The sequence below is a fragment of the Hyla sarda genome, chromosome 9, assembly GCF_029499605.1.
Source record: "Hyla sarda isolate aHylSar1 chromosome 9, aHylSar1.hap1, whole genome shotgun sequence".
Lineage (NCBI taxonomy): Eukaryota > Metazoa > Chordata > Amphibia > Anura > Hylidae > Hyla > Hyla sarda.
Genome location: NC_079197.1, coordinates 73,280,249 through 73,338,919, shown reverse-complemented (window position 1 = coordinate 73,338,919; position 58,671 = coordinate 73,280,249). Strand labels below are relative to the sequence as shown.

Genomic DNA, 58,671 nt, shown 5'->3' with positions numbered 1-58,671 from the left:
ATTTTACCCCCAAAAAGCGTAAAAAATAAATTTTATAGACATATTTGGTATCGCCGCGTGCGTAAATGTCCGAACTATTAAAATAAAATGTTAATGATCCCATACAGTGAACGGCGTGAACGGAAAAAAAAAAAGTACAAAATTGCTACTTTTTTAATACATTTTATTTAAAAAAAAATAATAAAAAATTTATTAAAAGTTTTTTATATGCAAATGTGGAATCAAAAAAAAGCACAGATCATGGCGCAAAAAATGAGCCCTCACACCGCCACTTATACGGAAAAATAAAAAGTTAGAGGTCATCAAAATAAAGGGATTATAAACGTACTAATTTGGTTAAAAAGTTTGTGATTTTTTTAAGCGCAACAATAATAGAAAAGTATGTAATAATGGGTATCATTTTAATCGTATTGACCCTCAGAATAAAGAACACACATAATTTTTACCATAAATTGTACGGCGTGAAAACGAAACCTTCCAAAATTAGCAAAATTGCGTTTTTCGTTTTAATTTCCCCACAAAAATAGTTTTTTGGTTGCGCCATACATTTTATGATATAATGAGTTATGTCATTACAAAGGACAACTGGTCGCGCAAAAAACAAGCCCTCATACTAGTCTGTGGATGAAAATATAAAAGAGTTATGATTTTTAGAAGGCGAGGAGGAAAAAATGAAAACGTAAACATTTAATTGTCTGAGTCCTTAAGGCCAAAATGGGCTGAGTCCTTAACCCCTTAAGGACGCAGGACGTAAATGTACGTCCTGGCGATGTGGTACTTAACGCACCAGGACGTACATTTACGTCCTGTGCATAACCGCGGGCATTGGAGAGATGCCCGTGTCATGCGCGGCTGATCCCGGCTGCTGATCGCAGCCAGGGACCCGCCGGCAATGGCCGACGCCCGCGATCTCGCGGGCGTCCGCCATTAACCCCTCAGGTGCCGGGATCAATACAGATCCCGGCATCTGCGGCAGTGCGCGATTTGAATGAATGATCGGATCGCCCGCAGCGCTGCTGCGGGGATCCGATCATTCATAACGCCGCACGGAGGTCCCCTCTCCTTCCTCCGTCCGGCTCCCGGCGTCTCCTGCTCTGGTCTGTGATCGAGCAGACCAGAGCAGAAGATCACCGAAAACACTGATCTGTTCTATGTCCTATACATAGAACAGATCAGTATTAGCAATCATGGTATTGCTATGAATAGTCCCCTATGGGGACTATTCAAGTGTAAAAAAAAAAGTAAAAAAATGTAAAAGTAAAAGTAAAAAAAAAAGTGAAAAATCCCCTCCCCCCAATAAAAAAGTAAAACGTCCGTTTTTTCCTATTTTACCCCCAAAAAGCGTAAAAAATTTTTTTTATAGACATATTTGGTATCGCCTAAATGTCCGAACTATTAAAATAAAATGTTAATGATCCCGTACGGTGAACGGCGTGAACGAAAAAAATAAAAAAGTCCAAAATTCCTACTTTTTAAGAACATTTTATTAAAAAAAAAATTATAAAAAATGTATTAAAAGTTTTTTATATGCAAATGTGGTATCAAAAAAAAAGTACAGATCATGGCGCAAAAAATGAGCCCTCATACCGCCGCTTATACAGAAAAATAAAAAAGTTAGAGGTCATCAAAATAAAGGGATTATAAACGTACTAATTTGGTTAAAAAGTTTGTGATTTTTTTTAAGCGCAACAATAATATAAAAATATGTAATAATGGGTATCATTTTAATCGTATTGACCCTCAGAATAAAGAACACATGTCATTTTTACCATAAATTGTATGGCGTGAAAACGAAACCTTTCAAAATTAGCAAAATTGCGTTTTTCGTTTTAATTTTCCCACAAAAAATAGTGTTTTTTGGTTGCGCCATACATTTTATGATATAATGAGTGATGTCATTACAAAGGACAACTGGTCGCGCAAAAAACAAGCCCTCATACTAGTCTGTGGATGAAAATATAAAAGAGTTATGATTTTTAGAAGGCGAGGAGGAAAAAATGAAAACGTAAAAATTAAATTGTCCTTAAGGCCAAAATGGGCTGAGTCCTTAAGGGGTTAATGGGTTAAAGGGGTACTCCGGTGAAAACCTTTTTTCTTTTAAATCAACTGGTGCCAGAAAGTTAAACAGATTTGTAAATTACTTCTATTAAAAAATCTTAATCCTTCCTGTACTTATTAGCTGCTGAATACTACAGAGGAAATTTTCTTTTTGGAATTCTCTCTGATGACATCACGAGCACAGGCAGCAGTGCTAACCACTGAGCCACCATGCTGCCCTTAGCATACATCTGCTTTGCAAGGTTGCTAAAATGGACAGAGATGTCAGCAGAGAGCACTGTACTCGTGATGTCATCAGTGTTCCAAAAAGAAAGGAATTTCCTCTGTAGCATTCAGCAGCTAATAAATACTGGAAGGATTAAGATTTTTTAAAAGAAGTAATTTACAAATCTGTTTAACTTTCTGGCACCAGTTGATTTAAAAGAAAAAAGGTTTTCACCGGAGTACCCCTTTAAAGGGGTTATCCAGGAAAAAAATGTGTCTCGGGAACCGCCCAGTTTAGAAGAAAATTCCCATAGCAAACCTCTTCTAAAACTGGGCGGTTCCCGAGACACGTGTCATCAGAGAGCACAACTCAACTTCAGAAGCTCATAAGTATGGAAAGGATTAAGATTTTTTAATAGAAGTTATCTACAACCGCTCTGCCAGTGGGTCGTTTCCCCCCCGTGGGCACTGGTGTCGCGGCGGTGGTGGTCGCCGCCCAGTGCTACGCCATTTTATGCTAGGGACGTAAGGGACCCACTCTAAATAGGTGGCCTTGACGTGGCGAGTGGGCTTGTACTTTTTGATTAAAAATGTATACTAACAACCTATTAGTTTTTGATATTATGCTGAGAAGCAATCAGATCATTATACAAGATTGTAGATGTGTACTATGTCTGTTTTCTACCCGAATTCTCATTTTATCTACAAATCTGTTTAACTTTCTGGAGCCAGTTGATATATAAAAAAAAAAAGTTTTTTCCTGGATAACCCCTTTAAAGGGGTACTCCGCCCCTAGACATCTTATCCCCTATCCAAAGGATAGGGGATAAGATGTCAGATCGCAGCGGTCTCGCTGCTGGGGACCCCGGGGATCTCCGCTGCGGCACTGCGCTATCATTACTGCACAGAGCGAGTTCGCTCTGTGCGTAATGATGGGCAATACAGGGGACGGAGCAGCGTGACATCATGGCTCCGCCCCTCATGACAACACGGCCCGCCCCCTTAATGCAAGTCTATGGCAGGGGCGTGACGACCACCACGCCCCCTCCCATAGACTCGTATTGAGGGGGCGGACCGTGATGTCACGTGGGGCGGAGCCGTAATGTAACGATGCTCCGGCCCCTGTATTGCCTGTCATTACACACAGAGCGAACTCGCTCTGTGCAGTAATGATAACGGGGTGCCGCAGTGGAGATCCCGGGGGGTCCCCAGCAGCGGGACCCCGGCGATCTGACATCTTATCCCCTATCCTTTGGATAGGGGATAAGATGCTAGGGGCGGAGTACCCCTTTAAGGACAGAGGGTTTTCCAGTTTTTGCACTTTTGTTTTTTCCTCCTTACCTTTTAAAAATCATAACCATTTCAATTTTGCAGCTAAAAATTCATAGTATGGCTTATTTTTTGCGCCACCAATTCTACTTTGTAAAGACATCAGTAATTTTACCCTAAAATCTACAACAAAACAGAAAAAAAAAAAAATCATTGTGTGACAAAATTGAAGAAAAAATGCCATTTTGTACCTTTTGGGGGCTTCCGTTTCTACGCAGTACATTTTTCCGTAGAAATGACACCTTATCTTTATTTTGTAGGTCCATACGGTTAAAATGATACCCTACTTATATAGGTTTGAATTTGTCGTACTTCTGAAAAAATCATAAATACATGTAGGAAAATTTATACGTTAAAAATTCTCATCTTCTGACCCCTATAACTTTTATTTTTCCGCATACGGGGCGGTATGAGGACTCATTTTTTGTGCCGTAATCTAAAGTTTTTAGCGGTACCATTTATGTATTGATCGGACTTTTTGATCGCATTTAATTAATTTTTTCATGATCTAAAAAGTGACCAAAAATACGCTATTTTGCACTTTGGAATTTTTTTGTGCGTACGCCATTGACCATGCGGTTTTATTAACGATATATTTTTATAATTTGGACATTTCCGCACACGGTGAAACCACATATGTTTTTTTTATGTACACTTTTTTTTTTTTAATGGGAAAAGGAGGGTGATTCAAACTTTTATTAGGGAAGGGGTTAAATGACCTTTATTAACTTTTTTTTTTACCTTTTTTTTTGCAGTGTTATAGCTCCCATAGGGGGCTATAACACCGCACACACTGATCTTTTACACCGTTCACTGCAAAGCCATAGCTTTGCATTGATCAGTGTTATAGGCAGTCGATTGCTCAAGCCTGAATCTCAGGCTTGGAGCAATCAATCCCCGAACGGATGTGACGGAGACAGGTGAGGGGACCTCCGCTCGCATGCTAGCTGATCGGGACATCGCTATTTTATCGTGATGGTCCTGATCGGCTCGATTGAGCTGCCATGAAGCTTTTACTTTCATTTTAGATGCGGCGATCAGACTTAAAGGGTTAATAGTGTGCGGCACAGCGATCGGTGCCGCATGCTATTAGCCCAGGGTCCCGGCTATCATTAGGGGACACGGCGGGACCCAACGTTATATACCGGGCGCAGGGCGTACAGGTATGCCCTGCGTCCTTAAGAGGTTAAGGACTCAGCCCATTTTGGCCTTAAGGACTCAGACAATTTTATTTTTACGTTTTATTTTTTCCTCCTGGCCTTCAAAAAAATCATACCTCTTTTACATTTTCATCCACAGACTAGTATGAGAGCTTGTTTTTTGCGCAACCAGTTATCCGTTGTAATGCCATCACTCACTTTACCAGAAAATGTTTGGCGCAACCAAAAAAGTACTATTTGTGTGGGAAAATTAAAAAGAAAACCGCAATTTTGCTCATTTTGGAAGTATTCGTTTTCATGCCATACAATTTACGGTAAAAATGACATGTGTTCTTTATTCTTTGGGTCAGGACGATTAAAATGATCCGCATGATTACATACTTTTCTATTAGTGTTGCGGTTAAAAAAAATTTGCAAACTTTTTAACCAAATTAGTGCGTTTAAAATCCCTCTATTTTGAAGACCTAAACCTTTTTCATTTTTCCTTATAAGCGGCGGTATGAGGGCAAATTTTTTTGCGCTGTTATCTGTACTTTTTATTGTTACCATATTTGCATATATAAAACTTAATATTTTTTATTACATTTTATTTGAATAAAATAAAAAAGCAGCAATTTGGGATTTTTTTTTCACGTTCACGCCGTTCACCGTACAGTATCAATAACATTATATTTTAATAGTTTGGATATTTACGCAAGCGGCGGTACCAAATATATTTATAATTTTTTTTTATTTTACACTTTTTGAGGTGAAATGGGGAAAATGGGACAATTTACATGTTTATTGGGGGGGAGGGGATTTTTTTTTTTTTTTTTTTTTACTTTTTTTTACACATTAATTGTCCCCATAGAGGATTATTTATAGCAATCATTCAATTGCTAATACTATTCAGTGCTATGCATAGGGCATAGCAATGATCATTGTTATTGGTCATCTTCTGCTCTGGTCTGCTCAATCTCAGACCAGAGCAGAAGACCCATGGAAGGCAGAGGATGCAGGTGAAGGGACCTCTGTGTGCCATTCTGGATGATCGGATCTCCGTAGCAGCGCTATTGATCACGGCATTTGAGGGTTAAATCGCGGATGTCGGCAATTACCGGCAGGTCCCTGGCTGCTATCAGCATCCGGAACCTGCTGCGCATGACCCAAGCATCACTCCGATGCTTGTGGTTACATATAGGATGTAAATGTACGTCCTGGTGCGTTAAGTACCACCTCACCAGGACGTACATTTACGTCCTGCGTCGTTAAGGGGTTAAAATTGCTGCTGGGAAAAGGCACCCTTCCAATAAGAGAGACCCGGAGCAGTTCACAAAGGAAGAGTGGTCCAACATTCCGGCTGAGAGGTGTAAGAAGCTTATTGATGGTTATAGGAAGCGACTGATTTAAATTATTTTTTCCACAGGGTGTGCAATCAAATAAAGTTAAGGGTGCCAATCATTTTGTCCAGACCATTTTTGGAGTTTGGTGTGAAATTATGTCCAATTTGCTTTTTTTTCTCCCTTTTTTGGTTTAGTTCCAATAAACACAAAGGGAATAAACATGTGTATAGCAAAACAAATGTTACTGCAATCCTTTTCTGTGAGAGATAGAAAAATGTCAGGGGTGCCAACATTTACAGCAATGACTGTATGTGAGCTTTGCCACAATGTTTATTTTTAACAGCATACAAAATGAGTGTCCTTTTAGGTATTCCCAAGTTGCAGTGCGGCTCAAGACATTACATCACTAGTCAGGGGATGGCAGGGAGCCTGTCTGCTTCAATTTGTGGAGCAACCGCTGGGTGGGAAGGAGATCATTCTGCAGTGAACTTTAGTTTTGAAACAGCTGGAGGCACCTTGGTTGGAAAACACTGGTCTATTGTTCACAGCAAAACATGGAAGGCAGTAGACCTGTTCTTCAATGGGAGGAGTGGCTGATGTGTGGGAAGGAGAAAAAGGACCTCACACTTACAAACAAGGTACCGTATATACTCGAGTATAAGCAGAGTTTTTCAGCACGATTTTTCGTGCTGAAAACACCCCCCTCGGCTTATACTCGAGTGAACTCTCCACCCGCAGTGGTCTTCAACCTGCGGACCTCCAGAGGTTTCAAAACTACAACTCCCAGCAAACCCGGGCAGCCATCGGCTGTCCGGGCTTGCTCGGAGTTGTAGTTTTGAAACCTCCGGAGGTCCGCAGGTTGAAGACCACTGCGGCCTTCGACATCATCCAGCCCCCTCTCACCCCCCTTTAGTTCTGTACAGTACTCACCTCCGCTCGGCGCTGGTCCGGTGCTGCAGGGCTGTCCGGAGAGGAGGTGGTCCGGTGGGATAGTGGTTCCGGGCTGCTATCTTCACCGGGGAGGCCTCTTCTAAGCGCTTCGGGCCCGGCCTCAGAATAGTCACGTTGCCTTGACAACGACGCAGAGGTGCGTTCATTGCCAACGTACTTCTGCGTCATTGTCAAGGCAACGCCTCTATTCCGGGCCGGAAGCGCGGAGAAGAGGCGCCCCCGGTGAAGATAGCAGCCCGGAACCACTATCCCACCGGACCACCTCCTCTCCGGACAGCCCTGCAGGACCGGACCAGCGCCGAGCGGAGGTGAGTACTGTACAGAACTAAAGGGGGTGAGAGGGGGCTGGATGATGTCGAAGGCCGCAGTGGTCTTCAACCTGCGGACCTCCGGAGGTTTCAAAACCCAAACTCCCAGCAAGCCCGGACAGCCGATGGCTGCCCGGGCTTGCTAGGAGTTGTAGTTTTGAAACCTCTGGAGGTCCGCAGGTTGAAGACCACTGAGGGCGGATGATGAGAAGAGGATGATGAAGGGGGGGGTGGGATGATAAGAGGATGATGAAGGGGGGGGTGGGATGATGAAGGGGGGGGTGTGGGATGATTACAAGGGGATGATGAAGGGGGGTGGGGATGATGACAAGGGGATGATGAAGGGGGGATGTGTGGGATGATGACAAGGGGATGATGAAGGGGGGGATGTGTGGGATGATGACAAGGGGATGATGAAGGGGGGATGTGTGGGATGATGACAAGGGGATGATAACAGGTGATGATGATGAGGGTCTGGATGATGACAGGCGGTGATGATGATGAGGATGTTAATGACGGGTCTGGATTATGTATTTCCCACCCTAGGCTTATACTCGAGTCAATAACTTTTCCTGGGATTTTGGGTTGAAATTAGGGGTCTCGGCTTATACTCGAGTATATACGGTATTATGAGACTTGTAGTTTGACAAAAGGGATTTCCAAAAAGAAAGCCATTTTACAAAAAGCTAGCCACAGCTTTATGATAATCTCACAACATAGCCATATAGCCCCAAGACAAGCATGAATCCTTCCTAAGCATGTCTATTTCTGTCTGGCAGGTACGTACTAAAATCCCCTCATGGTGGATAACGCCTTTAATTGAAAGTATGATCTTTGCATCCAGTTCAGAACATTTCTCAACAAAATAAAAAAAGTATCATAAATAAAGTTATATTTATTAGATATGGAAAATGTATCCCTCTGCCGTTAGGTAGCATGATTTTTTAAAAGCAATTCTAGAGCATTTTCCAGTCCAAATATAATAAGTAAAGTTTGGTAATCAAACTCTTGTTTGTTTTAGTGATTGGTGAGGGTCTCAGCATCCAGATCACCATCAGTCAAAAACTTCTGAAAAACTCTTCATTCTTGCAGCACCACAGATTGCTATAACACCTTTGTACATAGTTACGATGATGGATGGTTGTTGTATAGGAACACACCATGACAGCATGACTAAGGTTGGTCGGTTGGTTATTGTATATGATTGCTCAATTTACAAAGACGAAAGGTCAAGACCACCAAAAACTGACAGAAAAGCTTATATCTAAAGCCCTAACATAATGCCACCATTTCACTGGGATGAATAAGATCTGCCCAGGGCACAGTATACACTCTTGATAAACTGCTTGCAAAAAGTCAGGAAACTTGTCAGTATCTGGATTTTCAATGTCCACCTAAAATGGATAAAAGGCTGTTGTTAGAGTAGGAATATACTGAATAACGTAAGTCATTGGGAAGGAGTAGGTAGGTGACTTACCTGGCTCGTGTTGTGGAGAAGGGAACTATCAAATGGATATAGATATTTTGTCTCACTGACAGAGTATAAGCGGAGGTACTTTCTGCCTACAATCTAAAGTAAATTAAAAAAAGGCAATATGTTATACCTCCATCGAGCCAGGTGTAGGTTATTCTGCTGCTCAGAAAATGCAATTAGGAAATTCCTGCTATAAACTAACAAATGGAAATAGTGCCACTCCTGTCCATGGGTGAGTTTAGTACTGAAGCATAATCCAAATCAAGAAATAACCAGAACCATCCCATGGTCAAGAGTGGGGCAAATACATTAATTTAAATATCAGTTAAGATAGTTTGTTATCCCCTATCCATAGAATCCAATGCCAAGAATGGGGACAGAGTCTCCCATGAGAATAGAGTAGAACATGCATGACAGATCCATGCCAGGCTAAATTCTATTTAACCCCTTAAGGACCAGGCCAATTTTCACTGTAGGACCAGAGCGTTTTTTTGAACATCTGACCACTTTCACTTTAAGCATTAATAACTCTGGGATGCATTTACCTTTCATTCTGATTCCGAGAATGTTTTTTCGTGACATATTCTACTTTATGTTATTGGTAAAAGTTTGTCGATACTTGCATCGTTTCTTGGTGAAAAAAAGTTTTTCTAACTTTGAAGCTCTCTGCTTGTAAGGAAAATAAACATTCTAAATAAATAATATTTTGAATCACATATACAATATGTCTACTTCAAGTTGGCATCATAAAGTTGACATGTTTTTACTTTTGGAAGTCACCAGAGGGCTTCAAAGTTCAGCAGCAATTTTCCAATTTTTCATCAAATTTTCAAAATCGAAATTTTTCATGGACCATTTCAGGTTTGAAGTGGATTTGAAGGGCCTTCATATTAGAAATACCCCACAAATGACCCCATTATAAAAACGGCACCCCTCAAAGTATTCAAAATGACATTCAGTAAGTGTGTTAACCCTTTAGGTGTTTCACAGGAATAGCAGCAAAGTGAAGGAGAAAATTCAAAATCTTCATTTTTTACACTCGCATGTTCTTGTAGACCCAGTTTTTGAATTTTTACAAGAGGTAAAAGGAAAAAAATCCTCTCAAAATTTGTGACCCAATTTCTCTCGTAAGAAAATACCTCATATGTGGATGTAAAGTGTTCGACGGGCGCTGTAGAGGGCTCAGAAGGGAAGGAGCAACAATGGGATTTTGGAGAGAGAGTTTTTCTGAAATGGTTTTTGGGGGGCATGTCACATTTAGGAAGGCCCTATGGTGCAAGAACAGCAAAAAAAAACACATGGCATAGTATTTTGGAAACTACAACCCTCAAGGAATGTAACGAGGGGTACAGGGAGCCTTAACACCTCACAGGTATTTCACGACTTATTGTTAAAGTCGGATGTGTAAATGAAAAAAAAAGTTTTTTCACTAAAATGCAGTTTTTTCCCCAAAATTTTACATTTTTTACAAGGGGTAATAGGAGAAAATGACCCCCAAAATTTGTAACCCCATTTCTTCTGAGTATGGAAATACCCCATGTGTGGACATCAAGTGCTCTGCTGGCGCACTACAATGCTCAGAAGAGAAGGAGCGCCATTAAGCTTTTGAAAAGGGAATTTGTTTGGAATGGAAGTCAGGGGCCATGTGCATTTACAAAGCCCCCCGTGGAGCCAGAACAGTGGACCCCCCCCCCCCCCCCCCCCACATGTGACCCCATTTTGGAAACTAAACCCCTCACAGAATTTAATAAGGGGTGCATTGAGCATTTACACCCCACTGGCAATTGACAGATCTTTGGAACAGTGGGCTGTGCAAATGAAAAATTGCAATTTTCATTTTCACGGACCACTGTTCCAAAAATCTGTCAGACCCCTGTGGGGCGTAAATGCTCACTGTACCCCTTATTACATTACATAAGGGGTGTAGTTTCCAAAATGGGGTCACATGGGTATTAATTTTTTTGCATTTATGTCAGAACCGCTGTAAAATCAGCCACCCCTGTGCAAATCACCAATTTAGGCCTCAAATGTACATGGTGCACTCTCACTCCTGAGCCTCGTCGTGCCCCCGCAGAGCATTTTACGCCCACATATGGGGTATTTCCATACTCAGGAGAAATTGCTCTTGTGAAAATAAAAAGTAAAGGACAACACCAGCATGTTAGTGATTTTTTTTTACACTAACAGGCTGGTGTAGACCCCAACTTTTCCTTTTCATAAGGGGTAAAAGGAGAAAAAGCCCCCAAAATTTGTAGTGCAATTTCTCCCGAGTACGGAAATACCCCATATGTGGCCCTAAACGGTTTCCTTGAAATACAACAGGGCTCCGAAGTGAGAGAGCATTTGAGAACTAAATTAGGGATTGCATAGGGGTATTCTACGCCAGTGATTCCCAAACAGGGTGCCTGAGTTGTTGTTTTGCAACAGCTGGAGACTCCGTTTTGGAAACACTGCCGTACAATACATTTTTCATTTTTATTGGGGGGGGGGGGGGGGGGAGAGACAGTGTAAGGGGTGTATATGTTGTGTTTTACCCTTTATTTTGTATTAGTGTAGTGTAGTGTTTTTAGGGTACATTCACACTGGCGGCGGTTCACAGTGAGCTTACCGCTAGGAGTATGCGCTGCGGCGAAAAATTTGCCGCAGCTCATACTTGAAGCAGGAAACTTACTGTAAACCTGCCTGTGTGAATGTACCCTGTACATTCACATTGGGGGGGGGGGGGCAAACCTTCAGCTGTTTCAAAACTACAACTCCCAGCATGCACTGACAGACAGTGCATGCTGGGAGTTGTACTTTTGCAACAGCTGGAGGCACACTGGTTGGAAAACCTTCAGTTAGGTTCTGTTAACTAACTCAGTATTTACCTACCAGTGTGCCTCCAGCTGTTGCAAAACTACAACTCCCAGCATGTACTGATCGCCGAAGGGCATGCTGGGAGATGTAGTTATACAACAGCTGGAGGTACACAACTACAACTCCCAGCATGCCGAGCCAGCTGTTTGCTGTTCGGGCATGCAGGGATTTGCAGTTTTGCAACATCTGGAGGGCTACAATTTAGAGATCCCCAAACTGTGGACCTCCAGCTGTTGCAAAACTACAAATCCCAGCATTCCCTGACAGCAAACTGTTGTTTGGGCATGCTAGGAGTTGCAGTATTGCAACATCTGGAGGGCCACAGTTAGAGATCACTGCCAGTGATCTCCAAACTGGGGCCCTCCAGCTGTTCCAAAACTATAAATCCCTGCATGCCCTAACAGCTGTCTGGTCATGCTGGGAGTTGCAATTTTGCAACATCTGAAGGGTTACAGTTTAGAGACCACTGTATAGTGGTTTTAAACTGTACCCTCCAGATGTTGCTAGGCAACTTACCGGCTTCCGTCGGATCCAGGGAGCCAGCCGCACGACATCGCCGGACTCCGATCTCCTCCACCGATCGTTGCCCGCAGCCTCGCCCGCGGGGTAAGTGGACGTTGGCGCCGGTCCTCTGTCGGTTCCCCGTTCTGCCCCACCTATTGTGGGTGGGCAGAACGGGGAAACCGAAAGTAAAGCCCCCCGCCCCCGATCTGCTATTGATGGTCGCGTCTAGACCACCAATAGCAGGGATAGGAGGGGTGGCACCTCTGCCACCTCACTCCTATGCCTTCAGGGGGATCGTGGGTGTCTTGGACAACCGCGATCCCCGTTATATTACGGGTCACCATAGACCCGTATGACCCGGAATAGCCGCAAATCGCAAGTGTGAATTCACTTGCGATTTGCGGCGATCGCCTACATGGGGGGGTCTAATTACCCCCCTGGGCATTTGCGCGGGGTGCCTGCTGATAGATATCGGCATAAACCCCTGCCCGTCCCCGACCGGCGCACGGCAGGGACCAAAATTCCCACGGGCGTACAGGTACGCCCTTGGTCCTTAAGTACCAGGGAGCAAAGGCATACCTGTACGCCCTTGGTCCTTAAGGGGTTAAAATCTATTTAAGTATTGTCTCCATGAAAATGAAAAACCTTAATACATGTGACATGTAGACAGAAAGTAAAATGGGTAAAATAATACGGAAAACATTTAGAATCCACCTGTGCAAGGAAGTTTTGCTGAGGGTCTTGGTGAAGAGGAGACACTGTTCCTGACGGGCCAAACCAAGCATTAATAGTTATATCGTCTTCATCCCCCTCACCGAGACAGCAATAATCTGGAATACCAATATCGTCCTTCAGTTCTTGTATCTGTTTCCAAGAAAAAAGACAAAGTTATTTATCAAAACCTGTCCAGAGGAAAAGCTGCTGAGTTGCCCATAGCAACCAATCAGATCACTTCTTACATTTTTCAAAGGCCTCTGAAAAATGAAAGAAACTAGCTGATTGGTTGCTATGGGCAACTCAGCAACTTTTCCTTCTGACAGGTTTTGATAAATCTCCCCCATAATGTTATTTTGCAACTTAGTTACTGCTTTCTGCTATTTGTACCAAATTCTCTGCTATTTTTACCAAATTCTTTTTATCAAAATTAAACTTGTCATATAGACTTGTTGGATCTTGTCACATTTTTTTTTTTAAACTGTTTATTTATAAACTTTTTCAAATTTTTTCAATACAAAGTGAAAAGCAAGTCACAATTACCGTATCTAAAAAAGTTTTCACCTTGAAAAATGTTTTCAATTGTATAGTTTATTTGCAATTTTAACCCACTCTCTCCACAGCAATTTTTGGTTATTTTGGTCTTTCACATCTTATTTTTATTTTTCCAATTACAGAGCCGTTTTATCATTAAAGGACAACTGCAGCGCTAGCAAATTAGGGCCCAAATGTAATAATAACACAAGTTATATAAGTTTCTAAATGGGATCCATTACCTGGCTGCTCCCGTTTCTCTGCTATGCCGCCACCGGAAGTCATCTCCTGGTCCCCTAACGCACGTAGCGTCGACCTATTATTCTCTATGGAGCCGCCATCTTGGTCAACGCTACGTCACAAATGCCCATAATGCGCTGGGGGATTGCTTCACTCCCCCTGCGAAGTTTTCCGAAGCTAGAGCGGGGAGGAGCGAGGGCAGAGGCTGAGATCGCACGTCTGCAGGACATAAGCCACGCCCCTTGGGTTCAGAAATCTCACTTCCCACCCCCCCCTCTTACATTACACAAGAAGCAGGGGGGGAGCGAGGATGTATACAGCTCTGTACACAACTCCATCCCCCCCCGCACACAGCTCGGTACACAGCTCCATCCCCCGTACATAGCTCCATCCCCTCGCCCCGCTCTGTCTCCCCAGGACCTCATCTACCACGGGGTGGCTGCAAGTTTGCACAGGGAAAACACAGAGCGGGGGAGGGGAGAGAGGACGTCCGTGCAGAGCTCCTTCACCTCCATAATGATGTGTGAGGAGGACAGACTGCACTGCACAGGGCTGAGGATTTCTGTGTGTGAGGAGACACAGACTGCAGGGGAATAAATATCATACTGGGGATGATTTCCATGTGGGGGTGGGAGACTCCTAATGACACATGCTGGGAGTTGTGGTCCCTGTTATGTGTGTGTATGCCAGTGTTTCCCAACCAGGGAATGCTGGGAGTAGTAGTTTTGCAACATCTGTAGGCACCCTGGTTGGGAAAGACTGGTGTATGGACTACAACCCCCAGGAGACTACTAAAATACAATATAGGTGTTGGTGAACTACAACTCCCAGGAGACTACTAAGATACAATATAGGTGTTGGTGAACTACAACTCCCAGGAGACTACTGAGATACAATATAGGTGTTGGTGAACTACAACTCCCAGGAGACTACAGAGATACAATATAGGTGTTGGTGAACTACAACTCCCAGGAGACTACTAAGATACAATAGAGGTGTTGGTGAACTACAACTCCCAGGAGACTACAGAGATACAATATAGGTGTTGGTGAACTACAACTCCCAGGAGACTACTAAGATACAATATAGGTGTTGGTGAACTACAACTCCCAGGAGAATATTAAGATACAATACAATACAATACAACACCTCTATTGTATCTCAGTAGTCTACTAAGATACAATATAGGTGTTGGTGAACTACAACTCCCAGGAGACTACAGAGATACAATATAGGTGTTGGTGAACTACAACTCCCAGGAGACTACTAAGATACAATATAGGTGTTGGTGAACTACAACTCCCAGGAGACTACAGAGATACAATATAGGTGTTGGTGAACTACAACTCCCAGGAGACTACTAAGATACAATATAGGCGTTGGTGAACTACAACTCCCAGGAGTCTCCTGGGAGTTGTAGTTCACCAACACCTATATTGTATCAGTATTCTCCTGGGAGTTGTAGTTCACCAACACCTCTATTGTATTTCAGTAGTCTCCTGGGAGTTTTAGTTCACCAACACTTCTATTGTATCTCAGTAGTCTCCTGGGAGTTGTAGTTCACCAACACCTCTATTGTATCTCAGTAGTCTCCTGGGAGTTGTAGTTCACCAACACCTATATTGTATTTTAGTAGTCTCCTGGGAGTTGTAGTTCACCAACACCTATATTGTATCTTTTTTTTATTTATTTTGTATTCGTTTTATTGAACAGGGAATAAAGGCATTAAAAGAACAAAAGAAAGAAAACCAAACACGGCTCCGCACAAGCCACAAAGTGAGAAAATTTCCCTCGCAGGGGAGTACATCAGCACTTACAAATAAGAAACAAAATGGTATGACAGACTATGGGTATATTTGTTCATATCCCATATAAACCAATATTAAAATCATAGACTTGCGTGTAGTCCATATTCCAAATAAGTAATAACAGTGCATATGTTAACATAGAAGAATACTTCTTCCTAGGGGGAAACCAGCTGTCAAGAGAGAAAGGGGGAAGAAATCAGAAGAATAGAGAAGGGGGGGAAAGCAAAGGAAGGGGGGAGGCAGTCAGACAAGAAACAACCGTTGAGACCCTTCACATGCAAGAAGGGAGAAGAAGACGCAGTGTTAGGAGACAGTACGGGCCAAACATTAGGGAAGGGGGCACGAGAGGGAGAGGAAGAAAGGACAGAGCAGAGCTATGGGGAGGCAATCCAGTCTCGCACAACTACATCTCAAGCAAAACACGTAACCGTAACGTACATCAACAAAATAGACAGTCTAAGGCTGGGTCCACACTACGTTTTGTCCCATACGGGAGCGCATACGGCAGGGGCGAGCTAAAAGCTCGCGCTCCCGTATGTGACCGTATGCGCTCCCGTATGCCATTCACTTCAATGAGCCGACCGGAGTGAAACGTTCGGTCCGGTCGGCTCATTTTTGCGCCGTATGCGCTTTTACAACCGGACCTAAAACCGTGGTTGACCACAGTTTTAGGTCCGGTTGTAAAAGCGCATACGGCGCAAAAATGAGCCGACCGGACCGAACGTTTCACTCCGGTCGGCTCATTGAAATGAATGACATACGGGAGCGCATACGGTCACATACGGGAGCGCGAGCTTTTAGCTCCCCCCTGCCGTATGCGCTCCCGTATGGGACAAAACGTAGTGTGGACTCAGCCTAAGACTAGAGTCGTGTTTGCAAAGCATCCCTAGAGGAGCAAAATTCAGCAGCAGAGAACAGGGTATCAACGGAGGAACACCAGACACCCCACACATGGGTGAATTTACCCGGGCAATTCCTATTTTTATATACCATACGTTCATAAGGCAGCATAGTATTTATCAACCTCTTCCACGCAGACAGTGTGGGGGGCCTGGGGTCCATCCACCTCAGAGCAATGGCTTTTCGAGCCATAAAGAGGGAGCCACGTAGCATTATCCTAGTATAGTGCGGCCAGCTCTCTTCATCTATCACCCCAAACAAGCAAAGAAGAGGTTCCTGTGGGACTGGTCTATCTAGTAGGGAGGACAAAAAGGACATAACCTCCACCCAAAAGGAGCAAATATAAGGGCATGACCAGATGAGATGCCAGAAGTCAGCTCTTGGGGAATTACATCTATGACACCAGTCGTTTAGTGTCCTACCCATACGAAAAAGCCTGATGGGTGTTAAATAACAATTATGTATAATGTACAGTTGGGTAATTTTATTGTTAGCCGCAGGGGACACTAGAGTGTGTGACACCTGTATGTCTTGCCAGTGCTCTGTAAGACCTGGAATATGAGACCTCCAATACCCCTCAGCAGCGAGAGGCATCCGATTGTGTTTCCGTTCAAGAATATGAGAGTAAAGGGCCGAAATCAGGTCCCTGGGATTTTAAAACCCCAATCAATGGGTAATCAGAAATTTTGGTGACAGACAGAGGGAATTGAGTCAGGAGAGCATGACGCAACTGCAGGTACCTATAGAAAGATGTCCTAGGTAAATCAAATGAGTCCTGTAACTGTGCGAAAGAGGAGAGTACATTGTCAGAGTAGACATGTCTAAGTTCCCTAATCCCATGAGCCTTCCAGAAAGTCGGGTCCAAGTCAGTCGTCAGTTCAGTCAAATAAGTGGCGTCCCAGAAAGGAAGGTCTGCTGCAACATCAGTAAAAGAATATAGTTGCTTAACTGTCCTCCATACCTGGGAAGCCAAACGGTGCAATGGCAGGAGCCGCTGACCCCCAGTAGTCCGGTCAGGATAATGAAATCTCGGGTTCCGAGCGAGAGCTACCGCTACATGTGACCGCTCAGTCTGCTGTCTTGGCCACGCCCCTCACCTATATTGTATCTTAGTAGTCTCCTGGGTGTTGTAGTTCACCAACACTTCTATTGTATCTCAGTTGTCTCCTGGGAGTTGTAGTTCACCAACACCTCTATTGTATCTCAGTAGTCTCCTGGGTTGTAGTTCACCAACACCTATATTTTATCTCAGTAGTCTCCTGGGGGTTGTAGTTCATACACCAGTGTTTCCCAACCAGGGTGCCTACAGATGTTGCAAAACTACTACTCCCAGCATTCCCTGGTTGGGAAACACTGGCATACACACATAACAGGGACTACAAGTCCCAGCATGTGTCATTCAGGAGTCCCCCCCCCCCCCCTCACACATAGAAATCATCCCCAGTATGATATTTATTCCCCTGCAGTCTGTGTCTCCTTCACACACAGAAATCCTCAGCCCCGTGCAGTTAGGGTGACCCGGGACAGTCCCGCATTTGGAGAGTCTGTCCCGGGTCCCGGTCACCCTCATTCCGGGACAATGCAGTGTCCCGGAATGATCTGAGCCCGTGAGCCGCAGTCCGCCATTTACATGGTATCGGGGACTCGTTTAATGTTCCCGATACCATGTCCGATACCTGCTGCCGCTCCGCTGCCCCGTTTACCGGTCCTCCCGTCCGCTTCATAGTGTTCCATGGAGGACCATGTGACACAACGTCACTCCGCCTCCTCCCCTGCGCCCAACGTAACGCTACGGAGGAAGCGGAGTGACGTGTATGTCACATGATCTTCCATAGGACGCCATGATGCGGACCGAGAGGACGGAAGAACGGGGCAGTGGAGCGGCAGCACCCGACGGAGGACAGCCGCAGGTGAGCTATGTGCTGTCTAAAGGGGGGCCCTGCTGCTGCTGTCTAAAGGGGGGGGCCCTGCCGCTGTCTAAACAGGGGGGGGGGGGGCTGTCTAAACGTAAGTAAGTGTCCCTGAATGGCAGTTAGGAAATGTGGACACCCTATGTGCAGTGCAGTCTGTCCTCCTCACACATCATTATGGAGGTGAAGGAGCTCTGCACGGACGTCCTCTCTCCCCTCCCCCGCTCTGTGTTTTCCCCGTTCAAACTTGCAGCCTCCCCGTGGTAGATGAGGTCCTGGGGAGACAGAGCAGGGGGAGGGGATGGAGCTATGTACAGGGGATGGAGCTGTGTACCGAGCTGTGTGCGGGGGATGGAGCTGTGTACAGAGCTGTATACGTCCCCGCTCTCCCCCTGCTTCTTGTGTAATGTAAGAGCGGGGGGTGTGAAGTGAGATTTCCGAACCCAAGGGGCGTGGCTTATGTTCTGCAGACGTGCGATCTCAGCCTCTGCCCTCGCTCCTCCCCGCTCTAGATTCGGAAAACTTCGGAGAGCGAAGGGGAGGAGGGAGAGCAGCAGCTAACAGGAAGTTGGCGCAGGGAGTCATGGGAAATGTAGTCTTTATGACATGGCTGCTTACTGCTACAGGTAGCAATTACAAGAGAATTGCAGGGCCAGATTTGACAAATGAGGTATCATTGGAAAGGTCTTTGAAAGAGCTATCAGATGAGGTAAACTTTTTTTTCTTTTTTTTATGTATGAGCGCTGCAGATGTCCTTTAAGTGTAAAGGGGGAAAATAATTTTGTAGTGGAATTGAAAAAAAAAATTCAGCTTTTTTGTTGGGGGGGGGAGTGCTTTTATGGCATTTAACCCCTTACCTCTGGCGATTTTTCATTTTTGCACTTTTGTTTTTTCCCTCCTCACATTCTAAAAATCATAACACTTTCAATTTTTCACCTAAAAATCCATGAGGGTTTGTTCTTTGCACCAACAATGTTACTTTGTTATACCATTAATAATTTTGCTACAAAATCTACGGCGAAACCAGAAAAAAATTATTTTGGGGGCAAAAAAAAAGCCATTTTGTAATTTTTAGCGGCTTCCATTTCTACGCAGTGCAGTTTTCGGTAAAAATTGCACCTTATATTTATTCCGTAGGTCCATACGGTTGCAAGGATACCCAATTTATATAGGTTTGATTTTATTTTACTACTATTAAAAAATTATAACTACATGCACCTAAGTTAATACGTTGAAAAATTTCCTCTTCTGACCCCTATATAACTTTTTTGATTTTTCCTTATAAGGGGCGGTATGAGGGCTAATTTTTTGCGCCGTGATCTGAAGTTTATATCGGTACCATTTTTCTTTTGATCAGAATTTTTGATCACTTTTTATTCATTTTTTTATGGTATAAAAAGTGACAAAATACGCTATTTTGGTCTTTGGAATTTTCACTTAAGGGACTATAACATTACACACACTGATTTCCTACACTGATTTCCTGCACTAATCAATGCCAAGCAATAGCATGATTGCAATAGCAATAGCATTGATCAGTGTTATTGCTGATCGACTGCTCCTGTCTGGATCTCAGGCACGGAGCAGTCATTTGGCGATCGGACAGCGTGGAGGCAGGTAGGGAACCTCCTAGCCTCCTGCAAGCAGTTTGGGACACCGCGATTTCACAGCAGGAGTTCCGAAAAGCACCACTGAGCTAACCGGCAATGATTACTTTCGTTTTAGACGCGGCGATCAAACTTGATCGCCGTGTCTAAAACGAAAGTAATCATTGCCGGTTAATGCCGGACATCAGCCCGATCTGCGATGTCTGGCATTAGCCGTGGGTTCTAGTTGCCTATAGGAACTGAGCGCATGTCCTACCTCGGGAGCTGCAGATGGACGTTAATGAACGTCCATTAGCGGCAAGGGGTTAAGCTGTGGTACAAATGTTAACTGTATTCTGAAAATTATTGCATGTACAGCAATAGCAATCTTTTATTACTTTAGGGTGTATTCACATGTACAGTATCCTGCCCATATTTGATCCTGCAGATATGAAACTGCACATTGCAATGCAAACTAAGTGACTTAGTACAGCATAAAATCTGCAGCTTTAACCCCTTAACAACCAACGACATATATTTACGTCCTTGGCCGGCTCCCGCAATATAACGCGGGGTCACGTCCCGTCATGTATCTGATGCCGGGACCTGGGGCTAATAGCGCGCGGCAGCGATTGCAGTGCCACGCGCTATTAACACTTTAGACGCGGCGTTCAAAGCTGAACGCCGCATCTAAACCGAAAGTGAAAGCTGCCCGGCTGCTCAGCGGGGCTGATCGGGACCACCGCAGTGAAAATGCGGTTTCCCGATCAGCTGGGACACGAGCGGAGGTCCTCTTACCTGCCTCCAGCGTGTCCCCTCGGCGATTGATTGCTCCAAGCCTGAGATTCAGGCTTGAGCAATCGACCACCGATAACCCTGATCACTGCAAAGCTATGGCTTTGCAGTGAACAGGGTATAAGATCAGTGTGTGCAGTGTTATAGGTCCCTATGTTAGCTATAACACTGAAAAAAAAAAAAAGTGAAAAAAAAAGTTAATAAATGGGATTTAATCCTTTCCTTAATAAAAGTTAAAATCACCCCCCCCCTTTCCCATAAAAAAAACACCATGTAAATAAAAATAAATATAAACATATGTGGTATCGCCGCGTGCGTAAATGTCTGAACTATAAAAATATATCATTAATTAAACCGCACAGTCAATGGCGTACGAGCAAAGAAATTCCAAAGTCCAAAATAAGGTATTTTTGGTTGCTTTTTATATCATGAAAAATGAATAAAAAGCGATCAAAAAGTTCGATTAATACAAAAATGGTACTGCTAAAAACTTCAGATCACGGCGCAAAAAATGAGCCCTCATACCGCCCCATATGTGGAAAAATAAAAAAGTTATAGGGGTCAGAAGATGACAATTTTAAACATATACATTTTTCTGCATGTAGTTATGATTTTTTACGTACGACAAGTACGACAAAATCAAACCTATATAAGTAGGGTATCATTTTAACCGTATGGACCTACAGAATAAAGATAAGGTGTCATTTTTACCGAAAAATGTACTGCGTAGAACGGAAGCCCCCAAAAGTTACAAAATGGCGTTTTTTTCTTCAATGTTGTCACACAATGATTTTATTTTTTATTTTTGGGTAAAATGACTGATGTCACTGCAAAGTAGAATTGGTGGTGCAAAAAATAAGCCATCATAGGGATTTTTAGGTGCAAAATTGAAAGGGTTATAATTTTTAAAAGGTGAGGAGGAAAAAACAAAAGTGCAAAAACGGAAAAACCCGTGGTCCTTAAGGGGTAAAATATGCACAGTATACTGTGCATGTGAATACAGCTTTAAAAGATTTTTTATTTTTATTTATTTGTTTGCATCCCCCTATAACTTTTCTATTTTTCTGTCTGAACAGCTATGTGAGGTCTGGCTTTAGTTAGCAAGCTGATTTTTTGTTTTTGTTTGTTGGAGCTAATTTAGGGTAGATATGTCTTTTGGGGTCCTTTTTTTTTCTGATTGAACCTGCGGGATAAATATATTTTAAATGATAAGACATTTCGGAATGCAGCAATGCTATTGTTTTCTTTTTACTTTGTAAAATCTCATCCACTTACTGTAAATTTTACTGATAAAAATCTACATGTAAAATCTGCAGCATATCAGAGCATAAGTCTCTAATCTTGACAACAGGGCCTCTAGTCTCCCGTCGCTCGCAACTGGTGTTGCATTTATTGTGTGTGTGAGTGTTGGAGATACCCTGCTCACCTATCTCTGGCCCTACTATAGATAATATATGGAGAAGGGGTGTGCACGTGTTACTGCCACTCCATTCCAATGGTAGACTCAGGACCCAGATCTCTCATGGGGCTCTTACCACTGGGAAAGACGCTTCTCCCCTGTCTAGAATAGCCTCTTAAATTACAATTACACTTTTAACATACACTTTCCTCTAAATCTATAATTAACCATGAGAAATTCCTTTAAGATTATGAAATACACCACAAGAGCCAACAATTATCTTTAGCGCAAAATCTTCTATCCTCTATCTAGTTGGATCCATCTACCAACTTTTCAGGGTATAAATGTAGCTCTGTCTTTGGCACTACGGACTTATCCAAGCCACTCACCCAGGCCTATGCACTTTTACAATCTGTTAGACCGAGATACCAGGCTCTCTTCCTCAGCCAGAAGATCCCCAAAAGGTTTGAAAGAAATGTGGATGCCATGGCTCATTTTAGATGCATCAGCAGATGTTGTTTGTCAAAATATCTTAACAGTTTTAAGTTGCTAACTGCTGGGAGTGTGTGACATGTTGGTGTGTATGTTTGTACTTTTGTGTGTTGGGCACTTTCTTATATTTTTCTTATATTTTCTTTTCTTTTTATAGAAATCATGGCTTTAAAAAAAAAAGACCCCATACCGTCCAAAACATAATCCTATCAGGCTGCGGCATTATCTTTGTCCAAGCTGAAGCACACGCATGTACAAAGTCCAGTAAGTGAGGGTGAGACTAGCATTCCTCTGTGCTCACTCCTGTCCTATCAGATGGCAACATGCAAAAACGGAGGAGGGGCTACCGAGCAGCCTGCAGGGATTGGATCAAGAGATCCAGCACTTAGGGAGACAGATAAGTCATGCAGAGTAAGGACTTGCCCTAAGAATTATATGTACATGATCAGGTTTTGAGTAACATAACTTTTATTTATTTATTTTTTATTCGGGATATGACAGGTATGCTTTAATAAAATAAATGTAGCTCTGAAAGATTTGGTATAGTGTTGAAGAAAGGACAGGACTACTCCGACTATGTCTCCCCTCTCCAATATGTGACCACTGTCTAGTAGTAAGATTCACAGCTATTATATGGTGGAGTCTGAGGGGACATTAACTACTCCTATTCTGGAGACATTACAATCATTACAATCATACCCAATTACCTGTTCAAATAGTTGATGCTGAGCAAGATATCCCCTGCAAGCTGGCTTAAAAAAAAAAAATAATAATTACAATTACAGTACAGACTGGTTAAGAGTTCAATCATTGCATTTGTTTCTTTGTTAGTCTCGAAGGAATTTATGTAAAACAAGCTTTAAAAGGGGTCCTTTGCTTTGGAAATCCCTTTTTAATTGACGGGTCACCTGACAATAGACTGAGCACAGTGTGATCGGCTATTAGGACCACCAGGGATCAGCAAGTACTGCAGCCACATTACAACTTATGCATTAGTTCCCTTTTAAAACAGTGCTTGTACATGCAATATAGGAACACGCCCAGTTCTTCCATAGTGGGGGATGCTCTTTTTTAGTGCAGTGCACTCTTTATAATACACTGCTCAAAAAAATAAAGGGAACACTTAAACAACACAATGTAACTCCAAGTCAATCGCACTCCTGTGAAATCACACTGTCCACTCAGGAAGCAACACTGATTGACAATCAATTTCACATGCTGCTGTGCAAATGGAACAGACAACAGGTGGAAATTTATAGGCAAATAGCAAGACACCCCCAATAAAGGAGTGGTTCTGCGGGTGGTGACCACAGACTACTTCTCAGTTCCTATGCTTCCTGGCTGATGTTTTGGTCACTTTCGAATGCTGACGGTGCTTTCACTCTAATGGTAGCATGAGACAGAGTCTACAAGATACACAAGTGGCTAAGGTAGTGCAGCTCACAAAAGGTAGTGCAGCAGGCCACAAATGTGCATGTGTCCACTCAAACGGTCAGAAACAGACTCCATGAGGGTTGTATGAGGGCCCGACGTCCACAGGTGGGGGTTGTGCTTACAGTCCAACACCGTGCAGGATGTTTGGCATTTGCTAGAGAACACCAAGATTGGCAAATTCACCACTGGTGCCCTGAGCTCTTCACAAATGAAAGCAGTTTCACATTGAGCACATGTGACTGACGTGACAGAGTCTATAGACGCTGTGGAGAACTTTCTACTGCCTGCAACATCCTACAGCATGACTGGTTTGGCGGTGGGTCAGTAATGGTGTGGGGTGGCATTTCTTTGGGGGGGGGGGGCGCACAGCCCCATGTGCTTTCCAGAGGTAGCCTCACTGCCATGAGGTACAGAGATCCTCAGACCTCTTGTGAGACCATATGTTGGTGCGGTTGGCCCTGGGTTCCTCCTAATGCAAGACAATGCTAGACCTCATGTGGCTGGAGCATGTCAGCAGTTCCTGCAAGAGGAAGGAGTTGATGCTATAAACTGGCCCACCCATTCCCCAGACCTAAATCCGATTGAGCACATCTGGGACATCATGTCTCGCTCCATCCACCAACGCCAAGTTGCACCACAGACTGTTGGCACAGACAGGAGTTGGCGGATGCTTTAGTCCAGATCTGGGAGGACATCCCTCAGGAGACCATGTGCCACCTCATCAGGAGCATGCCCAGGCGATGTAGTGAGGTCATACGGGCACATGGATGCCACACACACTAATGAGCCTCAATTTGACTTGTTTTACGGACATTACATCAAAGTTGGATTAGCCTGTAGTGTGGTTTTCCACTTTGATTTTGAGAGTGACCCCATATCCAGACCTCCATGGGTTGATAAATTTGATTCCCATTGATAATTTTTGTGTGATTTTGTTGTCAGCACATTCAACTATGTAAAGACGAAAGTATTTCATACGATTAGTTCATTGATTCTGATCTAGGATGTGTTATCTTAGTGTTCCCTTTATTTATTTATTTTTGAGCAGTGTAGATCGAAGTACTGAATGTAGGGACTTTCATCAATCAACTGATAACACTGACAATTGTTTTTTTAAACCAGACAAACCTGTGTATAATGGAAGACAACGCAACTTGACATAAGTTGTTTTTTAATTCCTTGCAATTTTCTACATCTCTACATGCTCTTAGGGAATTGAAGCATTTCTTATTAACATTCAGGAACTGAAAATTTGTCCTTAATTGCAGGGCTATTTTTCCCCAGCACAATGTTTCACGCCAGGTATGATGGAACTTCTATTGCAGATATGAACATAACCTTAGTACAAATTAGTTTACAGTTACAAGATCATACTTGAAATACATGACTGTATTTCAGCAGTAGAAAGAAAACTTTTTTTTTTTGTTTGGAATCCATTTCAATAAAAAATGAAGGAACAGAGGTATACTTCAGATACATTGAGGTTATTGATCCTTTGTCAGAAGAATATTAGGCTACAGTGGCGCAATGTTGCTTGGAAATAATCAATTGCCTAATATAAGGAAAAAGTCACACGGTGCAACAATTGCAAACAAACCATAGGGAAACAATAAATACACTGCACAGTCACTTGAATCCTGTGATTTTACCATGACTTTACCACAAACTCTAGCCTTAAAGAGTAGCTATCATCAAACTAAACTTTTAATATTGTGTTCCTTATGCAATTATAAATGTGAAAAAGACAAAAAAACAACAAGGTGCGCTCCTAGTGTGGACGGTATAGCAGAGTGGCTTCAATGTGCACAAAAATTGAAGGCTTACCACATCGTGTTGTGCTAAGAGCACAACACCTCAGCAGGCATATAGACTTGCAGGAAGAAATGGAGGTCAGCAGCCACGGTTTCCTTTCCAGGTTCCTCTCGGTCGCTGGATGGGCAATGAAAAGTGGTGGATAAAATCCAGGAAAACAGGAATTACCATACGGCGCTTTTACTCCTTGGAGAGATGCAGGCAACAGTCCATATGACAGGTTAGTTCTTTATTGTGCAACTTCAAGTTTCGAGCTCGTGCTGAGCTCTTCGTCAGGCATATGATCAATAACATTAAAAACAGGTGATTTAAAAGCCCGGGGAAGGAACATCTTCCGGGTCACCAGGTCATTACAATCAATTAATTCAATTCAATACCATGTTTAAACTTAATAGAATTTCACAAATATCAATGTACATGTGAAACATAGGTTAAACTTGATTACATGTGTACGGCAGATCTTAAAAAAAGGGGGCTTTAAAAACACTATATAGCGCTGCTACCTCCGTATGTTGCCCACGCCAGCCACCTCTGGATGAATGAATTCCAGAGCGAGGCTGGGTAAACAAACTAGAGTAATGTTCCATTCGCTAGATTGTGGCTGCCGGCGGATGTAACAACTCTCATACTGTGTAGGTGTGAGATGAAAGACACGCGCAAACCTGTCAGGCAGCGCTAATACTGAAGGCAATAAGTATTGTAGTGTCTGATCAATGGTGTGCTCTGATTGACAAACATATTGCACGGGGATCACTGCTATTTGGCTGACACCTTTATAGTGTAAGTGATGGCATCACCGTGATGCGCTCAGTGCTACAGATGCATCAGTGCATGGGACATTAAGGGCTGAATTCAGTATGGTGCCACAATGAGCAAAATTAACTATGGGCAAAATTAACTATTTGAGCAGTGTAATTCAAGGATTTAGCAATGCCAGTGATGTTTATGTGAGTGTCATTACACGGGAGTAACTGTTAAGATATTAGTTAGTTTGCTGACATGTAATGTCAGCAGCGGTTAACCGCGCTCCATGCTATAGATGTAACATATGTAACAGTGCCATCAGTGCATGTATCTTGTAAGAATGATGTGCATATAATAGTAATTTATAATAGGGACTAAAGTTATATGATTATATGAAACTGCGCCGGCAAAACACGGGGCACCAGTCTGATACAATCAATATATGCATCGCACTATTCAGCCTGTTTCAGAGTGGAAGGATGCATACAGTATGGAAAAAAAAAAAAAAATAATAATAATAAATAAAAAAATTAAAAATAAAAATTTAAAAAATAAAAATTAAAATCCCTTTATAAAATAGGTGTGTTATGCACCAATCAGCCGCCCTGAAGTCTGTAAGCTGTTTCTTCTTGCAGTCATAACAAACAAGATGTGACGCTCACATCTAATACAGTAAAATGAATGGATGCAATTAAATCACATTACAAAATGTACAGTGGCAAGGAATTGTATGACAGTTTCAAAAACTGGAACAATTAATGGGCATAAAATATTGAACCATGATAGACTCTAATATTGTCAGGAACAATATATTATATAAAAAAAAAATAATAATAATTTTCCTTTTCTTTTTTTTTTTTCTCCTTTTTTTCCCTTTTTTCCTTTCCTTATTTTTCTTTTCCCTTTTTCTCATCAAATAAAAAGAATGATGATAAATGTCAAAAAGACCATTCATGGGTAAATATAAATATAAAGCCAATACTGGCTGGAACATAAAGTAAAATAATTTAAAAATTCATATACACAGACGGTTATAATAATAATAATTGTTGTATTATAATAATAATAAAATTTTGTCATGAATTGTAGCAAAAAGACGTATTATTTATACATTAGCTGAAGGAAAACCAACTCATAAAATTTTATGAGTTGGTTTTCCTTCAGCTAATGTATAAATAATACGTCTTTTTGCTACAATTCGTAACAATTATTATTATTATTATAATACAACAATTATAAAAAAAAGAAAGGAAAAAAGGGAAAAAAAAGGGAAAAAAAAGGGAGAAAAAAAAAAAAGAAGAAAAGGAATTTTTTTTTTTTTTATATAATATATTGTTCCTGACAATATTAGAGTCTATCATGGTTCAATATTTTATGCCCATTAATTGTTCCAGTTTTTGAAACTGTCATACAATTCCTTGCCACTGTACATTTTGTAATACATTTTGTAATGTGATTTAATTGCATCCATTTATTTTACTGTATTAGATGTGAGCGTCACATCTTGTTTGTTATGACTGCAAGAAGAAACAGCTTACAGACTTCAGGGCGGCTGATTGGTGCATAACACACCTATTTTATAAAGGGATTTTAATTTTTATTTTTTTAATTTTTATTTTAAATTTTTTTATTTATTATTATTATTTTTATTTTTTTTTCCATACTGTATGCATCCTTCCACTCTGAAACAGGCTGAATAGTGCGATGCATATATTGATTGTATCATACTGGTGCCCCGTGTTTTGCCGGCGCAGTTTCATATAATCATATAACTTTAGTCCCTATTATAAATTACTATTATATGCACATCATTCTTACAAGATACATGCACTGATGGCACTGTTACATATGTTACATCTATAGCATGGAGCGCGGTTAACCGCTGCTGACATTACATGTCAGCACACTAACTAATATCTTAACAGTTACTCCCGTGTAATGACACTCACATAAACATCACTGGCATTGCTAAATCCTTGAATTACACTGCTCAAATAGTTAATTTTGCCCATAGTTAATTTTGCTCATTGTGGCACCATACTGAATTCAGCCCTTAATGTCCCATGCACTGATGCATCTGTAGCACTGAGCGCATCACGGTGATGCCGTCACTTACACTATAAAGGTGTCAGCCAAATAGCAGTGATCCCCGTGCAATATGTTTGTCAATCAGAGCACACCATTGATCAGACACTACAATACTTATTGCCTTCAGTATTAGCGCTGCCTGACAGGTTTGCGCGTGTCTTTCATCTCACACCTACACAGTATGAGAGTTGTTACATCCGCCGGCAGCCACAATCTAGCGAATGGAACATTACTCTAGTTTGTTTACCCAGCCTCGCTCTGGAATTCATTCATCCAGAGGTGGCTGGCGTGGGCAACATACGGAGGTAGCAGCGCTATATAGTGTTTTTAAAGCCCCCTTTTTTTTAAGATCTGCCGTACACATGTAATCAAGTTTAACCTATGTTTCACATGTACATTGATATTTGTGAAATTCTATTAAGTTTAAACATGGTATTGAATTGAATTAATTGATTGTAATGACCTGGTGACCCGGAAGATGTTCCTTCCCCGGGCTTTTAAATCACCTGTTTTTAATGTTATTGATCATATGCCTGACGAAGAGCTCAGCACGAGCTCGAAACTTGAAGTTGCACAATAAAGAACTAACCTGTCATATGGACTGTTGCCTGCATCTGTCCAAGGAGTAAAAGCGCCGTATGGTAATTCCTGTTTTCCTGGATTTTATCCACCACTTCTTATGCAATTATAAGACACTTTGCTATTTACTTGCTGTTAAAATTCTCAACTTTTTTTTTTTTTTTTTTATGTGATTGAAAAAACGACCACTAAGTGGCTCTGTTCTGTTCCCTAATGCAAGTCAAACAGTTAGTTTGGTCTCATCCTGGCCTGGTAGGAGACCAAACTCAGGAAGTGCTTGTGGGGCAGGCTTCAGTGACGTTACGCCTGCTGGGGAACGCCCACTTTCTCCTGCCGGGAGCTCACACAATGCGCAAGGGGAACGGTATGATACAGAGCTTTTGAAAGCTCGGAATTTTTTTTTATGGGCAGAAGGGGTGTTAGGAGTAGTTAGGGAATATAATCTGAGTTAGTTTAGAAAATATGGTTTGATGATAGGTACTCTTTAACCCCTTAAGGACCGGAGGTTTTTCCGTTTTTGCATTTTCGTTTTTTGCTCCTTGCCTTTAAAAAATCATAACTCTTTCAAATTTACACCTAAAAATCCATATGATGGCTTATTTTTTGCGCCACCAATTCTACTTTGTAATGACGTCAGTCATTTTGCCCAAAAATCTATGGTGAAGCGGGAAAAAAAATCATTGTGCGACAAAATTGAAAAAAAAACGCTGTTTTGTAACTTTTGGGGGCTTCCGTTTCTACGTAGTACATTTTTCGGTAAAAATGACACCTGATATGTATTCTGTAGGTCCATACGATTAAAATGATACCCTACTTATATAGGTTTGATTTTGTCGGACTTCTGGAAAAAATCATAACTACATGCAGGAAAATTAATACGTTTAAAATTGTCATCTTCTGACCCCTATAACTTTTTTATTTTTCCGTGTATGGGGCGGTGTGAGCGCTCATTTTTTGCGCCGTGATCTGAAGTTTTTAACGGTACCATTTTTGTATTGATAGGACTTATTGATCACTTTTTATTCATTTTTAAATGATATAAAAAGTGACCAAAAATGCACTATTTTGGACTTTGGAATTTTTTTGCGCGCACGCCATTGACCGAGCGGTTTAATTAATGATATATTTTTATAATTCGGACATTTCCGCACGCGGTGATACCACATATGTTTATTTTTATCTTTATTTACACTGTGTTTTTTTTATTATTGGAAAAGGGGGGTGATTCAAACTTTTAATAGGGGAGGAGTTAAATGATCTTTATTCACTTTTTTTTTTCACTTTTTTTTTGCAGTGTTATAGGTCCCATAGGGACCTATAACACTGCACACACTGATCTTCTATGTTGATCACTGGTTTCTCATAAGAAACCAGTGATCGACGAATCTGCCGGATGACTGCTCATGCCTGGATCTCAGGCACTGAGCAGTCATTCGGCGATCGGACAGCGAGGAGGCAGGAAGGGGCCCTCCCGCTGTCCTGTCAGCTGTTCGGGATGCCGCGATTAGCCGCGGCTATCCCGAACAGCCCGACTGAGCTAGTCGGGAACTTTCACTTTCACTTTTAGCCGCGCGGCTCAGCTTTGAGCGCGCGGCTAAAGGGTTAATAGCGCGCGGCGCCGCGATCGGCGCTGCGCGCTATTAGAGGCGGGTCCCGGCTTCACTATGACGCCGGGCCCGCCATGATATGACGCGGGGTTACTGTGTAACCCCGCGTTATATCAGAAGAGCAGGACCAAGGACGTACCGGTACGTCCTTGGTCCTTAAGGGGTTAAAGGGGTACTCCACTGGAAAATATTTATTTTTAAATCAAATGGTGCCAGAAAGATAAGCAGATTTGTAAATGACTTCTATAAAAAAAATCTTAACCCTTCCAGTACTTATCAGCTGCTGTATGTTCCACAGGAAGTTCTTTTTATTTTGAATTTCCTTTCTGTCTGACTACAGTGCTCTCTGCTGATGCATCTGTTGATTTTAGGAACTGTCCAGAGTAGAAGCAAATCCCCATAGCAAACCTATCCTGATCCAGACAGTTCCTAAAATAGAGGTGTCAGTAGAGAGCATTGTGGTCAGACAAAAAAGGAAATTCAAAAAGAAAAGAATTTCCTGTGGAGCACACAGCAGCTGATAAGTACTGGAAGGGTTAAGATTTTTAAATAGAAGTAATTTACAAATCTGTTTGTGGTCATGGCTCAAAGAGCCTTGAGTGAGACCTGAGGAACAGTATAATTGACTGTACTTACCGATCTGGGACTGGGGATCATCCAGGAGGACCTAAGAAGGAAGTAAAAGCTAGCGGATGAGGTGTGCCCAAATACCGCGAACGTGGGCACGCCTATAGAGGGCATGCCCTGGTGTGAGAGTATAGAATGAGGGAGGGTTAGGTGGGAGATGCCAACGTAACATATGCCCCTAGCTGTGGGAGAGGTGTGGTTATATACCCCACGCCACTCCCACAAATAAAGCCAATTAGGCTTAACACTTGTGGTCATGGCTCGAAGAGCCTTGAGTGAGACCTGAGGAACAGTATAATTGACTGTACTTACCGACCTAGGACTGGGGATAATCGAGGAGGACCTAAGAAGGAAGTAAAAGCTAGCGGATGAGGTGTGCCCAAATACCGCGAACGTGGGCACGCCTATAGAGGGCAAAGAGTAAGAAGTAGGGTGCAACTCTATTTTATTTTAAATTTATAAATAATACCCAAGAAAATTACACAGAGACATAAAATAGTGAAAAAGTATATATAGTCTTTATTATTAGTGACTGGATTTAAAAACAGAATTTTAAAAGGAACGACAGTGGACAGACTACTAAGGCGTCTGGATGAGGGACAGAAGCAAAACTGGGCTACAGAACATCAATAAGAAATGGGAAATACTAAAGTGACCCCCATCCGGGTGTATATACACGTCAAAGGTATAGGCTTTACAGAAACATACTAGCAATTAAATACCAACATATGTAAACATATACACTCAGGACAAATATATAGATGTTAATCCCGTATTGCACAATGCCCAGGGAGAAAAAGAATGACCGCAAAACAAGATAAAGTATGCAATTATGAGAGTGGTAAAAGGGTGAAAGAGTAAAGAGTCCCAGGAACCGGGATTAAACCATACACAAATGTTCAGCAATCACCAAGGTCCTGGAAAATGTGACTCAAATATCAATCACCCATCTCACATCACAAGGGCATAAAGCGGACATCTTACCCTAATGCAGAACGCCACTCCTACAACGTTGTTTCGCAACAAGCTTCCTCAGGGAATATCTGATATTCCCTGAGGAAGCTTGTTGCGAAACAACGTTGTAGGGGTGGCGTTCTGACCTGACCTGAAACGGAGGGGAGTAAATCCAGAAGTTTTGATATGAAAGATCTGCCTTGTGGTATGATCCGCATTGCGAAGGCCATCATGCCTAAGAGACTTTGAAGCTCAACCCTGGACATTGTACGACACTTGGAAATTTTCCGGATGACCTCGTGGACCCTTACCAGTTTCTCCATCGGAAGGCTGGCTTGCATTTTCTCAGTGTCTAGAACAATACCTAAAAAGGTGAGCTGAGTAGACGGGCCTTCGGTTTTGTGGGGTGAAATGGGGACCCCGATTTCCTCAAACAGAAACAGCAAGGACCTGAGATTGGAGGGGCTACGATCAGGGTGTTCTAGCAGCAGAAAATCATCTAAATAATGTATGGTGTATTGACAGTTAGAAACGTGCTGAAGTGCCCAGTGGAGAGCCGTGGCTAACTGATCGAAAAGCCAGGCGCTGCTTTTGGCTCCGAAGGCGAGTTTAGTGGCAAAGTAATATTTACCTGCCCATTTCACCCCGTGCCACTGCCAGAGATCTTGTTTTATGGGGAGAAGCTTGAAAGCGTTGGTGATGTCCACTTTGGAAAGCCACGTATGCTTGCCTAACTGAAGTATGGCCTGTATGGCTTGATCAATTGTGGAATACTTCATGGTGAATTGGTCAGAGGAGATCAAAGCATTGATGCTGGGGATGTTAGTAGAGTAAGGCGCAGAGAGATCGTAGATCAACCTTTTTTTTATTCGAAAATTTTCCAGTGGCTAACCCTCCAACAAACAAAGGGGAGTACATCGAAAGGTCAGATCATGAAGCCTTTCGAGAGCTCGGCCTGTATCAGTTCAGACACGACCGTGGGCTCAGAGAGGGCTGACAGCAGGTTTGGGCATTCGTGGGTGCTTTGCGGTTGGGCGACCAGCCCCGTGTGAAACCCCTCACGGAATTCACCCACTAGCCACCTGACCCAGCAGGGATCAGGGTGACTGGCTAGGACGCGGGCCAGGACGTTAGCCCGCACCACGCCTAGTCACGCAGATTGAGCTGGGGTGGGCCCGGTAGCAGAGGTAACATATGTGGAGGAGCCTGCAATTACTGTGTGAGCATGTGGCCAAATTAAAGTTATTGCATATCTGGGTCTTGCCCAGCCAATCCAGGGAGGTATTGTTCCTCTGGCTGGAGGGGGCGGAGGTGTTATGTCCCTTGCTAGTGCTGGGCTTGGCCTGGTCTTTCACCTGGGGGCACCAGTTGAAGGTGTGAGTGGTGACCCCACACCAGCTGCAGGAGGGGGCTTTCAGGCCCGCAAAATGTTCACAGTAAAGCTCGATGTCAACGGATCCCCAATTGGTGACATAATTAAATTGAGCGTACGCAGCAGCCGCCTTGGCCTCAAATGATTTGTGGTACTCATAAAAAGTAGACCTGCCATATTTGTACACCATCTGGGCCACTTTATGGAGGTACAAATCAAGTTCCTCCCTGCGGCTGGGATTGACTGAACAAATGATATCTCTAAAGAGCCCGAAGACTATGACAAATTCATTGATGGACAACTTCCTGTTGAGCCTGGCGTCTTTGCTCTTGAAAGTGACCGCCAGCTCGCCACAAGCAACAGTTTTGGTGTCACTTACATCGGTGGGGCTATTAGCAACAGGGCCAGATTGACATCCTTTCCTTCCTGAATGTCTTTCTTAATTGCTGCAGGGATGAAGTGAGCAGGTGTGATATTCGGAGGAGGCTGAGGCATACCTGTAGGCGGAGCCTGAGAGGTAGAAGCCACGGGAACTGCTGGGACTGGGACTATGTCCGTGGCCCTGGAGCTTTCCATATCCTCCAGTCTGGCCTGGAACCCGGATACTGAAGAGAGGACCTGACTCATCATGGTATGCAGCTGAGATAAGGAGGCACTGGAAGATTGTGCCAGCGCTGTTTCTTGACCTGACAGGGGGGCCTTGTCTGTATTTAGCAGACTGAACAGCTCCCCCTTCCTGGCTGTGGCCGAGAAGGGGATACCCCTCCTCCTGAGTTCCTGCAACAGCCTGGGGATAGACCAGGAACGGTAGGAGGGCATGCTTCCCCGGTCAGAAGCCCTGGCTGGGGTCTAAGGGACGGAGAGGGCCTCCTCAATCTCCAAAGGCTGCGACATACCAAGTCAACACCTGTCCGGGACAGAAATGGGTGCCGGTGAAAAAAAGAATGACTGGTAAGAACAGTATCGGTGCATGAGTGGCACTAGCTGATGGATTTGAGACACTGACCTGTTGAATCCCAAGCTGTAGAAAGATAGGGAGCCTGTATTGGCGCGACCCGACTCTTGGCTGAGGGGATACACAGGGAAATATTTGGTAAAGCGGGAGAGAAAAAATGGCAGCTGAGTGCCTGACATGATATGTGCATGTAGAAGTGATGAGACTAAGTGTACGCTGTTGCGCTGAAGAAGAGTCAGAACAGCAGGGGCCCCCACTGAAGACGTGTCAGCCAAACGGTTGACCCACTGCCTATGTGTAACAGGTCATATTGCACTGAAGCAGAGTCAGGAACAACAGACTTCACCAGGACCCTGACTGAAGCGAGTCAGACCTGAGGAACTTGGTGGGTGAGAGGACGCGCGAGGCTCTGAAGACGTGTCAGTAGCAGCGTCAGTGTGTGCACGAGTAACAGTGGAATCAAACAAGTGGTGAGATAACATGGATCAGTGGGTATGTGTTTGTGAAGTACATACATATGAGTGTACATATTTCTTTTAACCCCTTAAGGACCCAGCCCAAATATACCTTAAGGACCCGGCCATTTTTTGAACATCTGACCACTGTCACTTTAAGCATTAATAACTCTGGGATGCTTTTACCTTTCATTCTGATTCAGAGAATGTTTTTTCGTGACATATTCTACTTTAGGTTAGTGGTAAAATTTTGTTGATACTTGCATCATTTCTTGGTGAAAAATTCCAAAATTTGATGAAAAAATTTAAAATTTTGCATTTTTTTAACTTTGAAGCTCACTGCTTGTAAGGAAAATGGATATTCCAAATAAATTATACATTGATTCACATATACAATATGTCTACTTTATGTTTGCATCATAAAATTGACGTGTTTTTACTTTTGGAAGACATCAGAGGGCTTCAAAGTTCTGCAGCAATTTTCCAATTTTTCACAAAATTTTCAAAATCGGAATTTTTCAGGGACCAGTTCAGGTTTGAAGTGGATTTGAAGGGCCTTCATATTAGAAATACCCCACAAATGACCCCATTATAAAAACTGCACCCCTCAAAGTATTCAAAATGACATTCAGTAAGTGTGTTAACCCTTTAGGTGTTTCACAGGAATAGCAGCAAAGTGAAGGAGAAAATTCAAAATCTTCATTTTTTACACTCGCATGTTCTTGTAGACCCAGTTTTTGCATTTTTACAAGGGGTAATAGATGAAAAATCCCCCCAAAATTTGTAACCCAATTTCTCTCGAGTAAGGAAATACCTCATATGTGTATGTCAAGTGTTCGGTGGGTGCACTAGAGGGCTCAGAAGGGAAGGAGCGACAATAGGATTTTGGAGAGGGAATTTTGCTGAAATGGTTTTTGGGGGGCATGTCACATTTAGGAAGCCCCTATGGTGCCAGAACAGCAGAAAACCCCAACATGGCATACCATTTTGGAAACTAGACCCCTCAAGGCACGTAACAAGGGGTCCAGTGAGCCTTAACACCCCACAGGTGTTTGACGACTTTTCGGATGTGTAAATGAAAAAAAAAATGTTTCACTAAAGTGCAGTTTTTCCCCCAAATTTACCATTTTTACAAAGGGTAATGGGAGAAAATGCCCCCCCAAATTTGTAACCCCATCTCTTCTGAGTATGGAAATACCCCATGTTAGGATGTAAAATGCTTTGTGGGCAAACTACAATGCTCAGAAGAGAAGGAGTCACATTTGGCTTTTTGAAAGCAACTTTTGCTGAAATGGTTTTTTGGGGGCATGTCGCATTTAGGAAGCCCCTGTGGTGCCAGAACAGCAAAAAATACCCACATGGCATACTATTTTGGAAACTACACCCCTCAAGGAACGTAACAAGGGGTCCGCTGAGCCTTAACACCCCACAGGTGTTTGACGACTTTTCGTTAAAGTTGGATGTGTAAATGAAATTTTTTTTTTTTTTTTACTAAAATGCAGTTTTTCCCCTAAATTTTACATTTTTACAAGGGATAATAGGAGAAAATTACCCCCAAAATGTGTAACCCCATTTCTTCTGAGTATGGAAATACCCCATGTTAGGACGTAAAATGCTCTGCTGGCGAACTACAATGCTCAGAAGAGGAGGAGCGCCATTGAGCTTTTGGAAAGAGAATTAGTTTGGAATGGTAGTCAGGGGCCATGTGCGTTTACAAAGCCCCCCGTGGTGCCAGAACAGTGGAACCCCCCACATGTGACCCCATTTTGGAAACTACACCCCTCACAGAATTTAATAAGGGGTGCAGTGAGTATTTACACCCCACAGATCTTTGGAACAGTGGGCTGTGCAAATGAAAAAGTTTATTTTTCATTTTTATGGACCACTGTTCCAAAAATCTGTCAGACATCTGTGGGGCGTAAATTCTCAATGTACCCCTTATTACATTACGTGAGGGGTGTAGTTTCCAAAATGGGGTCACATGTGTCGGGGGTCCATTGTTCTGGCACTATGGGGGCTTTGTAAACACATGTGGCCTTCAATTCCGGACAAATTTTCTCTACAAAATCCCAATGGCGCTCCTTCTCTTCTGAGCATTGTAGTTCGCCCGGAGAGCACTTTAAATTCACATATGGTGTATGTTCTTACTCAGAAGAGATGGGTTTACAAATTTGGGGGGGCTTTTTTCCTATTTCCCGATGTGAAAATGAAAAATTTAGGGTAACACCAGCATTTTAGTGAAAAAATAAAATTTTTTTCATTTTCCCATCCAACTTTAATGAAAATTCGTCAAACACCTGTGGGGTGTTCAGGCTCACTATACCCCTTGTCACGTTTGGTGAGGGGTGTAGTTTCCAAAATGGGGTCACATGTGGGTATTTTTTTTTTTTTGCGTTTGTCAGAACCGCTGTAAAATCAGCCACCCCTGTGCAAATCACCAATTTAGGCCTCAAATGTACATGGTGCGCTCTCACTCCTGAGCCTTGTTGTGTGCCCGCAGAGCATTTTACGCCCACATCTGGGGTATTTCTGTACTCAGGAGAAATTGCGTTACAAATTTTGGGGGTCTTTTTTTCCTTTTACCGCTTGTGGAAATAAAAAGTATGGGGCAACACCAGCATGTTAGTGTAAAAAAATTAAAAAATTTACACTAACAGGCTGGTGTAGCCCCCAACTTTTCCTTTTCACAAGCGGTAAAAGGAAAAAAAGCCCCCCAAAATTTGTAGTGTAAATTCTCCCGAGTACGGAGATACCCCATATGTGGCCCTAAACTGTTTCCTTGAAATACGACAGGGCTCCGAAATAAGAGAGCACCATGCGCATTTGAGGACTAAATTAGGGATTGCATAGGGGTGGACATAGGGGTATTCTACGCCAGTGATTCCCAAACAGGGTGCCTCCAGCAGTTGCTAAACTCCCAGCATGCCTGGACAGTCAGTGGCTGTCCAGAAATGCTGGGAGTTGTTGTTTTGCAACAGCTGGAGGCTCCGTTTTGGAAACCCTGCCGTACAAGACGTTTTAAATTGTTTATTGGGGGGGGGGGGGGGACAGTGTAGGGGGTGTATATGTAGTGTTTTACCCTTTATTAGGTGTTAGTATAGTGTAGTGTTTTTAGGGTACATTCACACTGGTGGGTTACGGTGAATTTCCCGCTAGGAGTTTGCACTGCGGCAAAAAATTTGCCGCAGCCCAAACTTGAAGCAGGAAATTTACTGTAAACCCGCCTATGTGAATGTACCCTGTATGTTCACATGGGGGGGGGGGGGGGGGCAAACCTCCAGCTGTTTCAAAACTACAACTCCCAGCATGTACTGACAGACCGTGCATGCTGGGAGTTGTAGTTTTGGAACAGCTGGAGGCACACTGGTTGGAAAACCTTCAGTTAGGTTCTGTTACCTAACTCAATATTTTCCAACCAGTGTGCCTCCAGCTGTTGCAAAACTACAACTCCCAGCATGTACTAATCACCGAAGGGCATGCTGGGAGATGTAGTTATGCAATAGCTGGAGGTACCCAACTACAACTCCCAGCATGCCAAGACAGCTGTTTGCTTTCTGGGCATGCTGGGAATTGCAGTTTTGCAACATCTGGAGAGCTACAGTTTTTAGACCACTGCACAGTGATCTCCAAACTGTGGATTTCCAGATGTTGCAAAACTACAACTCCCAGCATGTCCAGACAACAAACAGCTATGTGGGCATGCTAGGAGTTGTAGTTTTGCAACATCTGGAGGGATATAGTTTAGAGACCACTGTATAGTGGTCTCAAACTGCAGCCCTCCAGCTGTTGCAAAACTACATATTCCAGCATGCCCAAACAGCTGTCTGGGCATGCTGGGAGTTGTAGTTTTGCAACATCTGGAGGGCTACAGTTAGAGACCACGGTCTCAGACTGTAGCCCTCCAGATCTACTTACCGGCTTCCGTAGGATCCCGGCAGCCGTCCTCTTCAGACGCACGTGACGCCGCCCGCCGATCAACGTCGCCGCAGCCTCCGGACGGGTAAGTGGACGTCGGCACCCGGTCCCCTTCGGTTCCCCGTTCTGCCCCGCCTATTGTGGGTGGGCAGGACGGGGAAAACGAAAGTTAACCCCCCGCCCCCGGTCTGCTATTGGTCGTCGCTTCTGACGATCAATAGCAGACCAATAGCAGGGATAGGAGGGGTGGCAACCCTGCCACCTCACTCCTATGCCTACAGGGGGATCGTGGGTGTCTTAGACAACCGCTATCCCCCTTCTATTCTGGGTCACCGGGTCACAATAGACCCGTATGACCCGGAATCGGCGCAAATCGCAAGTGTGAATTCACTTGCGATTTGCGCCGATCGCCGACGGGGGGGGGGGGTCTGATGACCCCCCTGGGCATTTGCACGGGGTGCCTGCTGATTGATATCAGCAGTCACCCCGGCCCGGTCCCCGCCCGGCGGGGACCGAAATTCCCACGGGCGTATGGACACGCCCTGGGTCCTTAAGTACCAGGACGTCGAGGCGTATCCATACGCCCTAGGCCCTTAAGTGGTTAACCAACATCATTTGTTGTTTTGTTTTCCCCCAATACCTTGAGCTGAAAGCTGAAAGGAAAGCCACTTGTGGGGGCTTTGGTAACCAAGGAAACCAAGCAACAATCTGGAGAATTAAGTGTTCATGCATTATTGGCCTGCTGCTAAGGAGAATGTACAGGGGTGTGCTCTGTGCAGGGTTTGGCGGTGAGAAGACCCCTCCGCCCCCCCCCCCCCCCCCCAAGGACTCACGAAGGTAGTAGAGTGACGTGTAGACCCCGAGTGAGAAAAATTCCCCCCCCCCTTGAGCCCCCCACCCTGCACCCACAGAACCCACTGAGGCCCAGTGCAGGTGAGCATCTGCCTGGTGGGCAAGGGTGAGACTTTGGACCATATAACATGCATGCACATACATAGGACTAAACATTGTCTCCCTTCTCCCCATTTTTTTTTTACTGGGACTGGGCTTTTTTCGCCGCCAAGCCCCCAGACCGGACTGCTCTGCCAACTCCCCCTCCGCCCGCACAGCGTGTAGCAGCGGGGAGGGCCGGCGGGAGGCTCGGAGGAGACACTGCCTGAAGTGGCGCCGGTGGCGCATGCCCCGCCCGCCGGGACCCCGAAGCCCCCCCTCCCGTCACGTCCAAGACATGCCGGGAGACTCGTGAGGGGGAAGAGCGCGAGGCCCGGCGGGAGGACGAACGACCGGCGCCCGTACCCGGGCCGGCTTCCCCCCGGCAAGTGACGTGAGGCGGCCCGGGGGAGTGACGTCATCAGCCGGGGCCACGAAACCCCGCCCCCAGAGCTATGCCGCCGAGCGAGGACAGCGGGCGAAGCGAGGGACGGAGCATCGGGCCTGGCACGAGGACGCCTCACCCCGGGCCGGCGGGCACCTACAGGCCGGAGCAGGAGAAGGTAGGGGACGAAGCCCCACGGTTGCCCGGGGGAACCCGGACTCCGGGGAGCGGCGCCACGGTAGGAGTGCAGGGAAGAGGCGACCCTGCCGGGGGGTGAGCAGTACCCTGTACTACTTAAAACAAAGAACGAATGGGGAGCAATGAACCGGAACTTACCTGAGACACCTCGCAGAGGACGGGGGATAGAAAAAACACTAACCACCAACTTCTTACTCCGGGACGCATGAACTAACACGGTAGACTACTTGGAGCACTACCACCAACGTAACAAACACCCCTAGCTGTGGGAGAGGGGTGGTTATATACCCCACGCCACTCCCACAAATAAAGCCAATTAGGCTTAACACTTAACTTTCTGGCAGCAGTTGATTTAAAAACAAATGTTTTCCAGGGGAGTACCCCTTTAAAATGTATCTTTTCTTTTTAGTTTACAGGAAGTCTGACAGATCAGGCTGAATAGCCCATCAGTGTATTGTGGAACACTGGAGCATACTTGTACAGTCAGTTGTTCAGCAATCAAATCAAGAATAGGTAGATGAATAGTTTGTGTTACCTACCTGGTCCACAATATAATTATTGATAAATTCATTTACAGTCATTAAACTCTGAGACCACTCAGCATCTGTGTATCTAGATCCCAGCTCCACAGGTACAGTACGACAACCAGCTACCTTCTTTATATACTCCACACTGTTTGGATATATATACAAAAATAATGAGCTACACATCTACTGATGTAAACTACCACATGATTTCAAGCACACTGCATCACCACCTATGTAACATCTATTATGTAAGACATGGATATTAGGGCCCTTGTATATACAGTGGCCCATCAAGTTACAATATTAATTGTATGTTGAAACCATTGCATGTTGAGTCCATAACTCTATGGAAACCTGGTAATTGGTTCTAAAGCCACCAAAATGTGATCCAAAAATAGGAAAAAGTGAGAATTAAAGAAAAATAAGTAGATAACTAATATAGATAAAGCAAGTCCTTACATATAAAAGTAAGAAAGCTGCTAGGAGCTGTAATCACTGTCTATGTAGAGGACAGGAGCTTCTTCAGGGTCCTGTACAGTACACACAATGTCCTTAAAAAGTAAAATGGAGCCGTCCTTACTTGGTATCCAAAGGAGAAGTTAACTGTGGAATAGGTTAAGTGTAGTACAGAACATGTAGTACCATCCTGTACTGTAGGGGGCGCTACCAGACATCTAGTCAGTGCATAAACTTCAGTAATACAGGTGTTTTACCAGTGAAATGCCCATTCTGATTGGTCAGTTCTTCCAGCCATTGACATGTTTTGCTGATCTGGACTGTCTGTAGCATTGTATGTTGAGTCTGGTTTCAAGTTACAATGGTCCAGAAAAGACCATTGTATGTTCAGGCCATGTGTGTATGTATATAGATGTACATGCATGATTTAGGCACCAATGTCCTTAACCTAGAATTTAGTAGCAGGAGCCCACAATGTATAGCTGGAATAACACTACTAATCAAGCTGCACAGCAATATAGATGTCCATAGTATTATCTTACCTCCATTTATTCATGCATGGCCAGTGATCAATGACACCTTCTAGTATTACAGCTTTCTGTGGTATCAAGTAATTGTGTCTGAAGTGTTCCAGTGAAGGGCAGCGGACAGTTGGAATTGTGGTGTCTACACACAAGACTGGAGTTGGTGAACAGGGTATTTTCTGTACAGGATAAAAACCGCCATGTTATTATAGGAGTATCATTTAGTGTGGAATGCACAGGTAATGTCTCCATAATAAATAATACACATAAGACACAGACACCAGTTATCTAAGACTACCGTAACTACCTTTGGGATCTTGGCCGTTGATTCTGTTTCCAGCTCATTTTTCTGTGTATTTCTCTTCATCGTTTCTCTTTTGTGAGTCAGGGCTGCAATAGGAGACCAAGATATATATATATATATAACATTAAGGTATGGCATGAACCAAAAGTATTTTAACTCGTAAACTAAAAGTTAAAGGGGTATTCAGGGCAAAAACATTTTATCCCCTATCCAAAGGATAGGGGATAAGATGTCTGATCGCGGGGAGCCCACCGCTGAGACCCCCGCGATCTCCCTGCAGCAGCCCGCATTCTATGCAGGTGCTGAATCGGATTTGACCACGATTTCAGACCTGAACAAAAATCGTGTGAAATCGGATGCGGATCAAATCGGATGTGTGTAATGGATCCGACTTTATATACGATTTCATACGATTTTAAAGGGGTCTCCGGTGCTTAAACATCTTATCCCCTATCCAAAGGATAGGGGATAAGATGCCTGATCGCGGGAGTCCCGCCACTGGGGACCCCCGGGATCATGCACGCGGCACCCCGTTTGTAATCAAACCCGGAGCGTGTTCGCTCCAGGTCTGATTATGGTCGACCGAAGGGCGGGCGGCGTGTGACGTCATGCCTCCGCCCCCATGTGATGTCACGCTCTGCCCCTCAATGCAAGCCTACGGGAGGGGGCGTGATAGCTATCACGCCCCCTCCCGTAGGCTTGCATTGAGGGGCGGAGTGTGACGTCACACGCCGCCGGCCCTGGCTCGCCGGTAATCAGTCCCGGAGCGAACACGCTCCGGGTACTGATTACAAACGGGGTGCCGCGTGCATGATCCCGGGGGTCCCCAGCGGTGGGACTTCCACGATCAGGCATCTTATCCCCTATGCTTTGGATAGGGGATAAGATGTTTAAACACCTGAGTACCCCTTTAAGTTATAAAATCATTTACTCAAGTCGGATGGAGAAATCGTGATGTGAACGCAGCCTAAGGTTGTGCAGATCTAACAACGGATTTCTATGGACAATATACCTGTTGTACACTCTTGGGTCTCCACAGAGTCCTTGTGAAGGGGTATATTCAAAATCTGGACTATTTTACTTATGACATTGCTCATGATCTCAGCTCCCAAGAGCAATGACATGTCACACAATCGCAGAACCTCTTCTTTATTGATAACCAGTCCTCCACAGCCTCCAAGAACCTTAAACAGGCAGCCATAGGAATATGTAGTCCTCCAATCACGGGACACATCCCTCCAGTTACGGCCATTCAGCTTTTCCCAGCTATAGTCCATAATCAGCTCCCCCAGCTGTCCACATTGCTCCAGGTCATGTGTGTAGATACAGGCTGCCGCCTCCTTCATACATGTAAGGATGGCTCCATCAACTTCTGGGCCCAGCTCCAGAAAGAACCCCTCAAGACTAGGAGGCATAATAGACCTGATCTGGGACCACAATGAGCTCTCCATCTGCTTTGCCTGGTGGATCTCTAAGTATCAAGACTTACATATCTGGTTCCTACAAAGCAATGACCACACCTGTGAAAGGAAGCAAAATATATTGATTGAAATAAACTTTGCACCAGAGGTGTACGGTCAGAGAATGGAAGCTTTCATGGCTCATTACAGTGTATTAGAGCTCCTTCATGTAATGGGCTATGCACCTATGTTAGCTGGATGGGTTTTCAGCCTCTGGAATTCAATAAGAATGCTTCCATTTCCTGACAGCAAGCAAAGATTTAAAAATAGTAAAATATCACTACACAAAGTGGGAATGTATTAAAGGGGTATTCCAGGCCAAAACTTTTTTTATATATATCAACTGGCTCCAGAAAGTTAAACAGATTTGTAAATTACTTATATTAAAAAAAACTTAATCCTTCCAATAGTTATTAGCTTCTGAAGTTGAGTTGTTGTTTTCTGTCTAACTGCTCTCTGATGACTCATGTCCCGGGAGCTGTGCAGTTCCTATGGGGATATTCTGCCATCATGCACAGCTCCCGGGACATTACATCATCATTGAGCAGTTAGACAGGAAACTTCAGAAGCTAATAACTATTGGAAGGATTAAGATTTTTTAATAGAAGTAATTTACAAATCTGTTTAACTTTCCGGAGCCAGTTGATATATATAAAAAAAAGGTTTTGCCTGGAATACCCCTTTAACCCCTTAAGGACCAAGGACGTACCGGTACGTCCTTGGTCCTGCTCTTCTGATATAACGCGGGGTTACACAGTAACCCCGCGTCATATCATGGCGGGCCCGGCGTCATAGTGAAGCCGGGACCCGCCTCTAATAGCGTGCAGCGCCGATCGCGGCGCCGCGCGCTATTAACCCTTTAGCCGCGCGCTCAAAGCTGAGCCGCGCGGCTAAAAGTGAAAGTGAAAGTTCCCGGCTAGCTCAGTCGGGCTGTTCGGGATAGCCGCGGCTAATCGCGGCATCCCGAACAGCTGACAGGACAGCGGGAGGGCCCCTTCCTGCCTCCTCGCTGTCCGATCGCCGAATGACTGCTCAGTGCCTGAGATCCAGGCATGAGCAGTCATCCGGCAGATTCGTCGATCACTGGTTTCCTATGAGAAACCAGTGATCAACATAGAAGATCAGTGTGTGCAGTGTTATAGGTCCCTATGGGACCTATAACACTGCAAAAAAAAAGTGAAAAAAAAAAGTGAATAAAGATCATTTAACTCTTCCCCTATTAAAAGTTTGAATCACCCCCCTTTTCCAATAATAAAAAAAACACAGTGTAAATAAAGATAAAAATAAACATATGTGGTATCACCGCGTGCGGAAATGTCCGAATTATAAAAATATATCATTAATTAAACCGCTCGGTCAATGGCGTGCGCGCAGAAAAATTCCAAAGTCCAAAATAGTGCATTTTTGGTCACTTTTTTGATCAATAAGTCCTATCAATACAAAAATGGTACCGTTAAAAACTTCAGATCACGGCGCAAAAAATGAGTGCTCACACCGCCCCATACACGGAAAAATAAAAAAGTTATAGGGGTCAGAAGATGACAATTTTAAACGTATTAATTTTCCTGCATGTAGTTATGATTTTTTCCAGAAGTCCGACAAAATCAAACCTATATAAGTAGGGTATCATTTTAATCGTATGGACCTACAGAATACATATCAGGTGTCATTTTTACCGAAAAATGTACTACGTAGAAACGGAAGCCCCCAAAAGTTACAAAACAGCATTTTTTTTTTCAATTTTGTCGCACAATGATTTTTTTTCCCGCTTCACCATAGATTTTTGGGCAAAATGACTGACGTCATTACAAAGTAGAATTGGTGGCGCAAAAAATAAGCCATCATATGGATTTTTAGGTGTAAATTTGAAAGAGTTATGATTTTTTAAAGGCAAGGAGCAAAAAACGAAAATGCAAAAACGGAAAAACCTCCGGTCCTTAAGGGGTTAAAACCAGTGTCTCACATGCCAGTCTTTAAAGTGTTCCTGTCATTTAAAAAAAACTTTTAATAGTTTAGATTGTTTGGGGTCTGGGTGCTGAGACCTCCACTGACTGCTAGAGCAGTAAGTGAGTCCTGCAGTAAGGGGCTATTCACATGGCAGAATTTCCACCGGTGGAATCCGCCAGCAGAATTCTGCCTGAAGTGAAAGCCCGGTACACTTCTATGGGTTTCCGCACTCCTGTTGACACTTTGGAATTTCACTAGCGGAATTCCGTCAACGGGACTGTGGAAACCCATAGAAGTGTACCGGGCTTTCACTTCAGGCAGATTTCTGCTGGCAGATTCTGCCGGAGGAAATTCTGCCATGTGAATAGCCTCTAAGGAGATTGTAAGGAAAATAGGTGCTCAGCTGTCCTAGCAACAGGTAGGAGTCTTAGCACCCAGACCCCAACCGATCAAAACTTTTGATTGCTGAGATGTAACAGCCTGTGAATATGTCTTCCTGACGAGCTAAGAGAAGGGAAACGCTGCGTTGGAGGACAGGTTATATACGTTACTGGATGCAGTCATTTTTGGTATCTTAAATGTATTTATTTATTTTTTAAAGACACTTTTTATATTCGCACTTTTGTACATGCACATTTGCATTTCTTTTCCCCAGTGACTGTGTACACTACTGACAGGAACAGGTTCCTGAGGCACGGGGGTCATCCTTATTAGGGCGAGTGCCCCAGCTACGTGCCACACAGCTTGGGGAAGGTGCGGTTAGGAGCCAGGCCTGTACTACATTATAGGGAATAATAGGGCGTTTAGGGATAGCGGTACATCAGTCTTCCCTATACTGAAATCCACTATTTCTTCCCTAGGTCCTAATATATATATATCATTTTTTTTATGAGCCCTTAAAAATGTTCATGTAATGGGTTACTGATAACTGACTAATGAGTGACAACTGATTTTATGGCAAGACAAGACGCTTCGTATTATGCTAATTAACTTCTTTACTGAAAACTCAGCAGCTAGTATGTAATGTAAGTATTAACAGAAAAAAGACTTTTTTACAATATAACAAAGGGTATATGAACATGCAACCTAGGGTGCAACCTAGCATGAAGTCCCGTGACATTAGCCAATCAGACTGTAGTACAGATGATAAAGGTATCCCACACACAGGTATCTCCCTTCTTCTTTGCTGCTCAGCAGAGTGATTAAGATAAGTATTTTCTTTTCTCTCAAAACACTAATATTATTTCCATTGCTTATTTCATTAATTAATTAATTAATTAATTAATTAATTAATTAATAAATTGTCATTCCTTTTCTTTTCTCCTTTTATCAATATCTTTCTCCCATATCTAGTTCTATATAATTATTTTATTCTCATTGCGATTATCCTTCATTCCACATATTCTAATCGCTTTTCCCTGCTTCTCCACGGTTATTCCGGTTCTCATTATAACTCCATACCCCCCGGTTCATTCCCCCCCCTTTTTACTTTACCTCACAATATTCCTATTTCTTCTCTTCGCGCCGTTATCGCAGCCCGAGCGCTCCCTGTATTCTCCGGCGCTCACGCAAGTCTCGCGAGACTTGCTGACAGAGAGGTCGTCCTCTGTCTGGCGTTCTCGGGATCTCGTCATTCTCCTCAGAGTGACAGAACCTGCAGGACGTGTATTTTCTCCTCACACTGTATCCTATTAATTGTACAATTTATGTCTTTTAAATAGAAATTCATTCTGAAACAGTATTTCTCTTTCCTCTCTTATCCTATTCTGCCACCCGGTGGCTGTATTCAATATACATAGTTCTTCATCTTTTATCATTATTGTAACCTCATATCTCTCTTATAATATTAACTGACTCTATCTTTAATTGTTCCTATATTCAATTTAATTGTCTATTAGTTTTAATCCTTAATTATACCCTTACAGATAATTTTTGTTGTGTTCTTCTGCAGTTATTTGAAAAATGTCTGAGGAAAATAAAACTCCATCAGAAATTGTTCTCCCAGAGAATTTACAATCTCTGGTGGACGCTTCTATTTCTAAATCCATTAATGTAGCGGTACAATCCGCAGTCTCTGCTTTGCAGGGCTCTATTGACAAATCAGTGTCACTGGCCATAGCCCGCTCCAATTCCTCAAACATGGGCTCTATACCTCCCTTAACTCCCTCGGACCAATTCTGGTCCCCAGAGGAGTCCGTGTCCCAATTGGCTAAGGGACTTAAGGGGCCAGGAAAGGCAAAGGCTAAGAGAAGGCATTCTACTGACGGCCCCTACTCCGCTAGACAAGGTAAAAATACCTCAGGAGTACGCCAAGATTTATCACATTCTCAGAATGCAGAATTTACTCAAGCCTCTGGCACAGGTGGTTCACACAAACCACAAGACGTACCCTCAACCCGTGAGGAAGCTCAATCCAGCAGGGTTAAGAAGTCTAGCTTCAGAGCTAAGCCAAACTCCTTCAAGGTATCCTCATCTGAAGAGTCAGCTGACTCAGACATTGGGGACATTGATGAGATACTATATGTCTCGGAGGACAGTGATGCCAATCATGATGACCCTGGCAGTCAGGAAGAAACTAATTTAACTGAATCGGGTGACACATACTTTGACCCGGCATTAATATGTCATCCACGTTCTGGGGAATGGCTACCAAAAACAAAGGTAGCCGAATTCATTTCACAATGGGCCAACAAGCCTCTGGACAAACCGTCCCGTAACAAACTAAAAGCAGAATGTCCTAGACCAACTCTGCCAAACAATGCCTCTCACACCCCAGAATTAGATCCACTCATTGCAAAATTTCTCTTTAAAACCGGTAACAACCCAAAAAAGGGAGTGGATAGAAGTTTCAAGTCCTGTCAGGACAAGTTGATGGACCTATTGGGTCCTCTGACAAAAATTTTAAATTTAGCAGAAGAGGCATCCACTTCAGATACACAGGTGGATCCTGAAACCCTTAAAGGGTGGGCCCAAAGGGCCATATGTATTTTCGGGAATGCTAACGCTTCCCTCTCTAACGAGCGTAAACGCTCCATTCTGTTAAAAATAGACCCCCAGCTAACCAATTTGGCCACAGTAGAACCACCAAATCCCACCAAGGGCATGCTCTTTGGAGATGATTTCATTAAAGAGCTTAATAAATATGTCGGCCTATTCTCATCTCTGAATAAGGCCCAAGTTTCAATGAAAAAAGTTTTTTCTCAACGAGTTTTTGGGAAGGCTGGAAGAGGTCGGGGCCGCTCTTCCGGCCGTTCCTCTCAAAGTCAATATCACAGAGGCTCCTACTCCCATACATCACAATCCTCAGGCCACTCCTCCGCCCCCCCTCCCCCCTTCTTTCCATACAGGGGCAGACCATGGAGAGCCAGAGGTCACAGAGGATTTCCTCGTTCAAGACCTCCCACAGGTAAGCCTTCCTCAGTCTTCTTCCCAAAATATTCCACTGGGGGGAAGACTCCTGTATTTTTCCCACAATTGGACTACGATTACGTCCGACTCTTGGATCCTAAACACGGTCCAAGGCTATCAAATAGAATTTGTCTCTCCTCCTATCCAAACCTATCTACCACATCCGATTCAATTCTCTCAAACAGACAAAACCCTTATAGATCAAGAAATCAGAGACTTATTTGCCAAACAGGCAATTATTCCGATTCCAAACCAATCACCAGGTTTTATCAGCAACTTGTTTCTGGTAAAAAAGAAAGATGGAGGACACAGACCAGTGATCAATTTGAAACTCTTGAACAATTTAGTAATCTATCACCACTTCAAAATGGAGGGCATTCATCTACTAAGGGACATCCTACTACAACACGATTGGCTTGTAAAAATAGACTTAAAAGAGGCATACCTCACTGTCCCAATCCATGCTTCTTCCCAAATGTTCCTACAATTTCTTTGGGAAAACCAAAAGTGGCAATTTACTTGCCTTCCTTTCGGCCTATCTTCAGCCCCATGGTGCTTTACGAAGCTATTGAAACCGGTAGTAGCGTCTCTCAGAAGTCGAGGAGTTCGTCTTATCATCTATCTAGACGACATTCTCCTTATGGCCCAATCAAAAGAGTTACTTTTGCTCCACTTGGATTGGACTCTCTCTCTTCTGATTCATCTGGGCTTTCTGATAAACTACAAGAAATCAATCTTAGTTCCTTCTCAGGACCTAGAGTTCCTAGGCTTTATGATCAACACTCAATTGACCACTCTGAGCCTTCCTCCGAGGAGGTTGAAAACCATTCGGAAGGAGATCAAACAAATTCTCCGCAAGGATATAATTTCTTTGAGGACAATTGCCCGGATAGTAGGCCTCTTATCAGCCTCAATTCAAGCCATTTTCCCAGCTCCCCTCCATTACAGGGCTCTTCAACGCTTAAAGATCCGTCATCTAAGGGAAGGTCTCGGTTACTCCGACGAAATTCCACTATCTTCAGAAGCCAGAGAAGAACTTCTCTGGTGGCTCACTCACATAGAGTCGTGGAATGGGAAAACAATTTTCCATCCAAATCCGGACATAATTATAGAATCGGATGCGAGTCTTTCCGGATGGGGAGCTCGCTGCGGTTCTCTTTCCACAGGAGGGAAATGGTCACCGACGGAATCTCAATCTCACATAAATTGTCTGGAACTTCTGGCAGGATTTTTTGCATTGAAAAGTTTTGCAAAAAATTCCTCCCATTGTTGTGTCCTCCTTCGTATGGACAACATTTCTGCTGTCCAATACATCAACAACCTGGGAGGTACGACTTCCAAAGTTCTTGCAGATTCTGTCAAAGAATTTTGGCATTTCTGTTTAGACAGAAGTATCATCCTGAAGGCGGAATACTTACCAGGGATTTCCAATTCAGTAGCGGATTGGTATTCACGTTACCTCACGGACTCCAGCGACTGGAAGCTCCTTCTTTCGATTTTTCAATCAATCAATTCTCTATGGGGCCCTCTTCACATAGACCTTTTTGCCTCCCGCCTGAATACCCAACTACCTCTGTTCTTCAGTTGGCGTCCAGATCCAGAAGCTCTAGGGGTGGATGCCTTTCTGCAGTCATGGCCTCAGGAAACCCTATATGCATTTCCTCCGTTCAATCTAATCCCTCGAGTTCTCTTTCAAACCTCGATCCAAAAAGCCACTCTGGTTCTTATAACTCCCCTATGGCCAACTCAATCCTGGTTTCCCCAAATCTTACACCTGCTCATAGACCTACCCCGTCTCCTTCCCTCCACCCCCGATCTTTTACTAGATCCTCAAGGGAACTGTCATCCTCTGATTTTATCGGGCCATCTACCTCTGGTGGCTTGGATGATTTCGGGTCACCAGGAGTTGATTTCCAGTTTTCAAGATCGACTCAAGACATCCTTTCAGATGCATGGGCTCCGGGTACCAAATCAGCTTACGGATCAGCCTGGAGACTTTGGTCTCATTGGTGCGATCAACGACACTTGGATCCCTTACGAACATCTATTTCCCATGTCTTAAATTTCTTATCAGAATCATTTGATGCTGGTAAAGCCTATAGAACAATTAATCTTTATCGCTCGGCGATCTCCTCTAGACACCTTCCTATAGATTCCATCCCAGTGGGTAGGCATCCTTTAGTTTGTCAATTACTTAAAGGTATACGTTTTCGTAGACCTCCTCTTCCTAAATACAATTCTACTTGGAATGTAAACATCATACTTGATATGTTTATTTCCTGGGACGATAATGATAATTTATCGTTAAAATTACTATCCTTTAAACTTACTACCCTTTTGTGCCTTATCTCCGTCAAAAGGGTCTCGGATGTTAAATCATTAGATGTTTCTCACAGACAATTTACACCTCAAGGTGTTACTTTCTCTATCTACCGACGTACTAAAACGAATCTCCATTCCGTCTTTTACCCTTCCTTTCCGGATAATGAAAAACTTTGTGTTGTTCGCTGTCTTCGTTCTTACGAATCCAGAACTGAATCTCTTCGAGTTCCATCTTCTTCCCAATTATTAATCTCTTTCTGTAAACCTCACGCCCCAGTTTCCTCACCTACTCTGGCTAGATGGGTTAAACAAACCATGCACCTGGCTGGTATTGATATTTCCAAATTTACAGCTCATTCTACCAGAAGTGCAGCCTCTACCAAACTTTTCCAATCGGGCGCTTCTCTCTCGGATCTATTAAAAGCGGCCAATTGGTCCTCTGACTCTACTTTTAAAACCTTTTACTTTAGACCTGAATCTCATGTATCTATGCTATTATTGTGATAAGAATTATTATTATTTATTTAGTCATTTTATGTACTTGTATGATTATTTCGATTAAGCTTTGAACTAGCATAATACGAAGCGTCTTGTCTTGCCATAAAATTGAGAATTTTCCTATCCTAAGTGACGGAAAATTGGGATTTTATTAAAGACAAGACGCGAGTATTATCCCTCCCTAAAACCCATCCCTATAACATGTATTTCTATCTATTCAACAGCTCCACAATAGGATCCCTTCTCCGTTAGTCATCAACTTTGACGTCACTTCACAGGATCCACATTCCTTCGACTTCCATTCCTCCTACACTATCTTCGTGATCAACTTCCTGTAATTTCTGCCAATGGATGGTTTCCGCAAAGAAGAAGGGAGATACCTGTGTGTGGGATACCTTTATCATCTGTACTACAGTCTGATTGGCTAATGTCACGGGACTTCATGCTAGGTTGCACCCTAGGTTGCATGTTCATATACCCTTTGTTATATTGTAAAAAAGTATTTTTTCTGTTAATACTTACATTACATACTAGCTGCTGAGTTTTCAGTAAAGAAGTTAATTAGCATAATACTCGCGTCTTGTCTTTAATAAAATCCCAATTTTCCGTCACTTAGGATAGGAAAATTCTCAATTATGTGCAATAAGTCACTGATATTTGACTATTGAAGTGACAATTATATATGTGCCATAATCCAGGTGGTGGACGTTATACATCTCTTGTTCTATTCTTTGTGATTTTTTTTCTTTGCGGTCACAAGAGAGTTTTGTTTTTTTGTGTAGTAGGCGTTATATGTTTTTTATCTGAATATACCCAATTAGAGTGAATTTTAAATCTGTAAGTCATACCCCAGGTTTATATTTGAGTTTTCATACTATGATGGGGGATCTGTGATATCCCATTACAGATTTTAACATTGAGCTATCTGGTTTTCCAATTTACATTAAACCCACCAGGTTGCAGGAATACACACCCGCTCCCATTAAAGGAGAACCCCGACTGCTGCAGTTTTTTTTTTCTAATTCAATAAAAGCAGCAGCACTCAAATGAGGTGGGAAATCCTCAAACAACTGTTCATAGCAAAGCGGATACAAGCATGGAGACAGAGACCAGGTCCCAAAGTCTCCCACAAGTACAAAAAAATGGGAATCCAATGCAGCACTCCAATAGAGTAAAAAGGTGAAGTTTATTTCATCAACAAAAAAGTTGCAAAGCAACAACGATTCAATTCCCTTCTGAGTCTTAATGAAGCGGTCTGCTTGATAAATAATCACAAGTGAGTTCAAATGTTGCTGCTTTGCACATTTTTGTTGATGGAATAAACTTCATCTTTTTACTCTACTGGAGTGCTGCATTGGATTTCCATTTATATACAGTGACCCCCCGACCTACGATGGCCCCGACATATGATAATTTCAACATGTGATGGCTGCCACCGGATAGCCGTTTACGGTGCCCCGTGTGCTCCGGTGACGATCACTTACCTGTCCTCGGGGCTCCGGCGCATCCTCTTCGGGATCCCCTGCATCGTCGGCGCTCTCCATCGTCGTCATCACGTAGCTGCGCACGCTGTCCTGTCATCCAATAGGAGCGGCGTGCGTAGCTACGTGATGGCGGCGGCGAAGAGCAAGGATGCCGGGGAAGCAGAGGCCTTGCCGGACCGTCAGGGACACCCCGGGGACATGGCGACATCGATGGAAGGTGACATCCAGGGCAGGGGTGACGGTCCAGAGCGGCGGGGACAGGTGAGTACAACTTCCTATACTAGTGGTCTACAACCTGCGGACCTCCAGATGTTGCAAAACTACAACTCCCAGCATGCCCGGACAGCCAACGGCTGTCCGGGTATGCTCGGTGTTGTAGTTTTGCAACATCTGGAGGTCCGCAGGTTGTAGACCACTGTCCTATACTTTACATTGCACGGATCCCTCAACATACGATGATTTCAACAAACGATGGTCCGTTTGGAACGGATTACCATCGTATGTTGAGGGACCATTGATTATATATATATATATATATATATATATATATATATGTATACACACACACACACACATCTACTTATGTCCAGCACTCCCGTTGTGCATCTTCCTGCAGCTCCAGTGTGAGTTGTCTATGGAAGCTCCAAGGCCAGTGTGCCATACTGCAGCTCAACCAATCACTGGCCGCAGGGGTGTCCCCCGATTCACTGAGCCAGCGATTTGTGGAGCTACAGTAAGACACACTGGGCCCTGGTGCTTACGAAGATTTCAGTCACGCTGCAGCAAGATGATCGCTGCAGGACACCAGAGGCAATATTGCAGCGTAGATGTTTGTTTATTTTCAAAATCCAAAATAGGCAGAATTTTTAAACTTTTTTTGAAAAAAATGGGGGAAAAAAGGACCAGTGGGCAACCCCAAAAAATGAGATTTTACCATAATTAAATAACTGATGTGATCAGGGTACCCTACCTTTTTTGGGTACTGTCACACAAGCCGTATTTGGCTACTGCGTATTTTCCTACCCATTGAAGTCCATGGGTAGGTAAAAATGCAGCAGCAAAATACGTCATGTGTGACCCTACCTTTACATTTAATTCCTACACCCGTCCATTCCCGAGGTATGTGAGTTTATAGTTTGTCTGACAATTCAGGAAATCAGTTAGATGGGCGTTAACTCAATTTTAATATTGGGATTAAATGATTTTAATGATTAGGTGACGGGCAGAATTATACTGTCAGGGGGTGTGACTGTTGTACATTAATGTGTATATGCCTTATAAACCCCTCCTGACTGTATAATCCCACCCATTATCTCATATTCATTTCTATTACTAAAATTAAAGGGGTACTCCGGTGAGAACCTTTTTTCCTTTAAATCAACTGGTGGCAGAAAAAAATTTGTAAATTACTTCTATTAAAAAATCTTAATCATTCCAGTACTTATTAGCTGCTGAATGCTACAGAGGAAATTCATTTCTTATTGGAACACTGATGACATCACGAGCACAGTGCTCTCTGCTGACATCTCTGTCCATTTTAGCAACCATGCATAGCAGATGTATGCTAAGGGCAGCATGGTGGCTCAGTGGTTAGCACTGCTGCCTTGCAGTGCTGTGGACTTGGGTTCAAATCCCACTAAGGACAACAATAAAGCGTTATTATTATTATAATAACGTCAGCAGAGAGAACTGTGGTCGTGATGTCATCAGAGAGCACTGTGTTCCAAAAAGAAAATAATTTTCTCTTTAGTATTCAGCAGCTAATAAGTACAGGAAGGATTAAGATTTTTTAATAGAAGTAATTTACAAATATGTTTAACTTTCTGCCACCAGTTGATTTAAAAGAAAAAAAGATTTTCACCGGAGTACCCCTTTAAGTTCACACCCATATGACTGATTCCCTCAAATGTCAGACAAACTATAAACCTACACATCTTGTAAATGGGAGGGCATGTCAAGAAACTGTAAAAAAGGTGTGCGATAAGGGCACCCTAGGCTATTTAACCCTTTACCGCAAATGGACGTACATTAACGTCCATTTGTGGCTCCTGAGGTATGAAGCACGCTCAGCAGATGAGCACGCATCATACCCGGTGGGTTCCGGTTTCTATAAGCAACCAGGATCCACAGCTAATGCCGGACATCGCCGATCAGGCACATGTCCAGCATTAGCCCTTTAGACGCGGTGATCAAAATTGGTCGCCGCGTCTACAATGAAAGTAAACATTGCCGTTAGCTCAGTTTCAGATTTCACAGCGGCGGTCCTGAACAACACCACTGAGCTAACCGGCAATGTTTACTCTCGTTGTAGACGCGGCGAACAGCCTAACAGCTTGCAGGAGGATCCCTACCTGCCTCCTCGCTGTCCGATTGCCGAATGACTGCTCCGTGCCTGAGATACAGGCAGGAGCAGTCAAGAGGCAGAAACACTGATCAATGCTATGGCATAGCACTGATCAGGGTAAGTGATCAGTGTATTGCTAGAACATTCAAAAAAAAAAAAGTGTAAAAATAAAAGTTAATAAATGTGATTTAACCCCTTCCCTAATAAAAGTTTGAATCATTCCCGAGACACGTGTCATCAGAGAGCACTTAGACAGGAAAGAACAACCTTAACTTCAGAAGCTCATAAGTACTGAAAGGATACAGATTTTTTTAATAGAAGTAATTTACAAATCTGTTTAACTTTCTGGAGCCAGTTGATATATATATATATATATATATATATATATAAAAAGTTTTTTCCTGGATTACCCCTTTAACCTTATAAATTGCAATGCCAGGGAGTGGAGCACAATGCTGCCCGCTTCCCTGGCTAATATCTCACAATTAAGACAATTAAAAGCAATCCTCAACTTTAGATGTATCTGGACAACATGTCAAAAGTTGTTTTGAATGACATTAATAGTTTAAAGGGGTACTCTGCCCCTAGACATCTTATTCCCTATCGGCACCCTAGACATCCGATGCACGGAGCGAACTTTGCTCCGTGCTGCATGACTGGTGATGCGGGGCGGAGGCTCATGACGTCACAGCCATGCCCTCTCAATGCAAGTCTATGGCAGGGGGGGGCATGACTGCTGCCACGCCCCCTCCCATAGATTTGCATTGTGGGGGCGTGACCATGATGTCACGAGCCTCCAGCGCTGCACCCCACACTCTAAATCAGTGGTCTCCAACCTGCGGACCTCCAGATGTTGCTAAACTACAACTCCCAGCATGCCCGGACAGCCAACGGCTGTCCGGGCATGCTGGGAGTTGTAGTTTTGCAACATCTGGAGGTCCGCAGGTTGGAGACCACTGCTCTAAATGAACGCCAGGTTCAGCAGGGAGATTGCGGGGGTCCCCAGCGGTGGGATGAAGTCCAATTTGCAGTGGTAGCTGATTTATCAACTATGAACATTTTCATTTGCTGCATAGTTTTGCAAAATCCTGAAAATGACTGCGCACTTTGACTCCAGTCCAGACAACATACTTAGATGTAAGCTATTTCACAATTTATGAAGAACCTGCTCCTTTTTGATAAATGTACACATGACAGGTATACAGTGGTAAACAAAGATGTACACGTACAATGATAACGTCCCCTCTGTAACTCTAGACATACACGTGGAAATCAGAACGGCACAGAAGTCATTCAGTCCTCACTCACCCCACTTACGGCAGTAATGCAGCAGCGACGACACAGTAGATTTCCTGCTGCCAAGAGGGCTGAAGAAGCTCTGATGACGTCATGCACATGTGACCAGCCTCATGCGCGGGAGGAGCTATTCACAGTCGGCTCTTTTCCTGGGGTTTCTCTTCAGCAGAGAGGAGTTTGAGTCTGCTAGAGGTTGTATGGTGTCCCCTGTACACTATAATGACCCTGTGTGGACTAGGAATCCTGTTCTGTAATGCTCTGGAGAGATTGGGGCATACTCAGGGTGCACTTATCTCTAGTAGAGGGCTGCACTGGGATTGGGAACACTACACATACAGGATCGGGCACAGATTTGATGCGCAGGATTTGTAACTGTAGATTAGAAGCTGTGCTCAGTCATTTAGTTTACATTGAGATCTGCAGCAGAAATCCTGTGCATCAAATCTGCGTACGTGTGAACCTACCCTAAAAGCTGCAGGTTTTCAGCAGTGGATTTCTGCTGTTGAAAATCCACCACAGTCCCTATTGACTCCACTGGGGTCTGTGGCAGGAAGCACCCCGCAAGTTTCTCTAATATACTTTTATTATTATTATTATTTTTTATTAAAATGGTTTAATTTACATTTGGGGTCTCCCTCCTAGTGGCCGGCTCCAGCCTGGCGTGACGTCACGCCTGAAAAAGGACTGATTTTGGAGTGGCAATCAGTCCTTTTTCAGTTAGGCTGCACTCACTCCCTGCCTGTCAATTAGACAGGCGGGAGCCAGCGCATCGGCTCCCCGGCCACTGGCTGGGAGGCCACTCCTCCCGCACATTGCCGCCGCTGTCCCTGCACGCCCGCTGCCGGACTCTGCAGTAAGTGTAGTGAGGATGGAGGGAACGGGGTATGGCGCGGGGGGGACGGAGGGAACGGGCTAGCGCCGCCTGTAACTAACTAATAGTTTATCTACACAGGGTGCCTCCAGCTGTTTCAATACTACAACGCCCAGCATGCCCTGACAGCCAATAGATGTCAGGGCAAGCTGGGAGTTGTAGTGGTGAAACAGCTGGAGGCACCCTGTGTAGATGAACTAAGTGCGGAAGTCCCCCCCAGCAGGCAACAGTGACGTGGTGCCTGCTGGGGAAGTCTGCCTGGTAGTGAGCACACTGCCAGGCAGAAAAAAAGTTATTTTTAATATAGTAAAAATTTTTATTAAAAGCAGAGAGGGGGTTAGGGAAAGATTGGCAATAGGCAGGGACAGAGAAAAAAAAATAGGATGGTGGGAGCTACCCTTTACCAGTAAATCTGCTCATGTGAACAAGCCCTTAGGGTGTTTATCAAGTACCAAATTCCTTCTCAAAGCTGAATCTAGTCTTGTGTTTTGCAGAACAAGCTTTTAGTGATACTATTAGGGTGCGTTCACACGGAGTAAATCAAGAGTAATTCACGCCGAAAAATTTACTGGCAGAAAAAATTATTTTATTTTCGTGCGGAATTGCACGCAGAAATGGGGAGAAAGAAGTG

The 58,671-nt window shown here is 43.6% G+C and overlaps 2 protein-coding genes across 5 annotated transcripts; one reads left to right on the top strand and one right to left on the bottom strand.

The window, feature by feature from the left end:
* Window positions 1–8,212: 8,212 nt before the first annotated feature.
* KDM8 (lysine demethylase 8) lies at window positions 8,213–57,313 on the bottom strand. Of its 4 annotated transcripts, none has more exons than XM_056539293.1 (9): window positions 57,182–57,311; window positions 43,423–43,930; window positions 42,414–42,496; window positions 42,125–42,285; window positions 41,139–41,271; window positions 23,252–23,296; window positions 12,881–13,030; window positions 8,810–8,902; window positions 8,213–8,726 (listed from the first exon to the last, which is right to left on the bottom strand). In XM_056539293.1, exons 2-9 carry the CDS (start codon window positions 43,859–43,861, stop codon window positions 8,562–8,564), a joined length of 1,269 nt encoding a protein of 422 aa, XP_056395268.1. In that variant the 5' UTR covers window positions 43,862–43,930; window positions 57,182–57,311; the 3' UTR covers window positions 8,213–8,561. The 4 variants fall into 4 exon arrangements, with proteins under 4 accessions (XP_056395268.1, XP_056395269.1, XP_056395270.1 ...); XM_056539294.1 differs by having other exon boundaries at window positions 57,191–57,253; XM_056539295.1 differs by lacking the exon at window positions 57,182–57,311 and adding an exon at window positions 57,103–57,157.
* On the top strand, window positions 47,288–52,539 carry LOC130290993 (uncharacterized). Its single transcript, XM_056539292.1, has 2 exons — window positions 47,288–49,223; window positions 52,270–52,539. The coding sequence occupies exons 1-2, from the start codon at window positions 47,780–47,782 to the stop codon at window positions 52,278–52,280; spliced, it is 1,455 nt and encodes a 484-aa protein (XP_056395267.1). The 5' UTR covers window positions 47,288–47,779; the 3' UTR covers window positions 52,281–52,539.
* Window positions 57,314–58,671: the final 1,358 nt, after the last annotated feature.

Excerpts from the sequence above, each read along its gene's own strand:
- KDM8 (XM_056539293.1), bottom strand. The coding sequence starts at position 43,861 with ATGGAGAGCTCATTGTGGTCCCAGATCAGGTCTATTATGCCTCCTAGT. Across the intron at positions 42,497-43,422 it reads GACCCAAGAGTGTACAACAG|CCCTGACTCACAAAAGAGAA; the intron begins GTATATTGTCCA and ends CTCCTATTGCAG. Across the intron at positions 41,272-42,124 it reads CCATGCATGAATAAATGGAG|TGTGGAGTATATAAAGAAGG; the intron begins GTAAGATAATAC and ends ATATCCAAACAG.
- LOC130290993 (XM_056539292.1), top strand. The coding sequence starts at position 47,780 with ATGTCTGAGGAAAATAAAACTCCATCAGAAATTGTTCTCCCAGAGAAT.